Source organism: Eulemur rufifrons, chromosome 30, assembly GCF_041146395.1.
Source record: "Eulemur rufifrons isolate Redbay chromosome 30, OSU_ERuf_1, whole genome shotgun sequence".
In the NCBI taxonomy this organism is placed as follows: Eukaryota; Metazoa; Chordata; class Mammalia; order Primates; family Lemuridae; genus Eulemur; species Eulemur rufifrons.
The window spans coordinates 20,031,764-20,098,821 of NC_091012.1; the positions used below are offsets into that span (position 1 = coordinate 20,031,764).

General features: G+C 53.9%; 4 protein-coding genes across 11 annotated transcripts; 3 read left to right on the forward strand and 1 right to left on the reverse strand.

The window, feature by feature from the left end:
* Window positions 1-6,252: 6,252 nt before the first annotated feature.
* Window positions 6,253-24,389, reverse strand: IKBKG (inhibitor of nuclear factor kappa B kinase regulatory subunit gamma). 5 transcript variants are annotated; one of them, XM_069463925.1, is made up of 10 exons: window positions 24,347-24,389; window positions 20,332-20,533; window positions 16,931-17,142; window positions 14,772-14,887; window positions 12,985-13,137; window positions 12,244-12,340; window positions 10,980-11,123; window positions 10,203-10,345; window positions 9,916-9,977; window positions 7,105-9,642 (listed from the first exon to the last, which is right to left on the reverse strand). In XM_069463925.1, exons 2-10 carry the CDS (start codon window positions 20,516-20,518, stop codon window positions 9,503-9,505), a joined length of 1,254 nt encoding a protein of 417 aa, XP_069320026.1. In that variant the 5' UTR covers window positions 20,519-20,533; window positions 24,347-24,389; the 3' UTR covers window positions 7,105-9,502. The 5 variants fall into 5 exon arrangements, with proteins under 5 accessions (XP_069320028.1, XP_069320026.1, XP_069320024.1 ...); XM_069463923.1 differs by having other exon boundaries at window positions 14,772-14,890; XM_069463924.1 differs by lacking the exon at window positions 24,347-24,389 and adding an exon at window positions 24,010-24,280 and having other exon boundaries at window positions 14,772-14,890.
* Window positions 24,390-24,728: 339 nt separating this feature from the next.
* On the forward strand, window positions 24,729-39,816 carry G6PD (glucose-6-phosphate dehydrogenase). 2 transcript variants are annotated; one of them, XM_069463922.1, is made up of 13 exons: window positions 24,729-24,938; window positions 25,530-25,657; window positions 34,306-34,343; window positions 34,441-34,549; window positions 35,246-35,463; window positions 37,161-37,319; window positions 37,485-37,610; window positions 37,969-38,062; window positions 38,458-38,644; window positions 38,829-39,064; window positions 39,151-39,227; window positions 39,313-39,405; window positions 39,486-39,816. In XM_069463922.1, exons 1-13 carry the CDS (start codon window positions 24,857-24,859, stop codon window positions 39,574-39,576), a joined length of 1,638 nt encoding a protein of 545 aa, XP_069320023.1. In that variant the 5' UTR covers window positions 24,729-24,856; the 3' UTR covers window positions 39,577-39,816. The 2 variants fall into 2 exon arrangements, with proteins under 2 accessions (XP_069320023.1, XP_069320022.1); XM_069463921.1 differs by having other exon boundaries at window positions 24,834-24,938; window positions 37,158-37,319.
* Window positions 39,817-47,919: 8,103 nt separating this feature from the next.
* Window positions 47,920-57,000, forward strand: FAM3A (FAM3 metabolism regulating signaling molecule A). 2 transcript variants are annotated; one of them, XM_069463271.1, is made up of 10 exons: window positions 47,920-48,062; window positions 48,398-48,475; window positions 49,982-50,095; window positions 50,699-50,722; window positions 53,224-53,347; window positions 53,457-53,515; window positions 54,012-54,062; window positions 54,419-54,503; window positions 54,580-54,706; window positions 55,579-57,000. In XM_069463271.1, exons 2-10 carry the CDS (start codon window positions 48,463-48,465, stop codon window positions 55,711-55,713), a joined length of 732 nt encoding a protein of 243 aa, XP_069319372.1. In that variant the 5' UTR covers window positions 47,920-48,062; window positions 48,398-48,462; the 3' UTR covers window positions 55,714-57,000. The 2 variants fall into 2 exon arrangements, with proteins under 2 accessions (XP_069319372.1, XP_069319373.1); XM_069463272.1 differs by having other exon boundaries at window positions 55,618-57,000.
* A 3,565-nt stretch (window positions 57,001-60,565) lies between these two features.
* SLC10A3 (solute carrier family 10 member 3) lies at window positions 60,566-66,937 on the forward strand. Of its 2 annotated transcripts, XM_069463367.1 has the most exons (4): window positions 60,566-60,627; window positions 62,712-62,929; window positions 65,101-65,599; window positions 65,687-66,937. In XM_069463367.1, the coding sequence occupies exons 1-4, from the start codon at window positions 60,583-60,585 to the stop codon at window positions 66,674-66,676; spliced, it is 1,752 nt and encodes a 583-aa protein (XP_069319468.1). In that variant the 5' UTR covers window positions 60,566-60,582; the 3' UTR covers window positions 66,677-66,937. The 2 variants fall into 2 exon arrangements, with proteins under 2 accessions (XP_069319468.1, XP_069319467.1); XM_069463366.1 differs by having other exon boundaries at window positions 65,101-66,937.
* The last annotated feature ends 121 nt before the right edge of the window (window positions 66,938-67,058 follow it).

Here is a 67,058-nt window from a genome sequence, read left to right on the forward strand (position 1 = left end):
TATGATTCTGAAGTTCCCTTCAGAGGGAACCTGTAGGAGCAGGAGCTGTGAGCTGGCTATGGCCTTGATGCTGAGCGAGTGCGGATGAAGGAAAGCTGAGTCCGAGCCGGCGGAAAGCCGAATGGGCAGCACCCGAGAGGCTGAAGTAAACAGCCATGTCTCCAGTGACTGCAGTCACGTACGAGGCCTGGGAATGTTCTTTGAACAGACCATTCTCAAAATATAGAGACTAGGGAGTAAACGGCCATCTGTTTCCTGCCCTTGAGTTCCCTCGTTCCCTCTTGAGTTGTGAGAATAAAAACAACGTGCGCACCAAGGACGGGGCTCTTTGCTCTTAGAACCATCAAGACCCCCGTGCCCATTTATCCTGATAATTGGCTACTTTGTCTTCATTTCTGTGGCGCCGCTTGGTTTGGGGTTCCCTGTGCTGAGCTGGACTCAGCAGGAACCATTTAAAGTCCACAGTATTGGTGCCAGCTGCTACTGGGTTACCATTGCTTTGAGGCCTTTTCAGCAGACAAAGAAAGGAAACATGTATTTTTAGAAAGAGAAAAATTCAATTCATGCTGATGTTTCCAATTCAGATTTAAAGTTACACAGTTTTTACTTCTTGGATATATATTAAGTCACTTTTTTTTTTTTTTTTTTTTTGAGACAGAGTCTCACTCTGTTGCCCCGGCTAGAGTGCCGTGGCGTCAGCCTAGCTCACAGCAACCTCAAACTCCTGGGCTCAAGCGATCCTCCTGCCTCAGCCTCCCGAGTAGCTGGGACTACAGGCATGTGCCACCATGCCCGGCTGATTTTTTTCTATATATATTTTTAGTGGTCCAGCTAATTTTTTGTATTTTTAGTAGAGACAGGGTCTTGCTCTTGCTCAGGCTGGTCTCGAACTCCTGAGCTCAAATGATCCACCTGCCTTGGCCTCCCAGAGTGCTAGGATTACAGGCGTGAGCCACCACACTTGGCCTTAAGCCACTTTTTATAGTTTCCTATTCCTTGAAGACATTTTCAAGCTTTTTTCTTTCAACTTTTAAGTTCAGTTGTTCCACCGTCTGTGTTTGATGGTTCCAGAATCTGAAGTCTTTGTCTCATTGTACTTTTCCTGCTCATGGAACCTTGTCTCATGTGTGCTTAGTTATTTTTTACTGTGTACTGCCCATTGTCCTTAAGAAAAATTTTCTGCAAATTATTTGGGGCCCAGAATTAAGATGCTATTCTCCAGAGAGCTGTGCTTGCCTTTGCCAGGCACCTAATGGGATTGCTGTGGGTTGAATTCATCCCCCAGAAAGATACGTTGAAGTCCTAAGCCCCGGGTGCCTGTGAATGTGTCCCGATTTGGAAATAGGGTCTTTGCAGATGTAATCAAGTAAAGATAAGGTCACACCAGATTAGGGTGGGCACTAAACAAATACGACCAGTGTCCATATAAGAGAAAGAGGCAGACACACAAGGAAGACGGCCATGTGAAGACAGAGGCAGAAATTGAAATGATGCATCCGGGGGCCAGTGAGCACCGCCCATCGCCAGCCATCACCAGAAGCCAGGGGCGAGGCCGGGAACAGATACTCCCACAGAGTTACTAGTCGGAACCGACTCCACTGACAGCTGAATTTCAGACTTCTGGCCTCCAAAAACATGAAAGAGTCGATTTCTATCGTTTTAAGCCACCCAGTTTGTGGTAATTTGCTATGGCAGCCCTAGGAAACTAATACGGATACTATCGGCCCAGGACCACTTAGGACTTCAGGCTCCACATGGAAGCCCCAGACTGCACGTCTGCACACAGCCTGGCTCTCACCCAAAAGTTTGCAGATGGGTGTTTTTCCTTTCTTTCCTCTCACCTCCTGTTTCCCTGCAGTCCCCAGGGCTGGGGTAAGGTGAGTTTACTTAATGTAGGGGCCGCTATTCAACTCCCCACACCTTAGGAAGGCTTGGGGCCTTGCCTGCTAGCTCCCTTCTCTGGATGGCCTCCGAAGCCAAAACCCAAGTTTGGCAACATCCTTGGCACAAAAGCTGCTTCTGTAGTTTACTTCTTCTCTGACTCCCACTTCCTCTTAGATTTTGTTCTCATATTGGCTCTCAATTGCTTTTAACAAGAGTTTTTAGTTATTTCCAACAGAAATATTTGTCTTAATACCACCCACCATTATCAGAAACAGATGGCTTGTTCTGCAATATTTTTTAAGAGGGACAGACCGACCTTCACTCTGGCCACCACGCCCTAGCTGTTGGGGAGAAGACTCATTTCCAGTTATAACAGACATCTGTCTATTGTGGCTCTGCCAGACTGAGAAATCAGACCCCGCTCCTGCCCTCAGGCCTGCGACACTTGGAACAAATGACACTGATGGAGTTCGTGGAAAGCTGCTATCTATCCCAGGGTCTCCCTGCGTCCTGACTCGCCGGTACCTACCACACTTGCCAACTGAGCTCTGTTCCGCCAAGGATGCAATGACGTCCGTCAGTTGCCTGCCCCGCCCTGACACACACACTCTCTTTGCGTGGTTGGCCTCTGAATGACCACAGAGAAAGCAGCCTTGGCCTAGTAGAGGAGCAGCTACTAGTTCTCTGGTTCATCCGACCCTGGGTCTCCGAGGAAAGGCCGGAGCAGGGTCACTCTGTTTCATGAGACCGTCAGTCACTCATTCTCCCCTCCAATTCTACCACCTTATCGTTAATGGCAGTAGCACCAAGAGCCTATCGAAAGGTCATCTGGCAAACACAGCTTTGGGGGAGGGTATAAACGTTCATCTTTTTCTGTGTCTTCATTTGCATTTTCATGGGAACCAAAAGAGACTGCATAGGGCTCTTAGACATTTTTTTCTTTTTTTTTTATTTTAACACAGAGAGAAGACAACATTTTTAAAATAACAGCTTTATTGAGTAATTCATATGCTGTACAAGTCACTCACCCAAAGTGTACAAGTCAGTGGTTTTTAGTATTTTCACAGATATGTGCAACATCACCACGACCATTTCAGGACATTCTCATCGTCCCAGAAGAAACCCTGTACCCATTAGCAGTCACTTCCCATGTTCCCCCAACTCCTCCGGCCCTAGGCAACCACCAATCAACCTTCTGTAGACAACATTTTAAAGTCTTATTTAAAGGAATTATAATCTAATGGAAATCCAGTTTGGGTGACGGCTTATTTTTTTTTCCCCTAAATACTCTGTGTTTTGAAAGGGGGCACGGTTTAAACTGGAATTGCTTTTACATTTCCCCTTCTACCTTGGGCCAGGCACTGCCCTCAGTGCATTGGATGCGTCCTTTCACCAGTAACCACAGCACACAGATGAGGAAACTGTAGCTCAAAGAGATTATTAAGTAAGGGGCAGAGCACGATTCGTTCATGTACCCCCAGAGTCTGTGTTCCTGCTTATACATTATCCATCCAAATTCTCAAAAAAATTAAAAATAAAAAAGCTCATAGGAGATCCCCCCAAGTTAGTCACCATGGTCTCTGAACTAGGTTTTCGGTTCTATCACAGTAAGGCAGTAATTTCTACCAAGCACCATTGATGGTGACAGGGTGATGTCTGCAAAAAAATGACAGGAGCCCTAATGGAGCTTCAAGACAAGCTGAGGCCACCAATAAACATGTGCTGAGTGTTGCTGTGCAGAGCATTATTCCAGGGAATTCTGCCCAACTGAGCTGGAGGAGGCCTCTGCTCTCCCGTGGGTGGAGGGAGAGAGAAAACAAAACAAAAAAAGTGAGGCCAGGTCAGAAATTAAAACAGGGCAAAGTGATTTAGAATGAGCACTTTAGATGAAGGTAATGTTTAAACTTAGAGCTGGGCCGGGCGCAGTGGCTCATGCCTGTAATCCTAGCACTCTGGGAGGCCGAGGCGGGTGGATCGCTCAAGGTCTGGAGTTCGAGACCAGCCTGAGCAAGAGTGAGACCCCCCCCCCACCGCCATTTCTACTAAAAATACAAAGAAATGATCTGGCAAACTAAAATATATATAGAAAAAATTAGGTGGGCATGGCGGCACATGCCTGTAGTCCCAGCTACTTGGGAGGCTGAGGCAGGAGGATTGCTTGAACCCAGGAGTCTGAGGTTGCTGTGAGCTAGGCTGACGCCACGGCACTCTAGCCCAGGCAACAGAGTAAGACTCTGTCTCAAAAAAAAAAAAAAAAAAAATCAAACCTTAGAGCTGAATGACAAAAACAAATCAGCCATGCAAAGATGAGGGGACAAAGGCCTTCAGACACACAAGCGTTGTGTGTTCGAGGAAGGGCAAAAGGGCCAGAGGGATGGAAATGAGGTGCAGGCAGCTCGCGGGCTCTGCCGGCCAGGCTATGGGTGGAGTCTGGGTTTCTAGGGCAACAGAAGGAAACATGTTTACTGAGTAACACTGGCTGCCGTGTGAAGAACGGATTACAGGGAGCCTACAGTCTCAGGTATGAAACCAAGGAGGTCGCCACAGTGTAGGCACAAGATAAAGGGACTCAGGAGACAGGGTGAACAAAATGGCTGATGGCTGGCTCCAACGGGTGAGAGCAAGAGGAATCAATGGTGACGAGGCTTTTGGCTTAAGCAACTGGGTACGCTGGGCCATCTAGCAAGATGGGGACTAGGGAACAGAAAGGGCAGAGTTGGAGGGAGAGGCTAGAAGTCCAGTTAGAGTTTGGACAGGCTAGTGTAGATGCCACACTCATTTTCACAAAGGAACAGATCAGGGCTGGAGATGGAAATTAATGTCATCAGCATTGAGGCCTTGAGACTGGACGAGATCACCAAGGGAGAGTGTCAGGGCAGGGAGAAGAGAACCCAGGACTAAGCTCAGAGACTTGAGAAGCCAGCAAGGAGCGGCCAGGGGGCGGGAGGAGCAGAAAAGGAGGGCATGAACACGCCATTCAAACCCCTGCCCTGTAAGACACTTGACCAAACTTTAACAAGGCTCCTGGAAGCCTAAGGCCACATCCCTGCGATGCCCCAGCCCCCTTTTGAGTTCCCGTCTGGGAACACTCAGGGCTGTCAGAAGAATGTACTGTTCCCTCTGGCCAGCACCTGACACAGGACCCTGAACTCCACTTCTTAGAACATTCACTAAACAGGGCTCCCAGCTGTGAATGCCTGCCCTGTCCCTTTGAGATGTCCGTGTATCGCCTACAACCCAGCAGTGTCTTTCTCAAGGACCCCAGAGCCATCGGGAAGGGTGGGCCCCCGTCTGCCAGTCGCCGTGGGAGGGCAGGGTCCTAACTTCCACAAACAGCTGGCTTCACTGCATGGACGCTGACCCGCCTTTGTGATTTTTCACTTGAGCCCACACTCACCCCCCTCTCGACCCCCTCATTCTCCCTGTAAAACGCCCAGTCCCCCCTGCACACGTCGGAATGGAGCTCAGCTCTCCCCCTACTGCCCGTAGTTACTGAATGAAATCTGTTTTCACGGCTTTAATGAATGCCTGCCTTTGTTTATCTTTGATACTGGTGTCCTCATAAAAAGAGAACAGACACAGAGGCACGCAGGGAGGAGGCCACATGACCACAGAGGCAGAGATGGGACAGATGCAGCTGCAAGCCAGCGAGGACTGCCGGCAGCCCCGGAACCCACACTGCCAACACCTTGATCTTGGACTGCTGGCATTCAGAACCAGGAGATGATAAATTTCTGTTGCTTAAGCTCCCGGTTTGCGGTATTTTGTTACAGCAGCCACAGGAAATGCTGGCCCCACGGAAACCTTGAGTCAACCCCTTGCGCCACTCTTTGATGAGCGATTGTCTTAACGGCGAGCTCTTCTCAGCCACCGACAGACAAAACCTCAGAGCTGTATTAACATCAGAAAAACTTTGTGGGAAGATATATTTCCTATGTATAAAAGTAATGAATGCAAATTATAGGCATTTAGAAAATACATACGCTGGGCGCGGTGGCTCACGCCTGTAATCCTAGCACTCTGGGAGGCCGAGGCAGGTGGATCGCTCGAGGTCAGGAGTTCGAGATCAGCCTAAGCAAGAGCGAGACCCTGTCTCTTCTAAAAATAGAAAGAAATGATCTGGTCAACTAAAATACATATATAGAAAAAATTAAGCAGGCATGGTGGCACATGCCTGTAGTCCCAGCTACTCGGGAGGCTGAGGCAGGAGGATCGCTTGAGCCCAGGAGTTTGAGGTTGCTGTGAGCTAGGCTGACGCCACAGCACTCTAGCCCGGGCAACAGAGTGAGACTCTGTCTCAAAAAAAAAAGAAAAGAAAAAAAAAAAGAAAATACATAAATATGTAACGAAAACTTTTAATTACCAGTAACCCGGCCACCCACATCCATCAACATTAGCAGCTTTTACTTCTTTATACATAACTCTGTCTCCCGGCCTATCCCTGCCAACACGCCACAGCACGCACTCCATGTGACAGGATGTTCAAGGTGCTGGCTGCGCGGCACCGCGTCGTCAGGGGCACAGCCTCTCACGTCACGCCAGCCGGGGCTCCCAGTGCTGCCGCTGCAGTGCGCGCCAGTAACGCTTAGCGTTAAAGGGGCTGAGGACACTTCCTAAGTGCTTGTTCCATCCCACCAAACAGCCCCCTCAGAAGGGGCAGACATCACAAGGCCTGTGCCCTGCCCATTGCCAGCAGGGCGTCATACGCAGGGCTTCCTTGGTTGCTATTTTGACATCATTTTTTTGCTTACTGTTGGAGTTTGTGTTTTAGTTACTAGTGAGGGTGAAGTGCTTTCTTATTGTGCCTATTGGTCGCCTGCATTTCTCTTGTGCATTGAGCGGCAGGAGGAGGACGTGGATGAACAGGGATGACACAGGCTCCAGGTGGGATGTCCTTCCAGCTGTGGGGATCAAGCGGCCACAGCTGAGGCAGGCAGGCTGGTTCCCTCCTGGGAGGAATCCGGCCAGTTGTTCTGGAAGCCCAATCTAAGGAAAGCTGGAAAGGAAGCAAGCAGAATGCCCCACTTCTGGGCAAATGGTACGGTTTCACATCTTTGGTGCGTAACGTACGATCAACCCTACACCGCGAGAACGAGGGAGGGGAGGCAGGCAGCAAGGGCGCCCGGCCTCTGGGAAGGGCAGTGAGTCTCAACTGGTCCAGGGGGCCCAAGCACGAGCGTTCCTCCAGCTTTCAGATGCTACTGCTGCGCGGGCCACGTGGAGAAGTTCCTCAGGAGAACAACTGGCTTGTCTTGTTGCTCCTGGGTCTCATCTTTCTTTCTAAGCTCCTTTCAGAAGACGGTGCTTGTCAGAGAAGGGCTCCCACGTGCCTCAGTTCACCCTCTTGAGAAGTGTGAAGCCCGCTCATACAGTCAGTGGCCACTACCCAGGATGCAGGCGGTCCAACAGCACCTACCTACTGGGAGAGCCTACGCAGCTCTCCCACCCATGCCTGCTGGCCCCGGCAGGAGTGCCCACCTGGAGACAAGATGTCCCCACGCCTGCAAGAGCCTACCCCACACCAAACTCCATAGCCCAGCAGCCACCATTACCGTGGGGACTGAGTTCCTCTAGCAGAGCTGCAGGTCCCGGATGCACCTCCATTCAGGCTCCAACTGCCCTAATCTGTGGGCTCTGGGTTGAATGGTGGCCCCAAAAAGACAGGTACAAATCCTAACCCCCAAAGCTTGTGAATGAGACCTTATCTGGGACTAGGATCTCTCCAGCTGTGATGAAGGTAAGGATCTGGACATGAGGAGCTCGTCCTGCATTACTGGGTGGGCCCCAACCCAATGGCAGGTGCCCTTGTAAGAGACAGAAGAGAAGACACAGGCAGACGAAGAGGAAGAGGCCATGTGACCACAGAGGCAGAGACTGGAGTGACGGGTCTACCAGCCAGGGAACACCAAGGATCACCAGCAACCACTAGGAGCTAGCAGACAGGCCTGGATCTGATTCTCTCTCAGAGCCCGCAGAAGAAACCAACCTTGCTAACAACTTGATTTCACACTACTGGCTTGCAAAACTGTGGAAGAACGCGTTTCTGTTGTTTTAAGCCACCAAGTTTGTGGTGTTTTGTTACAGCAGCCGTAGGACACCCCTACACTCTCCTTCCAAAAGAATTAAAAGTGCTTTTGTAGAAAAATTGCAGGATTAGGATTTAAATACAGCATCCCTGAGCAGAGAACCTGCCCGTGCCTTTAACGTTTTCCCAAAGTATAATCTGACTGACACCTGCCTTTAGGAAATGGAAAAGTCACTCCCCACCCCCTGCAGATGCTGAGAAAGCCCCCAGCCCAGGCTTATTTTTAGAAGGTCTTACATTCTAATTCTAGTCAGCCCTCTCACAGTCCAATAGCAGGAAGTCCCGTGAGAAAGGCCAGAGAGAGAATCACAACATCCCATTCCCAACCAGGGGAGCTCGGAGCAGGGCGGGAAGCAGGACCGAGGCAGCGCGGAGTCAGTGGCATGCACGTGCTGCATCCTCTCCCAGCTTTGTGCGTCCTGCCCCGACTACAATTGCAGGGCTAATGCCCATGGCTTTCATATCCTAGGAAATGTCCAGAACCTTGCAAAACAAGTGAAGAGTCCTCTGTCCTTTGTAAGATGCCATTCATTGCAAACTGGCTTCCAGGGGAAAAAAAAATGGATAAATTTGACTACATAAAGATAAAAATTTCAAGGCCAAAAAACAACAATAGCAAAGTCAAAGTGGGAAAAGTCTATCACAGGCAAAAGCTAATCCTGCTGATGAACAAAGAGCTCCTAAACAGTGAGGAACAAAAGATAACAACCCAGGACAGAAATGCGTAAGATACAAACAGCCCATTCACAGCAGAATTGAAAATGGCCCTTGAACCTCTGAAAAGATGCTTAAGCTCGCTCTTAATAGCAAAACTGCATACCTCGTGGACGGCAAAGATCCAAAGGCTTGCCCACCCCCTCCTTGGCAAGGCCATGGGAACCAGGAGGCAGGGGCAAGAAACCAAGCTCCAGGCATCACCCACCCTAGGCATCACACATGCTTAGCAGTGCCACTTCCAAGAATCTATCCCAAAAATATACGTGATTAATGCACAAGGATTTTCACTGCACCATTATTTATGATAGCAAAAAGACTGAAAACAATCCAAATGTCCATCAATTGGGACTACTTAAATGCGCCAGGCTATGGCCACAAAATGGAGCAGCACACTGCCTAAGATGAGCGCGGCACGCCTGGAGCACAGGAGAGGGTGAGGTGGCAGCTGGTGGGAGGAGGAGCTGCTGCCCAGCTCTGTGTGCGGGCGCAGCTCTCCCTGAGAGCCCCTGGCCTCCATTCTGGACTTCCTGGGTGGGGAGTGGAAGGACGGGGAGGGATTAGCCCCCGGGAGGCAAGCGGCTCAAGCAGACAGAATGGAACAAAGAGAGCAGAGCATCAGGCCCAACCTAAGAGAGGTGGCTGAGCAGGCCAATAGGGCTGAAGCATAAAGCCCTGCAGCCAGCTCCTAGGGCGTGAAAGCAGTGGCCCGCTTTTTGTCACCTGGCCCTTAATCGTAGACTAGGCAGGTGGGAGAGGAAAGCAGAGACTGCATGGTCCTGGGCGTGTCATCTGCAGGTGGCCTTGTGCTCGCTGGCCCTACTCAATGCACTCCATGACATGTATCTGCAGGGTGTCCATATCGGGAGCCTGATACTGGCACTTGGGACAGCAGAAGTCGGGCGGCTCCTCGGGGGGGCTTCTCCTCTGGCTGGGCAGGGCCTGGTGAAAGGAGTGGGCTGGGAAAAGACAACAGGCGGCGCCAGCTGTATGGGCTTCATGCACGTCCCAGGTACAGGTCAGAGGCAGAGGGAAGGGGAGGACGGAGAGGCAGTGAGACTTGAAAGGACTGCCTATTTGACTACAAGGGTCACCAGCCACGTGAGACCAGGAGCCACCACTACTGCCTCAGAGCAGGGAGCACTGAGCAGGGGGATGGCCAGTACCAGCTCTGGCCGTCAAGGCTGTGGAGCGCCCTCCCCACCTGCCTCCTCCTGCAGTCGCTCACTCACCTGGCGCAGGGGGCAACGGGGCCTGGGACACCTCTATGTGCCGCTTCCTCATATCCTCAATCCTTTGAAAACAGAAACTGTCCGATCAAAACATGCATTTCTGTAAAGCTCCTAGCTGCGCTAGCGTGAGAAAAGCTGTTAGGAGGACAGGCCCAGAAGAGAGGAGAGGAAGGGAGGTGCAGCAAGCCCTAACCTGGAATGCCAGGAGCCATCGGTCTCCTGTGGTTACCACCGCTGAGCCCCAGCGCTGTGCCCGCTGCCCGTGAGGCACGCTCTCAGAGGCCCACCTGGCCGACTCCTGACAGCTGGCCTTCAACTTGGAGTACTCCCGCTGCAGCTGCTCCAGCTGCTCCTGCAGAAGCTCCTTCTTTTCAGCCAGCTTCTCCCGGGCCTGCCTCTCAGCCTGGAAGTCCGCCTTGTAGATGTCCGCCTGGCAAATGCAGGAGAGCAGGATGTGCCTGCTGTCCAGCCGCCACCGGCAGGGGCACTCTGTGCTGGGCAGTGGGGGGACGAAGCAGAGCCCACCCCTGTCCTCCCGGAGCCCACGACAGCACGGAGGAAACACACATGGTGGCAAGTGATCCCAGCTGCACTGAGAGGTCAAGGAACAGCACAGGGGGCTCGGAAAGCTTATAAGAAGCCACCGCAAGGCTGGGCGTGGTGGCTCACGCCTGTAATCCTAGCACTCTGGGAGGCCGAGGCGGGTGGATCGCTCGAGCTCAGGAGTTCGAGACCAGCCTGAGCAAGAGTGAGACCCCGTCTCTACTAAAAATAGAAAGAAATTATATGGACAACTAAAAATATATATATACAAAAAATTAGCCGGGCATGGCGGCGCATGCCTGTAGTCCCAGCTACCCGGGAGGCTGAGGCAAGAGGATCGCTTAAGCCCAGGAGTTTGAGGTTGCTGTGAGCTAGACTGACGCCACGGCACTCACTCTAGCCCGGGCAACAGAGTGAGACTCTGTCTCAAAAAAAAAAAAAAAAAGAAGCCACCACAAAATGATGCCAAAGAGATATGTCAGGTCCCAGTGCCAAGGCGGACCACAAAGAAGGGCCCTCACCTGGGCCTTCAGGACCGGAACAGTCTCCATCACAATCTTGTGCTGCTCGGCCTCTTCCTTCAGCTTGTCGATCACTTCCTGTTTGGCCACCAGGGCCTCTTCGGCCTGCTGGAGCCGCTGCTTGAGGTCTTCCAGCTGGATTCCCTAAAGACGGGCAAGGGGCAGCTGACGGAGCCTCGCCGGCCCAGGGCGGGGCTGGGCCACCTCCCGGGCGGGCTGCTGCTCCAGCTGAGGAGAACGGAGAACGACAAACGAGGAGCCCTGGCTGCGGTGAGCTGCGGCGACGCCAGCCCCTCGCTTTAGGAGCCCACCACAGGACCTCAGTGTGCACAGGGAGAACGCTGCATCCTGTCACGGCCCACAAGCACAGAAGAAATGCTGAGGTTTCTCTCAGGACATAGAAGAATCTTGGGACTGACGGGACCTCGCGGGTCATCTGGCACAACCCCTACCCAAGGAGACATTCCCTCCACAGAATCCCAGCTGAAGGGACAGGGCCACACTCACTCCCGTGGCTGCCCACACACAGCGAGCCAGTCCCACGCACCAACCCTCCGCCAGCTGCGTGCCTGCCACATGCGCACTGCTCCTGCTACTCCGCCACGCAGCCAAAGGGCTGCCCACGCCACACGCATCCCCCGCCACACACACACACACACACACACACACACGCACACACACCCCACCGGCACTTCCCTCCAGAGAGCACGTGGCCAATTGTACAACTAGCTCTTCCTCATGTGACCTGCTTTCACGCTTCATCCTTATACGTCTCCTCTAGGTAAATTCACAGTCAACAATGTCCTTCTTAAAATGTGACCACTAGAAATCACACCCAGTTTAGATCTCATGAGGACAAACCAGAAAAGGGCTGCCATCACCTTTTCACACTGGGATGGAAATGTTACCCGGCCTTACCTTGGCTCAGGGAAAATGGAGCCAGGTGGTGTTGGGTGGAAGGAGGGGATGTCCATGGAGACAATCATGTCCCCAGGCTCGTGGAAAGAGCATCCCAAGGCCCTGGCCCAGCCAACCATGGGGGTAGCCTGCAGATGTGGCTGAGAGCATCCCAAATGTCCCCGCCTCCCCATGGTCTCCCCTGAACTGTCACAGCTGCAGGCATGACAAAGGGTTAGAAGTTGAATATGCCTCCTAGAGGCCAGTTCTGTCAAGTCTCAGGGCTCATAGTCTTCTCTGTCCCCGAGGGTGCAGGGAGAAGAAGAGGCAAGGCCGGCCCTGGCCAGCCCTGGCTGGCCATACTCACTCGCTTTCGCTCGCTGCTCACCACGCTGCTCTTGATGTGGTTGTCATACTCTTGGAAGAGCTGGTGATAGGCCACCTGCAACTGGGCCAGCTTCCGCCTGAGGAAAAGGAGCTTTCGCTGGAGAAACCACCTTGTCCCAGGCCAGCCACAGCTTTGCCCGCTCCTAATTCTACACTCGTCCTTCCTGTCGCATTCCTGGAACGGGGGCTTCCGAGGCCACATGTGGACTCCTGAGGCCGTCAACCCTGAGGCTTTGCTGACTGTCAGTCAGTACTACTGCAGTTGGACTGGTTGCTAAATAGTTAATATCATTTTCCCTGGAGCTAACATTTTTAAATGTTTATAATAAAATGGAACCCTCCTGCATGCTTCAAAAATGTCAACTTTGTGAAAAACTCAGAAAGGCAGGGGGATTATTCTAGAGTAAGAGAGATCCAAAAGGCACGCCAAGGAAAGGAACTTGAGATCCTGGATCGGATACTGGTATAAGGGTTTTGAAGGACACATGTGGGACACGCGGTGAAATACAAATGTGAACTGGATAACAGGTAACATTGTACCGAAGATGAACTGCCTGGGTGTGATAATGGTCGACTTTACCATTAGCAAGGCCAACGGATGGCATCGGCCCTTGCCCACAGCCAGTCCCTAAAAGGACTCCCCAGAAGGCAGAAGAAAGCTACGGGCAATCTGGGGCCACCCGCTCCACCGCCGCCCTGGCCCACTTCCCGGCAGACTCACTTCTCCTCCGAGGCGGCCTGGCGCTCCATGCGCAGCGCGGCCTCCATGCTCTGGTTCTGCATGCGCAGCTGGTCCACCTGCACGCTGTGCTGCTGCTGCAGCGCCTCGCGCTCGCTCTCCAGCTGCCTGGCCTGCTCGCTGGCTGCCCGGGCCCTGGCACAGGGATGGGAGAACACACTGAGGGCAGAAGGCAGGGGGGAGGGGAGGAGGGCTGCAAGTCGGGTGGATTCTGAAAATCCTGGGACTACAAGCTGACTCCACACGTCAGGGTGGAGGCACTGTCGCCAGAGACAGGGACAACCGCAGGAGGCCAGGTGGGGGCAGCAGATAAGGAGCTCTGCTTCAGTTGTGTCTGCTCCAATGCAGGGGCCCAGAAGACACCCAAGTACAGACGGCAAGGGAGCCTGGAAGCCGGCACCTCACAGCTCCCTTAGCACATTAACTGCCACGTGGGTTGTATTTAACTCACGCTAGTTTTGAGCCCGGGGCCTCGTGAAGCAAAACCTGGGCAAAACCCTGCAGTTGATTCATGAAAATCTGACTTGTTGATGTTCTTCTTGTTACAATTAATGTTGACAAATGAATTCTAAAAATGCGTGTTAAATGAATAGAAGTCAATAAGTTTCATTTTTCATTAAATTGGAAGGATTGTTTTGTTTTCGAAGTTTTTATTCTATTTTCATAAAAAAACACTGTGGCCCCAAGGAAAAAGTTTTTTTTTTTCTGATGTGGCAGTCAGTGTGTTAATCTGCACTGGCTCCAGCCTCGTCCCACTGCCCCAGGGCCTTCCACAGCCCCCACTGCAGGGGCGATGGTGGGTGCTTCTCCATGGACCTGGGGTGGCCTCAGGCCACAGGCAGAGGGGACCCTTCACCAGTCACCCCAACTCCGCCTGGCTGGCCTGGCTGTCTGGCTCTCTCCCCTCCATGCCTTCACTCACGCTGCCCCCCAACCCTGCCCGCCCTCTCTGCCCATCAAAGCCCGAGCCAAGCTCCCCTCCCTTTTACAGGAAGGCTCCCCGAGGACTGCCCCAAGCGCACCCTGACCACGTACGGTGCTGGGATGGCTGGGGCCACCCCTGTCGGCTGGCCCAGCTGTCTGGAGGGCAGCAGCTGGGCGGTATGAAAATCGCAGAAACCTTCTGCCCTTGGACCCAATGATCCCACTTATAAGAACTGAGACCCTTTTGCAAAAGAGAATGACTGGCAGGCCTGAGGCCGCTGGCTCGCAGGGTTGGCCCTTGGCTGGTGCAAGTTCCCTCCACTGCTGTGACACTTTCCCTACTGATGAGGGCGGGCCCTGCACCTGGAATGCGGTTTATGCCAAGCACCTGCTCTCCTGCTGGGAGCTGGGAATTTTGGTACATGCCCAGCAAAGGACGCCAACATGACCAGACCTCAATAAATACCCGAGGTGCCAAGTTTCTAGCGAGCATCCCTGGGCAGAAACACCAAACGCCACCCTCGGCTGCTGCCCCGGCAGGTCCTGCCACATGCCCTTTCCCTATGATCAACCTCGCTGTGGGGCGACTGTGCCAGGTCCTGAAAGTCCTTCCAGAGAACCACGCGCTGTGGGTGTGGTCCTGGAGCCCCTGCAATGCCTCCTAAAGAAATAATACAAACCCCAACAAAGGGTCAAAGCCCAGATCTCTCCCAACACCTGCTCTGACATCCGTAGGGTGTTCATGCAGCGTCCACGGAGGAATTCCCTGGAGGCCCATAAACCCACCTCATTCTTATTGAAACCCTGGAAGTGGCCTCCACAGCAGGCTTTTTGTCCCCACTCACCTGCCCTCCAAAGCCTGCCGTTCCTTAGTGGCAGCCTCCAGGCAACTCTGGCTCTCTTGGAGCTCCCCGAGCAAGGATGTCACCTGGGCTTTCACGGAAGCCTTGTCCTCAGCCATCTGCTGTAGGAGAGAAAGCCACTCCTGTCAGCACTGCTTTCTCCCGAGCTGCCACTCCAAATCCCGAAGCATGTGCACCCTGAGGGCTTCTTGCCAGCCCTCAGAACCCCCAAAGCCAGGCACCCTAAGGCCTCACGAGCCCAGCGGCCACCTGACCCTCCCGAGGGCTCCACCTCGACCTGCCCAATTTCCCCCACTCATCTCGTCCCTCACCTCCTGAAGCTGCCCAACCCCAGCAAGACAGCTGAAGCAGTGGAAAGGGGTGAGTCCTGAGAGCCCATGCCACCAGGCCACCAGGACCCCCTCCCGACTCCTGCAGATGGGGCAACAAGAGACCACAACGGGCCGAAGGAGCACAGAGAAGAGATGCCCTGAGTCTCCTGAGGCTGCCAACAGCTCGCCACTGCCCTGGCAACTAGGCTGCCAGGGCTGCACCTGGTGGCTTTGCACTGTGCCCCAGCAGGGAATCTCAGCCTCTCTGAGACTCGGTGCAAAAGGAGGCAAGACACAGAGACAGCAAAGAAAATACAAGCTCTACTCCACAGGCCCCGGGCCACGAGAAAGTGAGAGATTTTATAAAGCAAGAATGGATACTGAATTTTGTTAAACACTGAGAACTGCAAAAACTCTCGGCATGAACACGCCATTGAAACCCCTGCCCTGTAAGACACTTGACCAAACTTTAACAAGGCTCCTGGAAGCCTAAGGCCACATCCCTGGGTTGCCCCAGCCCCCTTTTGAGTTCCCGTCTGGGAACACTCAGGGCTGTCAGAAGAATGTACTGTTCCCTCTGGCCAGCACCTGACACAGGACCCTGAACTCCACTTCTTAGAACATTCACTAAACAGGGCTCCCAGCTGTGAATGCCTGCCCTGTCCCTTTGAGATGTCCGTGTATCGCCTACAACCCAGCAGTGTCTTTCTCAAGGACCCCAGAGCCATCGGGAAGGGTGGGCCCCCGTCTGCCAGTCGCTGTGGGAGGGAAGAGTCCTAACTTCCACAAACAGCTGGCTTCACTGCATGGACGCTGACCCGCCTTTGTGATTTTTCACTTGAGCCCACACTCACCCCCCTCTCGACCCCCTCATTCTCCCTGTAAAACGCCCAGTGCCCCCTGCACACGTCAGAATGGAGCTCAGCTCTCCCCCCTACTTTAAGCCCCCCAGATTGTGGTACCTTGTTACAGCAGTTCTAGAAAACTCATACACTTCCCCAAATGGCAAACAAAGGCCTTAAGTCACCAATTCTCCCCATCTTGCCCCTCGCAGGCAACATGTCCCCTTCTTGACTACTGTCACCCGGATCGTGAGATCAGCCAAGCTCAGATAAAAAGGCTCTGAGACAGCCTCCTTCAGCAAACACTAAGCATGCTTTCCTTTGGCGGTTCCACACAGTGTAGGGCCACCCACAGGCCCGGGGGTCCGACCTGCTCCTGCAGGATAATCCCTAAGCCCCTGGAAAATCCCGCCTGATAAGCGTGTCTCAGCTTATAGCAGGGGCCTAGGACCCTGCCGGGTAGTCTGCACCAATGACATGGTTTGTGGGGGCGGCCCGAGCCACATGCTATCAGTGGGACCTCCGCGTGGCTGGCGCCTGTGTAGCCAGGTCAGCCCCGTGGGCGCTCCATGCCTGCGTGACCCACCCCCAGTACCAAGCCTGGACACCACAGCCCAGGGGGAGCGGCCCTGGTTGGCAATAACCCACGTGCGCTGGCACACATTGTGGCTCACACGTCATTGCCGGGAGCGTCAAGCACTGTCCATTCACCTCCCTGGGAGAGGACACCCGGAAGCTCTCGCCTGGCCTCTACTGGACCCCGCCCTCCGCACCTTGTACCTTTGCTGCTTTTAACCTGTGTCCTTTCATTGCAATAAACTGTAACTGCGAATGTGATGGCTTTTCTGACTTCTGAGTCCTCCCAGCACAGTAGCTCTTGGGGACCCCTGACCACAAGTTCCCTCCTGGAATTCTAGTGTCCCTGTCGGTTTTCAGAATGCAGGCAGCTGGTGGCACAGGTAGGGCTAGGCCCCCCGCTCCTGGCTACCTGCTGGCATCTCTTCAGGTGCTCCACCTCCTGCAGGGCCTGCTCCCTCTGCCTCCTCAGGTCGAGCTTCTCCAGGCTGAGTCTCTCCACCAGTTTCTTGGCCTCCTGGAATTTGTGCATGAGGAACTCCTTCTCCTTCCTCTGGCTGACTTGGAAATGCAGCAGCTCCTCACAGCGCTCTCGCAGCATCTGGTTGCTCTGCCGGATGGCATCTGGCGACAAAGGGGGACAGCAAAGGGAAGGTGAGCCTGAGGCTTAGGAGGTCAGAGGCCAGAAACAGGTGCCCCCCATCCATAATACTATGTAGGCCGGGAGCGGTGGCTCACACCTGTAATCCTAGCACTCTGGGAGGCCGAGGCGGGCGGATGGTTTGAGCTCAAGAGTTCGAGACCAGCCTGAGCAAGAGCGAGACCCCGTCTCTACTAAAAATAGAAAGAAATGATCTGGACAGCTAAAATTTTATATATAGAAAAAAATTAGCCGGGCATGGTGGTGCATGCCTGTAGTCCCAGCTACTCGGGAGGCTGAGGCAGGAGGATTGCTAGAGCCCAGGAGTTTGAGGTTGCTGTGAGCTAGACTGACGCCACGGCACTCTAGCCTGGGCAACAGAGTGAGACTCTTGTCTCAAAAAAAAAAAAAAAACATAATACTATGTAGCCTCTCACAGGGATAACCGGCTTCCAAACAGTCCCTTTTATGCTTTAAACACTTCCAAAATCAATTACACTAATGATATGCCTCTAAGTTTCTCCAAGGAAATACCAAACACACCAGCTTCACTTAAAAGTACGTGTCGTCCAGCCTGGGCAAGAGCGAGACCCTGTCTCTACTAAAAGTAGAAAGAAATTATATGGACAACTAAAAATATATACAGAAAAAAATTAGCCAGACATGGTGGCGCATGCCTGTAGTCCCAGCTTCTCAAGAGGCTGAGGCAGGAGGATTGCTTGAGCCCAGGAGTCTGAGGTTGCTGTCAGCTAGGCTGACGCCACGGTACTCTAGCCCAGGCAACAGAGCGAGACTCTGTCTCAGAAAAAAAAGAAAAAAGAAAGTACGTGTCACATGCCACTTTCTTTGTAAGCAACTCCAGAATCCATCTGTATTCTGGTCAGTTCAGGTATACCCACCCTGGGGCGCTGAGTCCCTCCCAGGACCACATCCCTGCTTTCTTGCAGATCAGCGTGTCCCAGCATGCCTGCGGTCAGCAGAGGCCAGAGGAAAGGAAAGCCCCACACCCAAGGGACAGCCCAGGTAGTGAAGGAGCAGTCTGAGGTAATAAGACCGATCAGTGACATACGAAGGTTCTAGCAAGTACAGAGCTGTATAAAATGGGGGCAGGCAGTCAAAACCCTTGACCAGCTAACTAATTCCTGCTGACAAGCACACTACCCACCCATCCCCTCCACTCGCCCTAGGGGAACCCATCAGAATCCTGCCAGCTCAGCCCAAAGCCCAGCTCACATGCCACTTTTTTTTTTTCATTTTTTTGTTTGTTTGTGATGGAGTCTCACTTTGTCGCCCTGGCTAGAGTGCAGTGGCATCACCGTAGCTCACAGCAACCTCAAACTCCTGGGCTCAAGCGATCCTCCTGCCGCAGCCTCCCTAGTAGCTGGGACTACAGGCGCATGCCACTGTGCCTGCCTAATTTTTCTATTTTTAGTAGAGATGGGCTCTCACTCTTGCTCAGGCTGATCTCGAACTCCCGAGCTCAAGCAATCCTCCCACCTCAGCCCCCCTGAGTGCTAGGATTACAGGCATGGGCCGCCACACCCAGCCTGCAACTTCTTTTTTTTTTTAATTGTTTTAACTGAGGTAAAATTCACATAACATCAAATTCTACATTTTAACTATTTTAAAATAAACAGTGGTAATTCAGTGGTTTTTACCATATCCATAAGGTTGTGCAACCATCAGCACTACCTAACTCCAGAACATTTCCAGCACCCCAAAAAGAAACTGCAGACCCATTAGCAGTCACTCTCCCTTTTCCCCTCCCCAATCCCTGGCACCTACCCACCTGCTCTCTGCCTCTGGGGATTGGCATTGTCCTCTTCTGGACAAGTCATATAAACTGAATCACACACTAGGTACACTAACTTCTTCCATGAAGCATCTCCCCAAGCATTCCAAGCAAAGACTATGTCCTCCCTTCCCCCTGGCTCTCCCAGCCTTCTCCACCAACACGATCAGGAGCATCTTGGGGGGCAGACATCTTCAGGACCCCTGAGGTTTGGTCCAGGGCCTGACATGTGGAGCCACTGAGTTCCCAAGGGAAGCTGCTGCACTGAACACACGGCCTGGAAGGGAACCAGGGGTGTCACGTGCCATGCCATGGTCCCTGCGCAGCTGGCGTGCAACACTCTCACTCCCAGTCTCCCTCGGTAGAGCTCTCTCCTGGGGATGAGCAGAGGCCCCTGACCTGGCTGCCAGCTCTATGTGCACTAGTGTCCCCAAGGCCCCAATACAGCAGGTCTCACCTGGGGACAACTGGCAATGTCTAGGGGCATTGTTAGTTGTCACAACTGGATGGGTACTGCTGGCATCTAGTTGGCAGAGGCCGGGGATGCTACTCAACACCCTGCAATGCGCAGGACGCCCCCACCACAAAGAATCATCCAGCTTCAGGTGCCAACGGTGCTGAGGTGGAGGCCCTGGCCCTAAAGCAGGTGGCTCATGTTGGTTCTCTCTCTCCCACGTAGCCTCGCCCTCAAGGAGACCAAGCAGCCCCTCGGTGGCAAGACGACTGCATTGGGACCCTTTCGCCCTGGAAGGAAAGGCGATTCGTCTTGACAAAAAGACGAGACACGTATTCCAGGCACGGATTTGGTCCCTGCCCACAGGGTGTCAGCCAGCACCAGTCTCTGAAGCCTACAGAGCACGTGACTGGTTGGCACAGGAGCCCGCGTAACTTCCCAGACCACTGTCCAGCAAAGGAGGTGGGGGAGTGGGCCAGTGACTATGGCTTCCACTGGCCAAAGCACATGCTGCCTTGCCCAAGAGCCACCGGCCAGCTAGGGATATAGAGGCCCAGCCATGTTGGTGGTTCCAGCTCCAGAGCCCCCCTAGGGTCGCCAAGGCTGTCCCAGAGCTTGCCCCACAGCCTGCTTCTCCCTCTGCCCACCCCTGCCCCTCCCCATCCCTCCTTCCCTTCCCCAGTACTGGTCCTGAGTGCCCTGTAAGTAAACTTCCTGTCCTCTGATCTGCACTTCAGCATCCACTTCTGGGGAACCTCCCCCGAAACCGGGAGGGAGGACAGCTAAGCTTGAAACGTTAGCCACCTCTCGGGCGAATCCCCACCCACACCCAGCAAACGCAGAGGTGCAAGTGAGGAGAACAAGCCTTTCCCTCAGCAGAGCTGGGTCTCCTGATGTTTTAGTCCACCCACCCGCTGCCTTCCTTACCTCGGAGCTCTTGATTCTCCTCCAGACAGCGCTGGAGGGTTTCAGAACTGCCCTGCTCTGAAGGCAGATGCAGCATGGCTGGCTTCCCCAGAGAAGACTCTTCACACAGCACGTCCTGGTCCCCTGCCGGGCCACCACTGGGCTGTACCATCTCACACAGCTGATTCTTCCAGAGGTGCCTGCTCATCCAACAAGTCACGGTCTGGAAGAGAAAGGCAGCGGAGGCATCACATGAGACCCATGCAGAATTCTCTTACCCAGCAGGACAAGGAGTTTACTCTGTGCAGGAGTTCTGGGGCCAAGATCCAGCACTGATTTTAAACTCTCTGCCGAGCATCTATATCCAGGCTGTAAATGGAAGTTAAGAATCTCACCAGAGGTGGGAAATTAGGGAGAGGATTATGTGTGGAGGAAGATGTCAGTGTGCTGGGAATCATACCCCTAAACACCTCCAAGCTGGAGAAGTAGAAGGTTCTGGCCCCTCACCTAGTAGAGCAGGCTGAATGACAGCCCCCAAAAAGATATGTCCGTGTCCTAACCTCCAGAACATAAAAACGTGACTTTATTTGGAAAAAGGGTGAACTTATCCTGGATTATCCCGTGGGCCCTGACCCAATGACAGGAGTCCTGAGAGACAGAAGAGGAGCCAGAGGGAGACACACAGCGGAGGAGGCCATGTGGAGACGGAGCTGGGACTGGAGTGATGCGGCCACAGGCCCAGGAACTGCAGAAGCTGGAAGAGCAGGGGGCGGTCCTCGCCTAGAGCCTTTGGGAGTGTGGGTTTGCTGACCCTTTCATTTTGGACTTCTGGTCTCACGAACTGAGAGATTAAATTTCTGCTGTTTTAAGCCACCAAGCTTGTGGTCATTTCTTACAGCAGCCCTGGGAAACTCCTATACCCAGTAAGAGGGGCTTTGAGGAGACCAATCAGAGCCTGATAAGTGTTTCTTGGAGCTAGGGGCAGGGGCAGAGGGGACACCTGCTGTCTGATGACAGGTGCTAAGGAATCTAAAAGTGGGAGCTGGGCTGTCGGTCTGAGACAATGGGGCAGAGAGATAGGCTGAGCTGCTTGTGTTCTCCTGTGAATTAGAATAGGCCATGTGGGACAGTGCCAGCCTGGAGCCCTTTTAAATCCTGTCCAAGAAGACTGACTACCAGGAGAAGGTGAATACAATACAAGTTTCTGGAAGAATGCCTGAGGTGAGGGAGGGTGACTTTAATACCAAATAAACTTGGCCACTTTGACTATTTACACCGATACTGTCCCACTGAATACCCTACTGACCCATGAGCAGCGGAAGACACAGCTGATCTCTTCCTCCTCCTCCTACTTTCCTCCTTTGGCTTCCACAGTAGCTCACTCTCCTGGTTTCCCTCCTACCTCACTCCTGCTCAGGCGCTTTCACTGGGCTCCCACCCCTTCACGCTGGGTGCCCCAGGGCTCTGTACTGGGACCTCTTCTCTTTTCTAACTACATTCACTCCCGTGGTAATTCTATCCAGTCTCATGGCTTTAACCCCAATCGTAATGCTTAATAAGACCTCTTTTCTAAGCTCCACACTCACATATCAAACTCAACATTTCTACTTGGATATCTAGTAGTCCTCTCAAAACTAACCTCTCTAAAACTCCTGACAGTCCCCCAAAGCCAGTTCCACCCAAGGAACTGTTATCAGTTGATGGCAATTCCATCCTCCAGTTATCAGGACAAATAACTTGGAGTCCTTCTTGACTCTCTCTCTCTCTCTTTCTCTCACTCAGAGAGAGAGCACGTGTGAGCATGCATTCACATCTAATCTCAGGAAATCCTGTCAAAATGTATCCTGCAATCAATTTGATGACACTAAGCAATTAACATTAACTATTTTAGGTGTGATAATAATATTGTGGTTATGTTTTATACAGTTCTTTCTTAGAGAGATGTATACTGAAATATTTACAGATGATGTCTAAAATTCACTTCAAAATAATGGAAAAACTCCTAGGCATATACCCAAGAGAAATGCAAACACACGCTCACACGTGAATGCTTGCAGCAGCATCATTACTCATAACAGCCAAAGAGTGGAAACAACTCAAATGTCCATCAACTGATAAACAGAATCTAGTACATCTACATGCTAGAACATGAACAAATCTTGGAAACATCATGCTAAGAGAAAGAAGTCACAAAAGACTATGTATTGTATGATTCCATTTATATGAAATGCCCAAAATAGGCAAATCCATAGAGACAAAAAGTAGATTAATGGATGCTGGGAAGAGCCTCTTAGGGGTGGGAGGGATGGGGTGAGCGGGGCCTGATAGCTAAAGAGCATGGGGTTTCTTTTTGGAGTGATGAAAATGTTCTGGAATTAGTGATGATGGTTGCACAACTCTGTGAATATACATACTACAAGCCATTGAGATGTACAGTTTAAATGGGTGAATTGTGCAGCATTCTCAGTAAAGCTGCTATTGAAAATAATGGGAGAGAACTGTGAAAGGTACAAATTAAATAAAATTAGCCACAACTTGATAACTGTTGAAATTGGGAGATGGGTACATGGGATTTACTATACTAATGTTTCTACTTTTGTACATTTTTTAAAATTTTCAGCAATAAAATGCTCAAAGCACCATTGTCTCCCAACTGGATTACTGCAATGGCTTCTTAACAGGTCACCCTGCTTCCACCCTTGCCTCCTACAGTCTATTCTCCCCACCGCAGCCAGAACCATCAGTCTAAAAGATAACTCTGGCCAGGCGCCGTGGCTCACGCCTGTAATCCTAGCACTCTGGGAGGCCGAGGCGGGCAGATCGTTTGAGCTCGGGAGTTCAAGACCAGCCTGAGCAAGAGTGAGACCTCGTCTCTACTAAAAATAGAAAGAAATTATATGGACAACTAAAAATATATACAGAAAAAATTAGCCGGGCATGGTAGCACATGCCTGTAGTCCCAGCTACTCGGGAGGCTGAGGCAGGAGGATCGCTTGAGCCCAGGAGTTTGAGGTTGCTGTGAGCTAGGCTGACACCACAGCACTCTAGCCCGGGCAACAGAGTGAGACTCTGTCTCAAAAAAAATAAAAAAATAAAAAAATAAAAGATAATTCTGATCTCGTCCCTCCTCTACTGAGAACCATACCACAGCTCCCTATTGCCCCTGGTGTAAAAGCCAAAGTCCCTACAATGGCCTATAAGGCTCTGTACCATCTGGTTCCCCATTTCTTCCTCTCCAATTATGCTCCCCTTACTCACTCTGCTCCAGCCTCCTTGCTGTTCCTCGAATGTGCCAGGATGGCCCATTCATTCTCAGGTCACAGAGTGGTAATAGGGCGGGCAGATAATAATCGCTTTGCAAAGTGAGCAAACTGAGGCACCCGAGATAAGCTACTTGGCTGCCAAACTATATATGAGACCTTTTTAAAGAATTCAACGACTTCAAGATCACTCAACTTTGAACAATAAATGTCTCCGAACTAGAAGAGTCCTCGCACTAGAGGTATGGTCAGACCCCGCGGCGGCGGCGGCAGAGGGAGGGGCTGAAACAGTCCCGCTCGCCGCTCAAGTAACCCGTGTCCTGAGTCGGCCCGCTTTGGCCGGGGCCCAACAGGAGGGGGAGCCTGAGCGTCCGGGGGAGTCCGGGAGGCGGCGGACCGCCCGCCGATGGAACCCTGTCTTCGGGGAAGAAGACCACACCTGTCAGCAGAGTCGGTCAGACGTGAGGAGGGTGGGAGCGGCGGGCTGCTAGCGCTCCTAGGGCCCCGGCGCTCTAAGAAAGTCCCAGTTCTGCGGTCGCCCTTTCTCCCCCGTCGAAATCCCCGCTACCGGCTTCCGGTGTCGTGGACGTGGGATCCGGAAGTAAAAACATGCAACCCCGCCCCCAGGAACGCAGGAGGCAGGCGAGAGATGCGAGACGGCGGCAAGGCCGCATCTTGCTCCAAATGCAAGTCCAAGCCTGCTACCCTTGGCCGGCCCGCAGGACGCTCCCTAGTGACAAGCACCACCCACTACTTTTCAGGGCATCACGACCTACACTGCTCCTTGTCGCTCGGATGGCGGTACCCAGCCTCGGGGCGCTTGGCCATCCCGCCCTTGCCAGGGGAGGAGTCAAGAAGAGGCTGCCCAATAGGGCCAGCTTGACCCGAGAGCAGGTGACGGATTCCCGAGGGGGCGGGGCTGCAGAAGGCCCCAGCCAGACGTCGAAGGCGAGGCCGGAGGAGGCGTGGGCCACGCTGCCGGCGGAAGTGGCCTCTCCGCGAGGGCGCAGGGCCTTCGGGGCGGGCAGGAAAACCGGACAGTAGGGGCGGAGCTGGCGATGGGGACGCGGGAGAACTGTGCGGAACAGCGGCAGCGGGGACGGCAGGCGGCCGGCACAGGTGCCTGAGGGGCGGGGCGGGGCGGGGCGGCTCGCGAGCGGGACTGGCCCGGGATGCGCACGCACCGGCCCTCGCCCCGCCTGCGCGAGATGGGGGCCGAGGCCCCGCCCCGCGCGCCTCGCCTGAGACAGGTCAGCTCAGCCGAGGCGCCCGCCCCCGCTGCTTAAATGGGCTGGCGGGGAACAGCCCCCGGAAACGGCCGTGCACTCCGGGGCTGCGAGCGCGGAGGGCGGCGACTACAAGGCGCAGGTAACCGGGCAGGCGGGCGCCGCACCAGCGGAGGGGCGTGCTGCCTACCTCTGCACCACGCTGCCCTTTGAATCACGCTGTTTGCTGTGCTTGGGAATGGGCAGAATCGAGAGGGTCTTAACCTATCTCTTTATACTCTGCACCTCTCTGGCGGGGCTCTTGAGTACACTGAGACCTGGAGAGGGAAGGGCAATTGCCAGGGTCACCCAGCTTGGCAGGGGGAGAACTGGAGCTGAACTCCATCATCTGCACAATCTAACATGCTCCAGGTCTTTATAGAGTTTCTGCTACAGTCCTAGGCATGTACTGCCATGCCCAAAGTAGGGTATAACTCGGTTGCCCATAACTGATGCTCTAGCTGGAATCCACGAATGCTTTGGGTAATTTTGTAAGGTATGCCCTGAATGAAAGCTTGGGAAAGTACGGCTGGGGGCCAGAGCCGGCCCCTTCTAACTCACCAAAGCTCCTGTTTCCCACCAGCCTCCCCCGACCCCCTGCGGCTCATAGCGAGTGGTTTTGGTAATCAGGCATCACCCGAGTGAGAGCCCAGAAGAACCCTCCGACTTTGTCAATGAGCCTTTCTTCCTCCAGAGAGCATCATGGCAGAGCAGGTGGCACTGAGCCGGACCCAGGTGTGCGGGATCCTGCGGGAAGAGCTGTATCAGGGTGATGCCTTCCACCAGTCGGATACACACATATTCATCATTATGGGTGCATCGGTGAGTCTTCCCCAGGCCCTGAATCTTAAAAGACAGGCTTTGAGTGTGACATTGTGTGAGGCACTTCCCAATCTGGGCCTCAGCTTTCCCAGCTGATTGTTCCAGCCACACTAGGCCTAGGCTTTGCTAGGATGAACTCTTCCTATTGCACTTGCCCATGGGCCATTATCCTACCACCTACCTGATACACACACAAGGCATTTCTGAAACCTGCGCCCAGCCACTGAATGTAGAGCTGAGTCCTGGGGCTACAAGGTCCTTGAGAACCATCTACTTGGACCTTTTCCTCCTCCCGGGGGAAAACAAGGAATGCTATTCATTCTTTGAGTATTTTTTTCAAACCTGTTCATGACTTTACAAACGTCACACAGTTGGTTAGTTCCAAAGGCCAGATCTGAAGCCCAGTCTCTGCCTCTTCTCTCTACCACATCAAGTTCCCTGGGGACAAACACGCAACCTTTCTTTGAATGCTATCTCTTTGCTCCAACTCCCAAAGCCCGCTGAGAAGCTCCACCTCACCCCAGCTGGCTCCAGTTGTCCAGCTGGTAAAACTGCCACTTTGATAGGCAAGGCCAAGGAGTAGAAGCAAAGGCAGAGGTGTAGCACGATGGTGGCACACGGGAGGGGAGGCAGGAGAGGGAGGGGTAGTCCTAGTAGAGCCATGGCCCCCAGACTAGAGCATGGCCCCCTGTGTACCATGTGGCAGAGAGACATGGGCAGGGGCTGGTAGGACCAGGGTTTCATCTCGAATTAAAAGTGGTCTCAATTTTTCACTTTTAACCCTAGATGCACCCAAGAATCTGCTGACCATCCTCTGACTGTCTTTCCCATAACTTATCGTGTAATCTCAAGCAAGAGCTCTGTGAAAACTAGTTGGCTCTTGACAGGGTAGGCATCGGCCCAGCACCTGGCACACTGTGGGCCCCTGAGTGCTCCAGGAACTCAGTAGTTTTCTGTTCACATTGAACAACGTGCCACTGCCCTTTGCCAAATCTGCTCTCTGCCACCTTTGTATTTCTGATCCGAACTTGGAGAAGCAGAGCCAAAAGAAATGAGAAAGCGAGCAAGGGAGAAGGGCTCTGTCACCCCAAGCACTGTCCTCTGACTCCCCCGTAACCCTAGGACCCAGGAGAAGTCCCCAGGTGGAGCACACACTGGAGTGGGCCTGGCGTCGGCCATGGCCCCAACCTGGTATCCTTAGAGGAGCCATGTCTGTGTCAGCCACAAACCTCAACAGCTAGGACTCTGACCATTAGGCCCTTAGTCTAAGAAGCAGATTGGGGAAGAAAGTGAAGGTGATTTCTCCCTCTTCCCCTGTCCCCACCCCATGCTGTCATAAGGACATGCCAACAGAGTGACCCAGGCCACAATAATAAGCTTATGACTTCAGGCACTCAACTCTTAGACACCTCATTGAGAGAATCCAAGCTTGCTGTGTGACTTAGAGCAAGTGCCTTCCTTTGCCTGAACCGCAGTGTGAAACTAACACCAGGAGTCTCAGGCTTTTCTCAGCCGATTGTGTGACTTCTGCTGCCTTCACCTGTGGCCAGCTTGGGGTTGGGCAACTTTGTTCCATTGCAATCAGTAGGCTTCCCCTTTGCTCTCCTCTGCTCTGGGAGCGACAACCAGAGGTTCCCAGACTAGAAATGGCAAGTGCCAGCTCTAAGGGAGGACGGGGGGGACAAAGGGTACCCTAGAGAGCCTCTTCCTGCTGGAGGGGCTGGAGCATGCTCAGGCATCACCTAGAAGAGCCCCTATACCCTCAGGCCTCCTTCCACACCGCCTCACTCGGTGCAAGAGGCAGTCAGGGGTAGCACCGGGGACACGCTGTCTCCAACCCACCGTCCTGGGAAACCAGCACGTTCTCTAGTCATTCATTTGGCACAAAGCGACCAAGTATTCCTCTGGACACAGCAGCCAGAGTCCCTGCCCTTTTTGTGGGACTCGTGTGCTCTGGGGGGCCGGGGACCCAAGGTGAGTAAGCACACCGACAAGAGTTCAGAGTGGTGCGTGTGAGTGAGGACACAAACGGGCTGTTGTGTCCCCAACCCCCCACAACATGTAGATCCCACAAGGACAGCCTGGAGAGCGAGGCCCACAGGTGAGGGCCAGGGGAGCATCGCATGCAAAAGGAAGAGCAAACGCCAAAGCCCAATTTGGGAACGAGCTCAATGGGACGTAGAGACTGAAAGCGGGCCAGTGGCTGGCAGGCCCAGAGCCTGGGGCAGGCGGGGCCCACGTGGCCATCCCCTGTCCCTTCCTCCTCCCTGGCCAGCTTACCCAACCCTCACCCACATGCCCAGCTTCCTTCCTGGGGCTGTCCTGACGCTGGTTCACAGAGTTACTAAATGGGCTTCGAGCCACTTGCTCTTCCCCATTCTGTGCAGCCACTTCCCCCTTCTCACGACTCCCACCCATACCAGAAAGGGAGTGGAGGTACTTATTGTCCCACTCCAGAAAGCTCTGGCCTTGTAGACCAGTGTAGGAGAAGGAGCCTTGGACCTGGAATAGCATCTTCCCCCACCTGGTAAGACCTCGGCAAGGCTAGGGAGTGTGGGCACGAGAATAGGACTGGGAGTCTGCTTGGGCCTCAGTTTCCCCACCTAAGCCATGAGGGCCATGGGCTCGATGGGTGCTCAGGACCCATCCTGATGATGGGTCTGTGTGAGGGATGACCTGGCAGCCCCAGCCCCTCCCTCTCCTCAAAACATTTCTAGGCTGACTTCCCCCCGTTGGGTTGATAAAATTCTTGCTATGTCATGATGTTGGCACGCCCCCAAAGGCCTGGTGACTCACAGGCCCCAGGGTGTAGGAGGGAGGCCCTTTTGTTGGTTTTTCAGCGCAGCTTACCTCAGCAGCCCCCAGTGGCCGGGAGCCAGCTGGGCCCCAGCCAAGGCCAAGGGCTCCACCCCGGGATGCAAGGCAGATCCTTGACCCCAGCGACCCTTGGGGGACCAGATGGCCCACCCCTGATGGGTCTTAAGCGCCCTCCATCCTAAAACCCTCACGCCAAGACAAAAGACTGCAGTGATTTGAGTTTATAAAACAGGAGGCTGAGGCCAAATCTCAAGCAACCACAGGCGGGCGTTGCCCAGGTCCCTTTGCCCTGGCCTGACCAGACGTTGGTGGCTGGAGATCTTAATCATGTCCTGCTTCTGCTGCTAAGTCACCACGTGTCCTTGGGCAGATCCTTCCCTGCTGTGGTCCTGGGTGACGTGAGGGAGTAGGGAAGATAAGCGGCTTCCAACCACTGCTCACCAAGAGCCCCTTTCATTGCCCCCGACACACACGTGGTATGTTTGGGTTTCCTTGAGCAAGCTGGAAGGTTCCCTAATGTCTTCCCACATTTGTTCCTCCAAAGGAGACCTCAGGAAGGAGGGCAGGGCCACCCTGAGCCCTGAGGAGAGCGGGCGGCACAGCTGGACCCCCCTCAGTTGGAGGGGGCAGCCTGCCTCACCCCTCCCCCGCTGTCCTCGGTCCTACCTCTGGGGTGACTTGGAACCCAGCAGACTGTCAGTTGCAGGGGCTGAGCTGAAACAAGGCAAGCAGGTTCTATCGCTTGTTAATCCCAAAGGGAGCAGCGAGAACAGCTTGGGGTGTGGGGCAGCCGTGACTCAGCAGAGCAGTCTCCTGCCACCAGCATTGTCTGGAGTCCGTCTGGATTCCTCCCACTCTGTTGGAATTTGGTCATAAGCAAACATTACCTGCTGCAAGGCTTAAAGCTACTGGCAGGTTGTGGTTCTCATTGTCTGTTTCGGGGTCTGCTTCCCAGCAGTTTGGCGCTTTCGGAGCATGCAGGGCCAACACTAAGCTGACACGACATGACTGACGGGACAAGCCAGGGTAGGGGGTCGTCTGAGCTGGACCTTCAAGGATGATAGGGCAGGAGCGTCTCCTAGGAGCGAGAGAATCAAGCAGCTTCAGGGAGCGGCAAGTCGGCCGTTGGCGTGGCCACGCTGGGCATCATGTGGGCAGCGATGGGCGAGGAGGTCCCACAGACAATCTGAGCTCAGCTAGTGGCAGGTCTGGGACATCTTTTTGAAGACAGTCACTGCAGCATGTGGGGGACAAGGAGGCCATTTGGGAAGTTCTCACAGTGGTTCACAAGGAAGGTGGCACTTACAGTAGGGACCCATTCCAGAGCACCTGGGAGATCAATTGTGAGTGGTTGGCGGACATGGCCAGGGGGCAGAGGGAGTTGGTGGTAGGCACCAACGTAGGGAACCCTGGTTTGGGAAGAGCCCACCTGGGGGCTCGAGGGTCCCAGTGGAGACTGGAGATGACCAGCAGACACTTGCGTGTGCTTGGCACTCAGCAGCATCTGGGCCGGGACAGAACTTGACAGTAGTCAGCCTGCAAGTCCCCGCCTGGAGCCCCAGGCGTGGCGGAGATCACCCAGGCGGAATCGGAGGTGGAGCAGAGCCCTGCAGACCGCAGACATCCCTGAGCGCCCTCGGAGCCCGCCCGCCCTGGGTAGCTGTTTCCCACCTGGGAGCCACTTTGTGGCTTCCTAACTGCCCGTCTGGGGTGGGGGTGGCTGTGATTACACGGCTTCCATCTTGTACCTGATCATTTTCGAAGTTTTATGTGCAAGACAGTGCCACCTCCTCATTTTTAAAGGGCTAGTCGGCATGGGCTGGGCCATTGTATACGAGTCCACTTGTGACGGCAGTAAGTTGCCTTTCAGGGGTGCTGGAGGGGAGGCCCCCAGTGTGTCGAGCCCACTGGCGACATGGGGCCAAGACAGGGAGTGTTGTTATGCCTGCCTTCTTGAGGGTTGCTTTGAGCTCAGAGAAGGACAGGCTACATCTGAAAAGTCACCCCAAACATCTGGAAAAAATCCGGTTCAAAATAACTCGTTGGATGTGGTGTTTTGATTTTTTTAATCAGACATGCCTGTAGGTAAGGCTTCTAAAAGTTAATTTTGCATTTAATAGTCCAGTCCTTCACCCCTGGAGTTGGTTTTTCTGTCTCGGGTGAGGCAGGATCCGAGTCGGGCCAGCCTCAGCAGCGCTCTGGGAGCACCCCCGTCATCCACACTCTTGATGACAGGGTCCGGAGATGAAAGGGCGGACTGCCGCTCTGTCCTTCAGGAGGCCCTGGCCTTCTTGCGCCTTCCCCTTCCACCTAAAGTGTGTCAAGTTACAAAAGTAAAGCATGTCGGGCTGTTGATAAGCTTGCAGAGAAGGGACCACGTGATTCTGCCCAAGAACCAGGGGGGCCCCTGTGTAGGTCGTCTTCAATGTCTTTAATCGAGTTCGATCATTTCCTCCTAGTGGGCTCACGTGTGTTTCACTGGATTTATTTCTGGGTTCCTTATAACATTTGCTTTTGTACAGGGTATTATCTTGAATTATTTTTCCCCAACAGATCGTAAGTGTGTAGTCGATGACTTTTCACAAACTCAGCACACCCACGGAAGCTGCCCCTAGAGCAAGAGACAGAACATCCTCTGCACCTGCTCCCCCACGCTGGCTGCGCCCCCACCCTCTGCTCCTTTATTGTTTTTTTCACCATCTTTTTTTTTGGTACACATTGCAGGGCACAGATCTTACTGTACAATCGGTCACACACCTTCAGCATGGTATGGGACATTTTCATCTCCCCAGAAAGTTCTTGGGTGCCCACTCCTGGGCAGTCTACACCCTGCTCCAGGCAACCACTGATCGAATTTCTGTCATAATAGATTAGTTTTGCCTATCCTGGAACTTCACTGAAGTGGACACAGAGCGTTTCATCCCTTGTGTCTGTGTGCTGCAGCTCAGCATGTCATTGCCATTCCCTGGTGTCACATGGCTCTCTAGCTCTTTCCTCTGTGTTGCTGAGTAGTGTCCATTGTGTGAACAGTTTGTCCATTCACGTGTTGACTACTTTCAGCATTTGGGGTGTTTCCAGGTTGGGGCTACTTTGAACTGAGGCTGCTGTGACCATTCGTGTTCAAGTCTGTGTGGACGTGTTTGTCTTGGGTAGTACTGAGGAGGGGAACGGCCAGGTCGCAAGCTGAGCTGTCTTAGAGAGTGCCTGTACCATCGCACGTCACCACGACTCAGCCAGTCGAGTAGGTGATCTAAGTGGCATTTTTCTGACAACCGATAATCTTGAACACTTTTTCACATATTTATTGGCCTTTTATTTTTCTTCCCTGTGAAGCATCTACCGAAGGCTTCTACCCATTTTTAATTGGGTGGTTTTCTTATTGTAGGAGTTGCTTATATATTCTGTATACAGATGAGTTTGGTCAATATTTTCTCCCAGTCTGTGGCTTATCTATTCATTTTCTTAACAGTGTCTTTTGATGAGCAGAAGTTTTTAATTTTGATAAAAATCTTAATTTATTCATTTTATGGTTATTGCTTTCTGTGTCCTAAAAAAATATTTGCCTGTTCCTACCTATTGATTTTTCTTAATCTAGCAACCTTGCTAAACTCTAACTAATTCTAACAATTTATCTGTAGGTTGATTTGAGGTGGTTTTTTTAATAGACAAACTGTCATCTACAAATAATGACAGGGGTTTTTTTTTCTTCCTTTCCAAGCCTTATGCCATTTTCATTTTCTTGCCTGACTGCTGGCAAGGGGCTCTTGTTCTGCATTGACTAAAGACCCCGCAGCGGGCATTCTTTCCTTGGGGAATTATTCCAGCATTTCCCATTGAGGATGGTGTTCATAAGGTATTTTATAGATGCCCTTTATCAATTTAAGGAAGTTCTCTTTTATTACTCCTTTGATAAGAGTTTTTATCATGAATAATTTTCTGAAACACTTTACATCTGTTCAGTTTAGCACAGTTACTAGATTTTTTTAAAAGTCAATACATAGGAGTAGGCAAAGATTTCTTACAGTTTTTTCCTTTAATCTCTTAATGTGGTGAATTTTGATGATTGATTTTTCTCTCTTAATATCAAACCAGTCTTTTATTTCCTGGATAAAACCAACTTGGTTCCAATGTGTTACATCTTCTAACACTGCAGGATGTAGCTGACCAATGTTTTTCTGCAGGCGTTTTGCGTCCGCACGCGTGTGTGAATTAGACAGGCCTCCGGGTCTTCCCGCGGGCTTTCCTCGGTTGCCCTTTCTTCAGGCTATAGGAAGCGTTTACTTCAGACTGGAATTCTCTCTTCCTTGCATTTTCACAGAAGCACTGGCAAAATGCTCTCTGTGCCAGGAGTTGTCTTGGTGGGAAGGTTTGTCGCCACTGCCCCACTCAGGTCCCTTGCTCTGTTTTGGTAGGTTGGCCTTTTCTAGAAATTTGTCCATCTCATCTAGGTTGTCAGATGTGGAGTAAAGTTGTTCATAAAACCCTTTTCTCAGCCAGGCGCGGTGGCTCACGCCTGTAATCCTAGCGCCCTGGGAGGCCGAGGCGGGCGGATGGTTTGAGGTCAGGAGTTCGAGACCAGCCTGAGCAAGAGCAAGACCCCGTCTCTACGAAAAATAGAAAGAAATGATCTGGACAGCTAAAAATTATATAGAAAATATTAGCTGGGCATGGTGGCTCATGCCTGCAGTCCCAGCTACCCGGGAGGCTGAGGCAGGAGGATCGTTTGAGCCCAGGAGTCTGAGGTTGCTGGGAGCTAGGCTGACGCCTCGGCACTCTAGCCTGGGCAACAGAGTGAGACTCTGCCCCTGTCTCAAAAAAAAAAAAAAAAAAAAAAAAACCTTTTCTCTGTTTCCTGTCTGTAGTTTGGTCCAATTGTACACCCAAGTGTTTTGGTTTTTTTCTTTTGTTGTTTTTTTTGTTTGTTTGTTTGTTTGTTTCATTTTCTTTTGTTTGTTTATTTTTTAGAGATTGGGGTCTTACTCCGTTGCCCAGGCTGGTCTCAAACTCCTGGGCTCAGGCCGTCCTCCTGCCTCAGCCTCCCGAGTCTCTGGGATGACAGGCTCAAGCTACCACGCCCAGCTGCGACCTCACGGTTATTTGTGCCTTTTTAAAAAGCAACTGTGCCAGAGCGTTGCCTGTTCTCATTAGCCTATTTCAAATACCAACTTCTGGCTTTGTGAATCTTTTCTTTTCGTTAGTTTTTTATGATATTAATTTTTCTTTTCATTATTTCACTCGTAATTTGTTTGGCTTTAAAATTCTACTGTCCTTTTTATGACTTCGTAAGTGGAATGCTTAGCTCACTGCCTTCAAGACGTGTCTCACAAGTTTGGATACGTGGCACTTCCATCCTCATCCACTTCTACTGAATTGAATTTTCAGGTTTTCTTCTTCTTTTTTTTATAATATATTTTTAGCTGTCCATATAATTTCTTTCTATTTTTAGTAGAGACGGGGTCTCGCTCTTGCTCAGGCTGGTCTCGAACTCCTGAGCTCAAACGATCCGCCCACCTCGGCCTCCCAGAGTGCTGGGATTACAGGCGTGAGCCACCGTGCCCGGCCCAGGTTTTCTTCTTGAATGCAGGAGATGTGTTTGAGTTTTCATTTTTTTTATATATATAGCTAGAGAATGAGTCCCAAAGGAGACGAGTTTATGCCTTCCAGGTTGGGGTAGAGGACTGGCTCAGGGTCGGGTCTCGGGGCTCCTGGCCGTATATGGGGGCAAGACAGATATGCCTGCAGCTGAGTGCTGATCCTGAGCTAGGAGGGTGGGGGACAACCTAGACTGTGTCCCCAGCTGCTCCTAACCACACCTGTTCCCTCTGCCACAGGGCGACCTGGCCAAGAAGAAGATCTACCCCACCATCTGGTAAGTGCACCCCCCACACTGCTCCTGTGGCCTCCCCAGCAGGGTCAGGCCTAGCCCTGCCCACCACACCCTGGCCATGGCTGTGCTCTGCCCTCAGGTGGCTGTTCCGGGACGGCCTTCTGCCTGAAAATACCTTCATTGTGGGCTACGCCCGTTCCCGCCTCACGGTGGCTGACATCCGCAAGCAGAGCGAGCCCTTCTTCAAAGTGAGTGGCTTCAGGGTCTCCCCCAGCCTGGTTCTGCCCTCTCTGCCAGCTCGGATGGGGCCAGCCTCAGGTAGCCGCCAGGGGACATCCTCCCATCCCATCCTGGGGTGTTCTTCCCTCTTAGCACCTGGCATCCTTGCCTTCCCCAACGCTACCCTTGCTGCCTGCCAAACTGGGGCAGAAAACTGCCCCGCCTGCTCTTGCCACTTCCTTAGCGTCAGGGGGAGCAATGGGCACAGAGACCCCCATCACCCGGCCACCCTTTGACCAGGACTCACGGGCTCCACCCTGCTGTGCTCTGGGAGGCAGGTTGGATGTGTCAGGAGCTAGAAAAAAGACTCCTCGCCGGTGCCTCTTCACCGGGAGAAATCCTTCCAAGCTGCCTTTTCTCAACACGTGGTAGTTTGGCGTAATGATTTTGGAGAGAGAGCTTTCCCCAGCGCATTTCTCCCCATCAAAGTTTCCTGAAATCTCACTTCTGTCTTAGGGCACGAGGTCCCCAGGGATGCATTCACGCTGTCTGCCTCAGCCCCCTTTCCTGGATGTGCAAAGTTGCCAAGATGGCACTGAACCCGGTGTGGGAAGCCCACCCTGGCTGTGGGATGAGAACACAAATGAGACCCCGCCACTCCCCTGGGGTGGGGCAGACGTGGACTCTAAGGGAGGGGCCGACATCTGTGTGTCCACCTCTCCCAGGCCACCCCAGAGGAGAAGCCCAAGCTGGAAGAGTTCTTTGCCCACAACTCCTACGTGGCTGGCCAGTACGATGACGCGGCCTCCTACAAGCGCCTCAACAGCCACATGAACGGGCTTCCCCAGGGGCTGCAGGCCAACCGCCTCTTCTACCTGGCCTTGCCCCCCACCGTCTATGAGGCCGTCACCAAGAACATCCACGAGACCTGCATGAGCCAGATGTAAGGCTTGCCCTTCGCCTGCCTTCCCTGCTGCCGTGGCCTGTCTACCCTGCCCTGGCTACAGATCTGTGCTGGCCCAGGCAGGGGCTCCCCGCTGCTTGAAGAGCCCGCAGGTCAAATGGCTCTAGGCAGCTGAAAAGTCGGGTGCCCCCTGTTTGTTTTCTACACGCATTAGCTCTCCAAAGAAGGGAATAGGCTATAAATACGGTAGTTTTCTAACAGTCCTTGCTGAAAATGTTACTACCCACCCATCTTTATGGTTCAAACGCGGTTCAAGCGCTGGAGTGCAGCCTCAATGTCCCTCACGCGGGAAATCAGTCCCTGGCAGCAATCTCCACCGCGACCACAAGATGGCAGTGTTGCTCCACGAAACGCTGCCGCGCGCTCATTATCTGGCTTTTCCCGAGTCCCCGCCAGGGCCACGAGGTGGCAGTGTTGCTCCATGAAACACTCGCTGCCGCACGTTCATTCTCTGGCTTTTCCCAAGGCCCCGCCAGGGACACCAGGTGGCAGTGTTGCTCCGCGAGAAGCCCGCTGAGTGGCAGGCACTCCTGCGGATTCCCAGACCCAGACCCACGGCCATCTGTCTCCCCACTCTCCTCCTGGTTTTGCTCTGCGGGACACAGCAAAGAAAGGGCCCTTTTCTCATTTTTTTTTTTTTTGTTTGTTTGTTTTGAGACAGAGTCTCCCTCTGTTGCCTGGGCTAGAGTGCCGTGGTGTCAGCCTAGCTCACAGCAACCTCAAACTCCTGGGCTCAAGCAATCCTTCTGCCTCAGCCTCCCAAGTAGCTGGGACTACAAGCATGTGCCACCATGCCCGGCTAATTTTTTTTCTCTATATATTTTTAGCTGTCCAGATCATTTCTTTCTATTTTTAGTAGAGATGGGGGGTCTCGTTCTTGCTCAGGCTGGTCTCGAACTCCTGACCTCGAGCGATCCTCTCGCCTCGGCCTCCCAGAGGGCTGGGATTACAGGCGTGAGCCACCGCGCCCGGCCCCTTTTCTCATTTTAAAGCCAATGGGGAAAGGCCAGGCATGGTAGCTCATGCCTGTAATCCCAGCCCTTTGGGAGGCCAAGGCGAGAGGATCGCTCGAGGTCAGGATTCGAGACAAGCCCCGTCTCTACTAAAAATAGAAAAATTAGCCAGGCGTGGTAGTGTGTGCCTGTAGTCCCAGCTACCAGGGAGGTTGAGGCAAGAGGGTCGCTTCCCTCTTAGCACCTGGCATCCTTGCCTTCCCCAAAGCTACCCGCACTGCCTGCCAAACTGGGGCAGAAAACTGCCCCACCTGCTCTTGCCACTTCCTTAGTTTGAGGAGTTGGGGGCTGCAGTGAGCTACGCTGACGCCTCTGCACTCTACCTAGGGCAACAGAGTGACACCTTGTCTCAAAAAAAAAAAAAAACCCAATGTGGAACCCATGCCCTTGCCAGCCACTGCTCCTGCTCCCCCACACTGGGCCAATGGGGCATGTCAGTAGTGCTGCCCAACGGGTTGGCAGGAAGGTTTTTGAGGTGTGAAGCCTGCTGTTGAGGGCCAGGGACAGCAGGCAGGGGACAAAGGCCAGCCCAGCAGAGCTGAGGATGCAGAGGGGGGAGGGAGGCCCGGCCTCTGGGGAGGGGGGTCAGGGGTGACTCATCTCTGACCCCCACTCCCTGAGGAGGGGTTCAAGGGAGGTGACATGGCTCTGGGCTCCCAGCAGAGGCTGGAACCGCATCATCGTGGAGAAGCCCTTCGGGAGGGACCTGCAGAGCTCTGACCAGCTGTCCAACCACATCTCCTCCCTGTTCCGGGAGGACCAGATCTACCGCATCGACCACTACCTGGGCAAGGAGATGGTCCAGAACCTCATGGTGCTGAGGTGGGTGCTGCTTCTGGGGGACGGACGGGGGAGAAGGGGACGGTGTCGGGAGTTGGTGCTTGCGGAGCCTCAACTGTCCTGCTGCCGCCCTGAGGACGAATTCCTCCAGAATATGGGGCCCCTGCCCCTCTGCTGTGCCAGCCTCTGCCCTTCTCGTCCCTACAGATTTGCCAACAGGATCTTCGGCCCCATCTGGAACCGGGACAACATCGCCTGCGTGATCCTCACCTTCAAGGAGCCCTTCGGCACTGAGGGCCGTGGGGGATATTTCGATGAATTTGGGATCATCCGGTGAGAGCCTGTTTCCCCTTTGTGGCAGTTGCCTGCAGGGCTGGCCGTCCCCGTTGTGGGAGGCTCCTCCTCGTACCCCAAGGGTCAAAATCTGAGCGACTGAGCTGTCGAGGGTGGCCACACCCCTCGGGTTTCCTGGCTCAGTGGCTGGGTCGCCGTCTACGTCCCTAAGGGGACCTGGAAGACAGTGGGCGTCTGGAAGCAAGTCTTGGCACCTGCTACTGGAAAGCCTCGTTTGGGGATCACAGGCCCCCTGGAACCCGGCTGACAGGGCGGGGGCTGAGAGGCCCATTCCTCATTGCTTCCCCCCAACCTGGAAGTGGCGCCTGACCAGAGCTTTGGCCTCTTCTGCCACCAGGGACGTGATGCAGAACCACCTCCTGCAGATGCTGTGTCTGGTGGCCATGGAGAAGCCCGCCTCCACCAGCTCGGACGACGTCCGTGACGAGAAGGTGGGTGGGGTGTACCCTCCTGGTGCCCAGCAGCCGCGCCCCCCCCGCAACTCTAAGATGCTGAGCAAGATATGCAAATGGCAGGTGTCCTTGTCCCCTACAGAAGCTACCAGCTCTGAGGACAGCAGGTAGAAGCACCCAGGGCTGGGAGTCATGAGCCCAGGTTGTCATGTCCCGGGTGTGACAGTGAATGCCTCCTCAGAAAACACAAGAGTGGGCCAAGGTGGTCCCAGAGGCCCTCAGGGCAGGGGCCCGTGGCCATGCCCCTGGCACAGTGAGCAAAGCCAAAGAGGTACTTCCTCCCGTCCTCGGGGCTGCTCGTGTGCCTCCTCGCGCCTGCCGCCTGCGCCCCAGCTCATCCCCCGGGGGCCCGCTCTCTCCCGGCTTTCTCCCAGGTCAAAGTGTTGAAGTGTATCTCGGAGGTGCAGGCCGACAATGTGGTCCTGGGCCAGTATGTGGGGAACCCCAGCGGAGAGGGCGAGGCCACCAAAGGGTACCTGGACGACCCCACGGTGCCCCACGGGTCCACCACTGCCACCTTCGCAGCTGTCGTCCTGTATGTGGAAAACGAGAGATGGGACGGTAGGTGGGGCCTCCGGGCCGAGTAAGGCAGGGCGGGGCACGTGCTGGGGAGACCCTTTCGCTGCTGGAGGGCGGAGGCCGGCAGGGGTGGGACACAGCACCCTGGCACTAGCTCACGCACACACACCCCAGCCCATGCCACCGAGGGAGCTGGTCCTGAGGCTGGCCTCGTCGCTCAACCCAGGGGTACCTTTCATCCTGCGCTGCGGCAAAGCCCTGAACGAGCGCAAGGCGGAGGTGCGGCTGCAGTTCCGCGATGTGGCTGGCGACATCTTCCACCAGCAGTGCAAGCGCAATGAGCTGGTGATCCGCGTGCAGCCCAACGAGGCTGTGTACACCAAGATGATGACCAAGAAGCCCGGCATGTTCTTCAACCCCGAGGAGTCGGAGCTGGACCTGACCTATGGCAACAGATACAAGGTGCCCCGGGGGGAGGGGCCCGTGAAGGGGGCTTCCGGGCCTGGGGACGATGCGCGGTGGTGTCAGTGAGACCCCTCCCCTTGCAGAACGTGAAGCTCCCTGATGCGTATGAGCGCCTCATCCTGGACGTCTTCTGTGGGAGCCAGATGCACTTTGTGCGCAGGTGAGGGCCCCCTGCGGCCATGGGGGTGGCCTTTCCCCCCTCCCTCTGTGCCGCCCCCCTCCCAAGTCACGCTGTGTCCCTTCAGCGACGAGCTCCGGGAGGCCTGGCGGATCTTCACCCCGCTGCTGCACAAGATCGAGCGGGAGAAGCCCAAACCCATCCCCTACATCTACGGCAGGTGAGGGAAGGGCAGGGAGGGCCGGCGGGCACGCGCCCCGGGGCGGGCTTCCCTCACCACCCTGCCTGTCCCCTCTCCAGCCGCGGCCCCCCGGAGGCAGACGAGCTGATGAAGAGAGTGGGCTTCCAGTACGAGGGCACCTACAAGTGGGTGAACCCCCACAAGCTCTGAGCCTGGCGCCCACACACACCCCACCCGCCTCGGCCGCTCTGTCTCTCCTTCCCACCGCCCGACCTCGCGGGAGGGCTTCGGGACCACAGGCCTCAGCGTCACATTCCTGGCCCGGGGCTCGGGCCACCTTTTGCCCCTCGCTGCTGCTGCTGCTGCTGCTGCTACTGCTGCTGTCTGAGGCCAGCTACATTCCTCAGCCACCAAGCACTGGAGACTGACCATCCCAGGCCCCCTCAGGCCCTGCCTGAGCCAGCCTCCTCCCCTCACTCCAGCCCCAACCGAAGGGAGGAGAAGGGCGGCCTGTCTGGCTGTCCCAGGGCTCTCCAGCCACTGGGACTCCGGATGGCCTAGGGCAGGAGTCAGGGATGACGGGGAGGGGCTGCGGGCCTCAGTGGGGCAGTGGCCAAGCCACATGCCCTGATGGCTGTGGGCAGGCTCCTCAGAACTTGGGGTGTGAGAGAACCTGCCCACAGCCACGCCAGCCTCAGTGCCACTCCACATTCCTGGTCATCAGCTGGAAGGGACCTGGTGCTGCTGCCCAGCAATGTCTTGGGCCCCCTAGGAGTCCCCCAGTCCCCCCAACTCTGCACTCCACGTCCCCAACCCTACTGCAGGCAGCCTCCCCACCACAGGAAAAGCAGAAGCAGCAGCTGGGACCCCCCCCCCACCTTCGTCCCTCTCCATTAAATCTGCAGACAGCCCCTCCTGTCCCCTTGTCATTTGCTTCCCCCACTCCCCGTGCACCTGCATGGTTCCCCTGCAACTGGCCTCCCTCAGGCTCCTCACCTCTGGGCCTGACCCCACGTCCAGTTGTGACCACCATGTCACCTGTCCTTCCGAATACTACTTGCAGAGGTCCATTTCCGTTGTCAGCCCCCCAGTCTGTGGTGCTTTGTGACAGCAGCCACAGGACACTCGTACAAGCCCCAGTCCAGAAATGGCTTCTCCCCACTTCCGGAGGCCAGAATCCGAAATCCAAGTGTGGGTGGGGCCGCGCTCCCTCCAGAGGGTCCTTCCCGCCCCTTCCAGCTCGCGGGGGCTCCAGGCGGTCCTGCTTGTGGCCGCCACAGCACCCTGCTCTCTGCCTCGCCCTCTGCCTCCGTCTCCACGTGGCCGCCGCCTCACCGTGTGTAGCTTCTCCTCTTCCGTCTCCTAAGGACACCACTCAGCACTGGGCTAGGGCCCGCCTGCTCCAGTATGACCTCGTCCTAACTCAACTGACTGCGTTGGAAACACCCTATTTCCACATAAGGCCACCTTCAGAGATTCCAGGTGGGAATGAGTTTTGGGGGCCACTTGCCAGCCCTGTACACAGGCCCAACAAGGGTAGCAGCCGCTGAGTGTCTCAGCACAGCGTTTGTCCTGCCGACACGACACCATGGTACCCGTGCTTGCAGCCTGGGTTCTAGGAGGTGAGGCCAACGGGACAAAATGACCAGGTAGTGGTGTGTTTTACGGAGGAAGCGAACGCTCAAGGATGGGTAGGGCAAAGGCCTGAATCCAAAGGATGAGCCGAGGCTCCTGCCCAGGAGAAATCCACAGTGAAAGGAAACTCAAATGGTGGGCCCGACAGTTCCCGTCCCGTAAGCCCGGATGCTGTGCCCCTGTCTGTGAGTCCTACTCTTCCCATCCCCCCCTGTAAACGGGACGTGGCACCTCTGGGTTGTGGGAGCAGGGAGGTCACCAAGTTCACCCGGACCCTGGATAGGGAAGGAAGGAGCTTGATGGGGGCCAGGAGCCAGGTCACAGGATGGGAGGCTGCACTTAGGCCACAAGGGTAGTGGCCTTTTGGCCTTGGTCCTGGCGCCCGTGGCCTCCAGAAAGGCTGAAACCTGGGAGCTGGGGGGCCGCTGAGGTTGAGCCCCAGGGCTCTCCGTGCAAAGAAAGGCTTAGTAGGGGAAATGTGTGTGCAAGCAACAAGGCTGTCACCCCTTGTGTCCTGGGACTTGGGGCAGCCTCCTCTTGTTACCTACCATGGGAAATCAGGCAGAACTAGCAGGGGGGGCTAGGAGGGGAACTCCTGGGTGGGGACAGGGCACAAGACTCAAGTAAGTGAGCATGGGTCAGTCCCAAGGTCTCACACCACGTCCACAGTCACCCCCAGGTGTCATGAACGTCACTAGGCTCACCATGCTGGATGTGCCCCGGGCCGAGTGGTTAGGAGCTGTGTGGCTCTATTGCCCTTGACTTCCTGCAGTGTGGGTCTTGAAACTGCGGTTGCGCAGACTAAGCGCTGTGACAGGCCCGGATGACTAAGGCGGGGATCCCACAGAGCGCGCCCCTGAAGTCGCATCTGCACCTTACCCGCCGCTCGCCACCAGGGGGTGCTGTCCTTGCGTCTGCTCCTGGGAAACATCCGCCACGGCTCACGGTCCTGCGTCCTCAAAGCCTCGAATAGGGGCCTAGGGATGGCATTGAGCCCTGACGGGGTGGGGACCCGAGCCCCAGGGAGCACCTCATTCTTCCTGTCCCCCATGTTTACAGACTGCGGGGAACCTGTGGGCATGGCACCACTGGGACGGACACTCTCGTACAGGGGCAGCAGTGGGAGCCTGAAGTGGAGAAGGGACCCAGCCCTATGTGTGGACCCCAACACATGAGTGGCTGCGTGTGAGTGTGAAGGGAGCAACGTGGTCACCTCTCCATCTGATACCGCTCTGAGTGCCTACACCGTGACAGAGGCACGAAGGCCCTGGTGAGGACACTGAACTGTCACCTGACCTCTGGGTGCCTATGAGGGACAAAGAAATGAGGGCCCTGATGAGGACAGTCAACTGTCAATTCAGCCCTGGGTGTCTCTGCTGAGGCACATGCCTGAGGGACCAGCTGAGGACAGACAATTGTCACCTCATCTCTAGGTGAATACATTGTAGCACAGGCCTTAGGATCCCACTGAATTAAGTGTCACCTCAGTTCTAGGGACCCACACTGGGGGGGAACAAGGTTGACACACAGTGAGGAAAGTCACGCACCTCATGTGTGTGTGCTTACAGTGGGGCAGATGCAACGCGCCTGTCGCCTCAGCTGTGTGTGCCAACATAGGTGCCGAGGTATGAGGCCCAAGTCAGGGCTTTTAACTGACACCAAATCTCTGTGTGCCTATACTGGGACAGAGGCAGGGGGGCCCGGGTGGGGACAGTCAACTGTCCCTTCAGTTCTGAATGCCCACTGTGTGGCAGAGGCATTGGGGCCCAGGTAAGGACACTCAACTGTCACCTCAGCTCTGGGTGCCTGCGCTGGGGCAGGAACATGAGGGCCCAGGTGAGGGCAGTCAACTGAAAGCACAAATCTTGGTGCCTATATTGGAAAAGAGAACGAGGGACCATTGAGGTCATTCAACTGTCACTTCATCTCTGGGTCATTCAACTCAGGGGGAGGCATGAAGGTAGGGGTCCCAACTGACACCTGAGCTCTGGGTGCCGGATCTAGGGTAGGGTCGAGAGGTCTCAGGCGAGGACAGTCAACAGGCACGTGAGCTCTGCTGCCAGCTCTGGGGCACAGGCCTGCAGGCCCATGTGATTACTGTCACCTGACAACTCAGTGCTTGGGTCATCACTGGGAGAGGGGAATAAGGGATCAGGTGAGGGCATTCAACTGTCACCTCAGTTCTGGGGCCCTACACTGAGGCAGGGACGTAAGGGCCCAAGAAAACACTCACTGTGGGCTCTCCGCTGGGGCACAGACAAGAGAAGCAGTCTCTGTCCCCTCATGCTGGGTGCCTACACTGGGACAGACACACAAGGGCCCAAGTGACATCTATGAACTGATAGCCCAGATCGTGGTGCCCATACTGCAAAAAGGCATAAAAAAAAGCCCAGGTTAAAGCAATCAATGTCACCTCAAGCTGGGTTTCTGAACTTGGGCAGAGGCATGACAGCACGCATGAGGACAGTCAGCTGGCACTTTAGCTCCGTGTGTCTACATTTTGACAGAGCCATGAGGGCCAGGTGAGAGAAGTGTCACCTCAGATCTGAGTGCCAAAATAGAGCCAAGACATGAAACCCAGGTAAAAATACCCAACTGTCCCCTCAGCTCTGGGTGACTACACTGAGCTAAGAGGCATGAGGGCCCAAGTGATGACATTCACTTGTCACCTCAGACCTGTGTGCCTACACTCATGAGGATGCAGATGAAGGGAGAAAACCCACCTCAGCTCTGGGTGTCTACACTAGCACAAAAGTATGAGGGCCCAGGTAGGGACAGTCAAGTTCAGTTCTGGGTCCTTATGCTTCCACAGAGACATTAAGGCCCGTGTGAATATAACGAACTGTCACCTCTGCTCTAGATGCCCACACTGTGGCAGAGACAGGCAAGCCAAAGTCACAGCCATTCCACTTGCAGGTATATACCACCTCGGAGAGGTCAAAATATATCTTCACATGAAAACTTGTACACGTATACCATAGCAGCACTATTTATAACAGCCAAAAGGTGGAAGCAACGCAAACTTTCATCAAACATGAGTGAATGGATAAACTAATTAGCGATAATAAACAACAAACTACTGGTCCATGCCACAACACAGGCGATCCTCATAACCATCTTGCTCAGCGAGAGAAGCCAGACACAAAAGGCCACATAGGCCAGAGCAATCAGGCAAGAGAAGTAAATAAAGGGCATCCAAATTGGAAAAGATGTCAAATTAGCCTTGTTCATAGGCAACATGACCTGATACTTAGAAAAACCTAAAGACTCCACCAAAAACCTGATAGAACTAATAAACTAATTCAGTAAAGTTGCAGGATAGAAAATCAACATACAAAAATCAGTAGCATTTATATACGCCAATAGCAAACAATCTGAAAAAGAAATCAAAGGCCGAGCTCGGTGGCTCACGCCTGTAATCCTAGCACTCTGGGAGGCCGAGGTGGGCGGATCGTTTGAGCTCAGGAGTTCGAGACCAGCCTGAGCAAGAGCGAGACCCCATCTCTACTAAAAATAGAAAGAAATTATATGGACGGCTAAAAATATATATAGAAAAAATTAGCCGGGCATGGTGGTGCATGCCTGTAGTCCCAGCTACTCGGGAGGCTGAGACAGGAGGATCGCTTGAGCTCAGGAGTTTGAGGTTGCTGTGAGCTAGGCTGACGCCACGGCACTCACTCTAGCCTGGGCAACAGAGTGAGACTCTGTCTCAAAAAAAAAATAAAAATAAATAAAAATAAAAAAATAAATGAAAAAGAAATCAAGAAAATGATCCTATTTACGATGGCTACAAAGAATATAAAATACCTAGGAATCAACTTAACCAATAGGAAAACTATAAAATACTGATGAAAGAAATTGAAGAGGACACCAAAAAAATGGAAATATTCCATGTTCATGGATTGGTAGAATTAATATTGTTTAAGTGATAACACTGCTCAAAGCAATTAACAGATTCAATGTAATCCTTATCGAAATACCAATGATATCCTCACAGACATAGAAAAAACAATCCTAAAATTTATATGGAACTACAAAAGACCCCCAATAGCAAAGTAACAGTGTTCTTGTTACTTGCAATATTTATTTTATTTTATACCTATTTAAAGAGCTATCTTAAACTCCATTTGGACATAAACTTTTCATATATCACTCGTGTACACACATAAAAAGGACGAAGCCGGGCCTAGTGGCTCACACCTGTAATCCTAGCACTTTGAGAGGCCAAGGCAGGAGGATCTCTTGAGCCCAGGAGTTCAAAACAAGCCCGGGCAACACAGTGAGACCCCAGCCTCTATAAACAATTTAAAAATAGCCAGGTGTGGTGTTGTGTGCCTATAATCCCAGCTACTCAGGAGGCTGAGGCAGGAGGATCACTTGAATTCAGGAGTTTGAGGTTGCAGTGAACTGTGATGACACCACTGCACTCTAGCCTGGGCAACAGAGCAAGACCCTGTCTCAAAAAAAAAAAAAAGAAAAACAAAAAACAGTCCTAAAGAAAATAAAGAGTTTACACAAGGCTGTCCCTCGAGGCACAGAAGACCTGGAACTGAATCCCAGGCTTCTGGTCTGTCACTTGTGTGGTGCCCCTGGGGAAGGAGGACTTGCCTCTGGACACTCAGAGGGACTCATTAAACCAACCTTTCCTAAATGCCTGCTCTGAGCAAAATGTAAACACAGTCCTCTAAGAACCACCAGTATGGCAGATGCCCTGTGACCCCTGGCAGGCCACAGGTGTGAGTAGCCGGGAGCTGCTTCTACTGCACCCCACTGAGGAGGACATGGAGCCCAAGGTTGAGTACCACAATTACCTGAGAGGCCATCAAATTCCGTGACAAAACCCAAATACAAATCCCTGACTACAGCAGCAGGCTGCTGAAACAGATTATCTTGATCGTGTTAGGAAGAAGTGTGTATGAGTATTGTGTATGCCAACAGAGAAACTACTAGATTGTAACCAGAGCTCTGTCATGCCTGGCTCTATAAGCTTTCTCTGTATTTTGGATTATTTCCTTGGTGTCTGGGTGGTTTCCGGGAAGTGGGATCGTTGGGTCCAAGGGCAGAAGGTTTCCGTGGTTCTGATACCGCCCAGCTGCTGCCCTCCAGACAGCTGGGCCAGCCGACAGGGGTGGCCCCAGCCATCCCAGTACGATACGTGGTCAGGGTGCGCTTGGGGCAGTCCTCGGGGAGCCTTCCTGTAAAAGGGAGGGGAGCTTGGCTCGGGCTTTGATGGGCAGAGAGGGCGGGCAGGGTTGGGGGCAGCGTGAGTGAAGGCTTGGAGGGGAGAGAGCCAGACAGCCAGGCCAGCCAGGCGGAGTTGGGGTGACTGGTGAAGGGCCAACTGGAAGCCACCCCACGTCCATGCTGTAAGGACGGCTTTGCTGACATAACAGGAAAATATCTAATCCCCTAATTTTCTAATAACAGCTTCATACAGATCAATCCTGTGAGCAAAGCGCTCTCTGCTCTCCCCGCTGGCAGGCAACCTGCTGGGACTCTGTTTTCACAAACACCTGAAAAGAGCTGTAAGGAAATGTAAATCTTTCTCTTTACATTCCCCAGCTCACAGCTTTTAGAATCTGTTTTACAGCCTAAAGGAGTTCCTGAGAAGCTCGCGGACAGACAATATAGGGCGGTGAACTCCAGGTCTTGAGGAAAACCATATCTCAGAGGCAAAATCATATCCCCTGTGATAAGCCTGACTACATTTCGGAGATAACCAAGTCCGCAGGAACAGAGAGAAAACGAGAAAGACGGACAACCTGATGTCTCGCAGCTACCTGGTAATTACTCCACAGCAATGACTATTTTTCTCTTTGTCCCCATAAAAGCAGCAAGCCACTTGGCCTCGCTGCTGGCATCTCCATTCTTTCTTTGGGATGCCACGCCGTCTCCCTGCTCTCTTCCCCCCGCTTCTCCCTCTCTCTCTCTCTCTCTTATGCTCTCTGGCCTTCTAAACGGTAAAATAAACTTTTTTATTTTTGTATCTTAATCTCTGTGTGAGAAATCTTTCTCCACCGGCGCCATGAGCACCTACTAGGCTTTCCACCCTAACACACGCTGCTGGCTGGGTGTCTAGCACTGCCTGGAGCCGCGGGGGAAGCCTGGCACAGCTGTTTCTAGAGCCTCCGTTTTTCTCATTGTTAAGGAACCGGGGATGTCAGTTTGTTTTCAAGTGAAAATAGAGTTATGTAGAACGCAAAAGTCACGTTACTAGTAGGGCTGAACCCATGAGGTCTCAAAATCAATTGCTTGTTGTGAAAGCCTCCTCCACTCCTCCAGAAAGTGTTTATTTTCCTTTGCCCTTAGGGTGGAATGCGGACAAAGAAAACTGCAGGAGCACCTCTCTGGGGGGAGGGGGCTTGAACGATGAGACGGGAGAAGCAGGTAAAAGCTTCCAAGTGTGTCCAAGGAGCGCTTCCGACGCCTCTCCTGTTATAAGAGTGACCCTTGAGGCAGCAGGCATGCGCTTCTACACAGACAACAGACTGCAAGGCGCTTCTGTACCTCCCTGGTTTTTAAAAAGCACATATGTCAACTTTGGAACAATTTCTCATCGTGCCTCCAGATCCATCTGCCCCTTCCCACGCCTCAGAAATCTGACATTAGGGTTCGAGCGGAGATCCACCCCTACAAGCCCACGTATGCGGCGATCACCCACCCAAGAGGTGCCCGAGGGGGACTTCCGGGGCGGGGCATAAGCAGGATGAGGGGCGGGGCCAACCCTCCCATTCTGCGACCTGAGGCTCAGCCAGGGCGCGCTGCAGAGGCGGAGTCGGCGGGGGGGGCGGGGCCCGCTCAGGCCCCTCCCACTCGGCGGCTGGAGCGAATGCTAGAGGCGGGCCTGGAGGTGGGGCCTGCGCAGAGCCAGGCAACTAGGCTGCGCGGCCCCAGCCGATGGCAGGGGTGGTGTCGGCCTGCTGTGGCGCCTCCCCGGGCCGCCATTCCCGGGCCTTCCTGACCCCTCTGCACAGCTCTCTTTCCTCCTGTCGCCGAGCGGAGCGGGGCCACCGGCCCGACAGGGCACCTCCCTGACCGAGCCCACGTCTCCCCACGGCCAGGCAAGTCCCCAGCAGGCCCGGCCTGCGTCGCCGGCCCCCAGGACCGGAGAAACCCTCCCGAGTCCCGGGCCTCCCACGAGAGGGGCCCAAGTCCGGGAGAACTACTTCCACGTCCCAGCAGCCCTGGAGGCTCCTGTGGGCACGATCGTGAGCTGATAGGATCCTTGGGCCCCTCCAGGCCAGGCAGAGTTTCTCTCGCATTCCCGAGGAGCCTAGACCGGCCAGGTGGTTGGACGAACAAACGGTAGTACCGATCGCGTCCCCCGCAGCAGGGGCCCAGCACAGGTTTCCGCCTGACTCCCACCCAAACCTGCTCTTCCGCTTTGTTCCCCCAGAGCGCACGGTCCCCAAACAGTACACCTGCCGGCGGTCCCAGCCCAACCCAGCGGGAGGAGTGGACATGAGGTTGGCAGGTGGGTGGCTTCCACAACGAGCAGGAAGGACTTGAAAAGGGAACCTGGCTGGAGGCTCAGGTGCCCCGACATCTGTGTCTGGAGGGTCCCTGGTGGACCACTGGGTTTGATTTTGGAAATGGAGGACTGTGCACAAACATTCATTCTGTGACCTTGAGCAAATCCTTTCACCTCTGAGGACTTTAGCTCCCCGAGCTATGACATAAGGATCAGTATAGTCAGTTATCTCCCAAACCCAAATAGCGGGCTGGCTGCTTTCTGGAAAATGAGTAGTGAGAGAGAGCAGGCGAGGAGTCAGCCAAGGTGGGGAGGCGTGGTCTTAGAGGGGAACTGATAGAAGTGGCTGTGGGGTTGGATGTGAACCAGATGACAGCCCTGGTGAGAGCTGGACAACTAAGACGAAGATCCTTGGGGAGGGATAAGCTGGGTGGGATGGAGCATAGAACTCAAGAATTGGAGTTCAGACCTGCTGAGGTAGCAGCTTTATGGAGCTGGCCAATGAGGAACTGGCTGGCGTGAGTTCAAGAGAAGTCAAAGCTGGAACTAGAAAATAGGTGGTTAATTCAAGATTTGGGAGTAGATGAGATCATCTAAAAAGAGTATGGGTAGAGAAGTCAGCCTGGGACAGAAGTCTGGGGGTGTCCAGCTTTTAAGCGGAGGTAGAGGAAGGCGCTCTAACCAAGGAGAATGAGTATGCAGAGAGGTCAGGTCAGGAGAGTGTGGTATCAGTGGAGAAGTGTGTCTGTCAAGACATGGGCAGCCCACTGAGAGGTTGAGGAAGATGAGGGCTGACAGGTGACCAGGGGCAATGACACCATGAAGATCATCGGTGGCCTTGGCAACATGCTGTGTTCCTGGGGTGGTGGAGGCAAGGCCACATTTGGAGCAGGTTGGGGAAAGATTGGGAGGTGAGATGTTGGAAAGAGTGAGCATAGATGACTTTGGAAGGGTTTGACAGGGAAGAGGAAGGTTAGGGGAGTGAGGATGGGGATGAGGTTTTGAAGGCGAACTTTATCTTTGATTTCTTAAGATGGGAGGTGTTGAATATACAGGAGAAAGAGCAAGGTAGAGAGGGATCCAGCTCACGGCAGGTGAAGGGACTGGTTTTAACAAGGAGTAGGGACCCTTCCTATTAGAGCAGGAGGAAAGGAGAGGCGGAAGGGGAGCACAAGTATATTGGTAGTCTCAGAGGCAGGAAGTAGAAGGGGTTTCTGGGGAAGGCCTGGAGCACCTCTTGAGCAGGGAGTTCTGGAAGTCCCCTGTAAACTGGCCAGGGAGAGCCAAACTGGGCAGGCTTTGGCTTTGAAGTCGGTTTCCTCCTTCCGCCTGCCCGGGAGCTTGAGTCTCCCTCTCAGGCCTGGTGGATGGCTACCGGTCCCCACCTTCCTGTCCTCCAGTCACTTCTTCCCAAGTGGAAGGGGAGACCTGGTCCTCACAGGCTGTGGGTTCATTCTGAAGTTACCTGGCGTCTGAGGTGGGCTTGCCCCGTGTCTGTCCTGCCTCTAGGCCCCCTCCGCATTGTGGCGCTAGTCGTCACTGTGGGTCTCACCTGGATCGTAGTCAGCATCCTCCTGGGTGGGCCTGGCAGTGGCTTTCCTCGCATCCAGCAACTCTTCACCAGTGAGTGTGGGACCCTTCCTTGCCCTGCTATGGAGGTCACCACCAGGGTGGCCGCCTGGGCCTGTGGCTGAGGCTTGAGGGGCGGGGGGTGGCTTGGGTTTTCTTTCGCCTCCCTGGCAGGCTACCTCCGGCTGTCCCCAGTCTGTCTCCTGGCATCAAGTGCAGCCTTCTCCCACCACCCAGTTTCTCCAGCAGGCAAAGCCAACGCTCGATAATTAGAATTCTCTGCCCGATCGAAGTCAGCAGGGTCAGAGTGAGGGGCAGGGAGGCTTCCACTGAACGTTGGGAACGATGCCCTAGTTGCTCCCGCGGGCTTTCTGCTAGACTCTGAGCTGGGGAGGGGACTCTATACTTTGTCAACCGGTAATAGGTCACCTATGTACTTTTTACAATTCCAATTCACCCTTTTCCTGGAGTAGGGAGTTTTCCATCTGAACATGATTTAGACTTGAGCAGATAGTATGCCAAGGTCAGCCTGTCTTAGCCCCTGGCTGCTGAGCCTGACAGCTCCTCCACCTTGAGTTTGTGGTACAGGGCCAGGCTGCCCTGCTGCAGGCTCCAGGAGGCCTCCACGCTAACAGAAACAACTCTTTGTATCCACAGGCCCAGAGAGCTCAGTGACTACAGGTAAGGCTCCTGTCACCTCCCTGCTCCTCCCTTGTGCCCATCCCTCATACTGTCTTTGTGACAGGCCTGCCCGCCCCCTAGTCCTCCAGAGTTTCTATTCTCCATTAATTCCTCCCCGAACTAGCTATCACAGCCCACCGGGGCTGCCTGCGTGCTGTGAACCTAGAAAACCAGTTACCTGCTGCCAGAATGCAATGGGCGGGCAGGTGTAGGATAGAAATTGGAAGGGAAAAAACAGGTCACCAGCCCAAGCAAGTCCAAAACCCAGCAGGGAAAATTCTGTTAGGTTCAAGGCCAGAGAAGACTCCTCTGTGGCCTGATGCTCTGTCCTCTGGGCCTGCTGGGGTGATGACATTTTCTGAAATGGGAAACAGTCCCACTCTCTGGGCCTGTGCCCCCTCTGGCCTCTGCATCCACGGCTCTCCCTTTGGAGTCACCCTTCTTTCCTTTCGTCCCGTCTCTGTTCCTTTCAGTCCAGGTTGGCAGTGTTTCTGCTGGTGTAAAATTCTCCCAAACCTTATTGGTCTCTTGTGCAGTGCATGGGGGTCCATGCTGTGCATAAGAGACTCTTCCATGGATCCCCCTTGGATAGCCTGGTCTCTGTTCCAAACTTCTGCCGAGAGGCTTGAGTGGATCCACAAGTCACAGGCTTCATCTCTTTAGCAAACGCCCGGCCAGCCACAGCCCTGGTGTTCTCTCCAGAGGCTGCCTTCTCATCTTTTGCAATATGAGATTAGGCTGAGGGTTTTCTAAATCTTCACATTCCGGTTCCTTCATGCTTAACAGTTCCTCACTTCCTTGTTCTCTCTTCTATCACATTTTACTGTAAACAGCAGGGAGAAATCAGGCCACGCCTTCAAAACTTTGCTTGGAAATGTCCTCAGCTAAATATCCAAGTTCAGTGCTTACAAGTCCTGCTTTCTATAAAACACTAGAACACAAGTTGGCCGGGTTCTTTGCCACTGTATAACAAGGATCACCTTTCCTCCAGTGTCTAGTAGCATGTTCCCCATTTCCCGCTGAGACCTAACCAAAGGCACCTTTAACATGCATATTTGTAGCAGCATTCTATTCATGATAATGTATGTATTCTCTACGATGATAGAAGCTTTCTCTATTATTCTCCTTTCTGCTTTCTGAGCCCTCACCAGAATTGCCTTTAACGTCCCTATTTCTACCAACAGTCTCTTAAAGGCAATCTAGATTTTTCTAACATGCACCTCAAAGGTCTACAGCCTTGCTACGGTTTGAATGTACCCTCCAAAACTCATGTTGAAATTTAATTATCAATGTAATGGTTTTAGGAGGTGGGGCCTTTAAGAGATGATTAGGTCATGAGGGGTAAGCATCATGAGTGGATTAATGCCTATGTCATGGGAGTGGGTTAGTTATCACAGAAGTTCAACCTTCTTTTTCTCTTTGTCTTGTGTGTTTGCTTCTGCCTTCTGCCCTTCCGCCATGGGATGACCCTCACCAGATGCCGGCACCATGCATTTGGGCTTCCCAGCCTCCAGAACCACAAGCCAAATAAATCTCTTTTCCTTATAAATTACCCCATTAGTGGCCTTCTGTTATAGCAGCAGAAAATGGACTGAGACGAGCCTCGCCTCATTACCCAGTTCCAAAGTCATTTCCACATATTTTAGGTATTTGTTACATAAGTACCCTACTTCCTGGTACTAAACTCTGTATCAATTTTCTGGGGCTGCTGTAACGAAGTACCACAAGCTGGGTGGCTTAAACAACAGAAATCTATTCTCTCGCAACTCTGGAAGATGAAGTCTGAAATCAAGGTGCCAGTAGGGCTATACTCTCTCTCTGAAAGCTCTTAGAGGAGGTTCCTTCCTTGCCTCTCCCAGCTTCTGGTAGCTCCAGGCATACCCTGGCCTGTGGCTGCATCCTTCTAGTCTCTGCCTTCATTGTCACACAGATGTCTTCCCTCTGCGTGTGTCTGTCTCTTCTCTTCTCATGAGGACATCAGTCATGTTGCATTAAGGGCCCAACCTACTCCAGTAGGACCTCATCTTAATTGATCTGAAAAGGCCCTATTTCCAAACAAGGTCATATTTTGAGGTACTGGGGTTAGGACTTCAACATATCTTTGGTGGGGAAACAGTTCAACCTGTAACAGAGGCCACCCGCATCCCCGGCCCCCGTGGAAACCAGGGGACTGGCAGCACCCCACACTCTCCTTGCCGGCGTGCCTCCCTCGCTGCGGTCTGGCTGCGCGCCCCGGCCTGACTTTCTCCACCCCTTTGTTCCCTCATCCTCCTTTCTTTTCTCCCACCAGTAGCAGAAAAGCCTCCCTGAGGTTCCTGTCACCTCACCAGCAGGACATGGAAGTGTCCCTGGCCTTGGCCTGAGCTGTGTTCCCCTCACGCGCTAGTTCCCTTCTCTGTGGTCACTTGTTGAACCCTGTGGGCTGGTCCTGACCTCCCCCTGTCAGATCTCAGGTGACCCCAGGGCCAGGTCCATGGGTCACACCTGCTGTCCCTGCCCAGAGCCACGGGCCAGGAAGTACAAGTGCGGTCTACCCCAGCCGTGTCCTGAGGAGCACCTGGCCTTCCGCATGGTCAGCGGGGCTGCCAACGTCATTGGGCCTAAGATCTGCCTCGAGGACAAGATGTGAGCTCCCTGGGATGACTGGGGGTTGGGGAGGGGCGTGGGGGATTCCAGGCCAGGTCTGTGAGGGGGAGCGGAGATGTGCCCACACGAGGTCTCATTCCCCTGCCAGGCTCATGAGCAGTGTCAAGGACAATGTGGGTCGTGGGCTGAACATCGCCCTGGTGAATGGTGAGTCCTCTGTGCTGAGGGGTCAGAGAGGCGAGAGCTGTGCCATGACCTGCCACCCTCCTTCCCACCCCCACCCCAGGAGGCTTCTGGGTATACGCCCTCCCCTCCCCTCCCCTCCCCTCCCCTTCCCTTCAGGAACTCCCAGGGAGGCCTGGGAAAGAGTCTGCAAGCTGAAGGCTCCACAGAGGAAGTGACTCAGTGAACAAAAGCATGATATCAGTAAAGAACCAGAAGATTCTAAGAGATTGGCGGGTGGTTCATGGGGAGTCCCTGGAAGGTCTCAAATGCCAGACAGAGGCTCTGTGGCTTTGAGTGGGATGTAGCTGTCTGGACAAGGAGAATATCAGGGGATGTCTGAAAAGCTTCCAGAAGGGCTGTGCGCAATTGCCACCCACCTGCTGTGTCCTGAGCCTGGCCTGGGGTGCTGAGGTGGTAGGATACGGTTGCCCTAGCAGCTCACCCAGCAGGGCCCCTCCCTCCCTTCCTCTTGATTCAGGGGTCAGCGGTGAGCTCATTGAGGCCCGGGCCTTTGACATGTGGGCCGGAGGTGAGTGGCATCCACGATCTCTTGCTTTGTGACTGAGTGTCGTTCCCCTGAAATGCTGCTCTGCATCCATGCATTCGTCCATGCGCTCGGGGCTTCTCAAGGGCGTCATTGGGTTCAAAGAAGCCTGGGGGAGGGGCAAGATCGCCATCTTTGTCTAGAGGCTGCGTATGGTCACGGGGACAGCCCTAGCTTCTCATACCAGTTTATCCCTGCACTTACGGTGACCCTTGGTGGGGCACGTCCCAGGCCCAGTCCCTACGTGAGTTTCCTCATTTGGAGAACAGAGGCTGGTGGGAGAGGGGTGCTCAGTGGTGCCTGATACTCCATGTTCCATGGGACCTGCCCCCCCCCGCCAGATGTCAACGATCTGTTGAAGTTTATTCGACCGCTGCACGAAGGTACTCTGGTGTTTGTGGCATCCTACGACGACCCAGCCACCAAGTAAGTGCTTGCCGAGGCCGGCCCCAGCCTTGCCCTTCTACAGTGACTGCTCATTTTTTCCCCTTCTGTGCTTCAGGATGAATGAAGAGACCAGAAAGCTTTTCAGCGAGCTGGGCAGCAGGAATGCCAAGGAGCTGGCCTTTCGGGACAGCTGGGTGTTTGTGGGGGCCAAGGGCGTGCAGAACAAGAGCCCCTTTGAGCAGGTATGGTGGAGAGCCTGGCACATCTGTCTGCCAGCCTGGGCGGCCTGTCTGCCCCTTCTCCTCGCGTCCCACCAGATTCCTCTCTGTTGACGCCACAGCCTTCCCTGAATTCTGCCCCACCTGTGTCCCATCATCCCCATCTGGGATGGCCCTGGCCCCCCTTGCCATCTGTGCAGGGAGGGGCAGTAACTTTGACCTTCCCTGATCAATATGTATTTCATCCTCGAGAGTCTTTAAACAGCGACGTTTTCACGTTGGCAAGACTCACAGCCGAACACCTTCCTCCCAAACATCCTCAGGGTGCTCAGTCCTGGCCTGATCTTCCAGAAACCCTGTATCCCTGATTCGCACTGCACATCCTTCTCCTGCCAGCCCCGGCTGTCCTCTGGGGCCGTCAGGCCCTGTGCCAGGAGGGCTCCGTCCTCACCTTTAGGAGGCTCCCAGCCTGGCGAAAGCCACGGTACTCCCAAGCCCTGATCTCCGCCACATGCAAACAGGCTGCTCCAGTGATTTCTGGAAGCCTCTGGCTACCAAAAGAGCAGCCCAAATCCCATCCCCTAAAAAAATGCCCCCCTCTGGCCTTGTTCTTGCTGTAGCTTCCAGCAGCTCCCCGCAGGTCGAGTGAGGGTTGCAGACACACCCCCCCCACACACACACACACACACACATGCCTTCTTGGTGCGTGCCAGGCCCACATAAGTGCAAAGAAGTTGATCCGCCACTCCACCTGCAAGGGGACGGGCCAGTGCAGTTGTTGCCATTTTTCCCTGGGACAGGCAAGGGGGCGAGTGCCCCAAGAGCACACAGGTGGTCGACATGGCATAAGGGGACTGAAAGCCTGGGCCCTGGCCTGCTTCTGTCCCCTGTCTCAGAGGACTGAGGCCATGACTTCCTGCCCCCCTGGCCCGCAGCATGTGAAGAACAGTAAACACACCAACAAGTACGAAGGCTGGCCCGAGGCGCTGGAGATGGAAGGCTGCATCCCACGGAGGAGCACGGCCAGCTAGCACAGCGGGGTGCCAGGACCAGGCCCAGGGAGGCCCAGGCCGAGGGAGGCATATGCACTGCCCAGCGGGCGGCAGGTGGCGGCACCGGCGGCGCGGGGCTGAGCCCCACACCCCACGCCCGGGCGGGAGCGCTCCCTTGCCCCAATACAGCAGGGCTCCGAGGTGGTGACCAGAGTGTGGCCTCAAGGTGGTGGGGGCTGTAGGGGCCAGCTCTGTCACACTTTGTCACATGAGCCCAGGTGCCCATCTCTTTGTTTTCCTAAAGCTGCTCCCCCTGGTCAGTCCCCACCCAGCCCTTTCCTCCTCTGTCCCTCATGCCATCTCCTTCCCAGTTCCCAAGTGTCCTAGCTGGAAGGGCCCTGGGTGCTCACCCTCTGTCTGTACAAGTCGGGTAGCGGCACCTGGCAGGTTGGGGCATCTTCCAGAGCCTCTCCCAGAGCCACGCACTGCACTGCAGGCTAAACCCATTTCCGGTGTGATTCCTTCTGGTGAGCCTGCCTGCCTCCTGCCTGGCACTCAGCAGGAAGGGGCCCCTTTGGAGCAGGCTAGCCTGGGGCAGTGGGGTAGCCGGAGCCTGATCACAGTCCCTAACGCAGCGTGTGGTGGCTCCTGCAGTTTGTCAGAGGGCCCACCTTCTAGATGACCTCTTAATAAATCAATGGCCCCCAATGGAATAAAGTGCATTCAGATGTTGTCATCAGTGGACAGTCAGGGGTGGTGGTGTCCTGTGGGGTTGGATGGGGACAAGCCCCGTAGGTTCAGTCGACCTGCCCCCACGGCCTTAGCAGACAGCCTCTGTCTCCAGGGCTCCTGCCCCGACAGGCTGTGGCTGAGATGTGAGTCAAGTGGTGGGTAGAGCAGCTCCCCAGCTGGCGCCACCCTAGCTCTGCCTGGGAGAGACGGTTCTGCAGTCTGGGGCCACAGGCCCAGCACGGGCGCCTCGCCCTCACCCCCTGCCTCCTTCAAGAGCTAGTGTGTCCGCCACAGACTTTGGCTGCCTTTGAAGTCAGGGCTGTGAAGTGTCAAGTCACGTGGGCTATTTGGCATCTCAAAGATGGGAGGAATCAGGCATCATGGTAATTTGAGGTGCTAGTCAGGCACCTGACTAGCTCCTCTAGGTGGCCGTGTCGTGTCGGGAGCAAAGGACTTAAGAATCCTGCCCTGGCAATGGGCTTCCTGAGCCTTCGACTCCTAGGAGTTAAGTGCTGCCTGTGCCAGGGAGAGTTCAGAGGGCAAACAAAACATCAAGAAATGAAAGGTTGGTTTTTTTTGTTGTTGTTGTTTGTTTGTTTTTTGGTTTTTTTGGTGGAGGAGGACAAAGTCTTGCTTTGTCACCCAGGCTGGAGTACAGTAGTACAATCACAGCTTACTGCAGCCTTGAATTCCTGGGCTCAAGTGATCCTTCTGCCTTGGCCTCCCAACGTGCTGGGACTACAGGGCTGAGCCACCGCAGCCAGCCAAGAAACAAACGTATTTAAGGAGCCAGCAGGGTCGACTTAGTTAGGTGCCTAGGAGGACAGGCTCACCAGGGAGGAAGTGAGCGCAAGGCCAGGACTGCAAAGGCTGAGCGAGAGGAATGAGGAGGGCCCATTTATTTCACTTGTTCTGCAGATGGTGATCACAGCAGCCGGCACCCAGCCCGGACTCTGAGCCCAGCACATTATACATGTGTTCCTTTTTTAAGTAGACTTTCTTTTTTAGAGCCATTTTCAGTTCACAGCAAAACTGAGAAAAAGTACAGAGCGTTCCCCTGTACCCCAACAACCCCCAGCGCCCCATTTGTCCACCCTGATGAGCTTGCACTGGTGCTGCATTCGCAACCAAAACCCATACTTGACATCAGGGTCTGCTCTGGGTGTTGCACATCCTATGGATTTTGGCAAAAATGTGTAATGACATGTACCATTATAGTATCATATGTATATTCATTTTTTTAAAAACCTCTCATATGGGCCGGGCGCGGTAGCTCACGCCTGTAATCCTAGCACTCTGGGAGGCCAAGGTGGGCTGATCGCTTGAGGTCAGAAGTTTGAGAACAGCCTGAGCAAGAGTGAGACCCCATCTCTACCAAAAATAGAAAAATTAGCCGGGCCTGGCGTGCACCTGTCCTCCCAGCTACTCAGGAGGCTGAGGCAGGAGGATTGCTTGAGCCCAGGAATTTGAGGTTCCAGAGCTATGATGACACCACTGCACTCTAGCTGGGGCGACAGAGCGAGACTCTGTCTCCAAAACAAACAAACAAAAAACATATTATGGAAAATAACAAACATCTTCAGAAGTAGAGAGAAAGTATACAGTCAGCCCCCTGTATTTGTGGATTCCGCTTCTAGGGATTCAACCAATCACAGACTGAAAATATTTTACAAAAACACACACACAACTATAAAAACAATACAAATAAAAAACAATACAATGTATCAGCTATCTGCATAGCAGTCACATTATATTAGCTATGATAAGTAACCTAGAGATGATTTAAACTATATGGGAAGATGAGAGGATGTGTTAGGTTATATGCAAATATTATGCCATTTTATATCAAGGACTGGGACATCCATGGATTTTGGTATCCCCAAAGGGTCTGAGGACCAATCTTCCCCAGATACTGAGGGTCCACTGTCATCAACTCCGACGTACCCATCACCCGTCTTCCGCAGTGATTAACACATGGCCAGTGTTGTCTCATCTGCACGCCTCACAGTCCTGATAGCTTAAATCGAATCTCAGCTTAGTTCTTCCATCGATACTTTCATTATGCTGAACTTACCTACACAGTCCTCACAGCAACCCTAGCGAGGAAGTACTGCCATTGGCCCCACTGCACAAAAAAGGTAAATTCCATGGAGTGGGAGATTAGGAGCCAGATAAGTAGAATTCCACAAGTTTTTAGACTGCCCCCAAGTGAAACAGAACCTCACTGAAGGTCCACACTGAAAGGCTGGGCGGGGCATGGACCCCACTGTACCTCTCAAACAACTACTGTGATTGCCCCATCTTCCTCCATTGTTCCCCAAACATTCACCAAGTGCCTGCATTGGCCCAGGTACTGTGCTGCACACCAGGAACACGGGAGTAAGCCACAGTGACAACCCCTACCTCCTCACTGGGCTGCACCCTCACTGGGGGTCACCAGCGTCACAGAGCTGGAAAGAGTAGGCCAGTTTTATCCCCCACTTGGCCCAACACAGGCTGGAAAGCTGCTGGGGTGCAGCGCAGCCTGCCTGACTTACCGCGTGGAGGTGAAGCCCTCTAGCTCCTGCGCGCCTGCTTTGCCAGGGTGCTGCCCCCAGGCCTGCCCTTTAGGAGTTAGGACATCCTCAGTTACAAGTGCCAGAATTCCAACTCAAACTGGCATAAGCAAAAAAAAAAAAAAAAAAAGGTGGGGGGTGGAATGCAGTGTTCCTGTAACAGACCCTAAAGCTCATGGGTGACTCTAGCTCCAATAATGTCACCAGGACGTGGGCTATCTCCATCTCTTGCCTCTGCTTTTTTCTGCATTTGCTTCATTTTCTAACATACCATCTTCCCGGGTGGGGGGGGCAATAATAGAAGTCCCAGTTTAGCAACTCCAGCAGAAAAGGGAGGGCTCTCACCTTCCTGGGAAAGTTGTCAGACTCAAAATGGAGTGACTTGTTTAAAAAAAAGAAAGAAAGAAAAAGAAAAGCAAAACAGAGCTGAGGGAAGCCATGAAGGGAGGGTTCTCTTGCACAAATGCCTGATACTAAAAACTGCAAAAAACACGACCTTGCACAAAGGCTGTCACAACCTTACACACACACACAAATATTTCTGTGAGGACATCTGCCCAGCAACTGTCTGTCCAAACTTGTACTGATGCCATCGTTGTTATTAATCCTTGTAGCCAGGGATAATTACCTCAAAACACTTATGTGATCCTCCTCATTTTTCCTTTAAAAAAACCTTTGTCTTCCTTTACCTCCCTGAGTATGCACATAGTTTGCTGTGGCACATGTATTCCCATTGCGGTGCTCTATTCCCGAATAAATATCATTTTCTTTTAGAGTCTCCCTCTCTGTTATTTAGGATGACATTCTCAACAGTTCCAGTACAAGTTCCTGGGGACTAATTCTCACTGGTCCAGGTTGGATTATGGGCTTATCCTCGCACTACTCTGAGTGGCTCTGACTGGCTACACTTGGGCATGTGCCCGCCCCAGGGACCAGTGTTAGGGTGATCCACATGCAAATCGTGTGTACTGAGAGCAGAGGAGGGAGGGTTCCCCCAAAGAAAATAGAAGTGCTGTGACCTAATGCTGGGCAGGCAAAAATGACAGTTGTCATTATACTTCCCTGTAAATACTAAGTGCACCCCATATTTGTGCATATACTCACATACGCCTTCCATGCCTACTACTTATTTATCACATAGTATTCCTGGAGGCCCCTGCCTGAAGAGCAGGAGGTAGGCATTCCTCTCAGGGTCCCCACTGTGATCTTATTACATAATACAGCGGCAGGTCTCCCATCTGAAGTGCATTTATATTGTTTCCACTGTTGCTATGATTTATTTGTTCCATCTGTCCTCTCAGTCCAGATGACTTCTCATTTGAAACTCGGTATCCTTGCCTCATTCGCAGAGCCCTTCCTCCTTCTCTTCTGGGGTAAATTATTAATCCCCTAAACCAACTACAAATGTTCTCTGGCCTTTAATTTAGCAGTGCCCTTTTGCTGCAGACAAAGCCACCGAATTCTTCATGTCAGTCATCCCACCTGCCCACTGTGGCTTTTCGGGGAAGGCTCAAGTGATTGACGATAATGGAGAGCGGTCTTCTGACTGCATTTGCTCTACTTGACCTGCATTTGCTCTACTTGACCTACATTTGCTCTACTTGACCTACATTTGCTCTACATGGCACACAATGGGAGTTGGTGGCTACCAAATGGCCAGGTCCAGGTGAGTTTCACTGACAGCATCAGGTAGGCCCCAAAGCACAGGCAATTGTAATATAAAAATTTCGGTTTCCTAGCCAGGCACAGTGGTTCACACCTGTAATCCCAGCTACTCAGGAGGCTGAGGCAGGAGAATCACTTGAGCCCAGGACTTTGACGTTGCTCTGAGCTAGGCTGACGCCATGGCACTCTAGCCCAGGTGACACAGCGAGACTCTGTCTCAAAAAAAAAAAAAAAAAATTAGGTTTCCTCTAAGAGGAACACATCTTTTTGATTTCCCTTCCCTGGCTCTTCCAGCCCATCCCCCCTTTTCCCTCTGGCCAATTTTACCCCATCCTCAGACAGGACAGCCCCTACCCTCACTGCCATTTTCCAAACTACAATATGCAGCCCCAGCATGTGCCAAGCCCAGCCCTCTCACCTGTCCTAACCCTAAGTACTGCCTACTTACATCAGGACCCCTCAACCTCATTTAAGAGGGACAGTACCTACATTTTGGGATATCAAGTACAAACACGCAAATCGCTTATGTCATACTGGTCCTGGGAGGCTAAAGAACAACCTTGAGCTACGGCTGTGAATGTTTTTGTTTGTTTGAGACAGGATCTTCCTCTGTTGCCCAGGGTAAAGTGCAGCGGCATGATCACGGCTCACTGTAGCCTCGAACTCCTGGGCTCAAGTGATCCTCCCACCTCGACCTCTCAAAGTGCTAGGATTACAGGCATGGGCCACCGCACCAGGCTTGCTGTGAATGTTTATGATCATCCACACATGAAAGCCTTTTGAGCATGCACCCCCAACATGTGTATATTTGCTTGTATGTCATATGCATGTACTAATTTGAACTTTATAGAACACACAGCAAAATAAACTTTTATAATAAATTAAATGTTTTAAAATAAATTTAAATATAAATTATTAATTTGAAAAATTAGAGATCCTATAGTTTTTGTTTGTTTGTTTGTTTGTTTTTAGGCAGAGTTTCGCTCAGTCATCCTGGCTAGAATGCAGTAGTGTAATTATAGCTCACTGCAACCTCCAACTCCTGGGGTCAAGCAATCCTCCTACCTCAGCCTCCTGAGTAGCTGGGACTACAGGAGCAGGCCAGGATGCCGGGCTAATTTTTCTACTTTTAGTAGAAACAGGGTCTCATTCTTGCTCAGGCTGGTCTCGAACTCCTGAGCTCAAACGACCCTCCTGCCTCGGCCTCCCAAAGGGCTGGGATTACAGGCGTGAGCCACCACGCCTGACCTACAGGTTGTCTCTTTTTTTTTTTTGAGACAGAGTCTCACTCTGTTGCCTGAGCTAGAGTGCCGTGGCGTCAGCCTAGCTCACAGCAACCTCAAACTCCTGGGCTCAAGCAATCCTACTGCCTCAAGCCTCCCGAGTAGCTGGGACTACAGGCATGTGCCACCATGCCCGGCTAATTTTTTCTCTATATATTTTTAGCTGTCCATATAATTTCTTTCTATTTTTAGTAGAGATGGGGTCTCGCTCTTGCTCAGGCTGGTCTCGAACTCCTGAGCTCAAACAATCCTCCCGCCTCGGCCTCCCACAGTGCTAGGATTACAGGCGTGAGCCACCGCACCCGACCAACAATGATGTGTCTTGTGCACCTCCCGGGGACAAGTACCTCCAACTTTGTGGACCACTGGCCTCCATCACAGTCGTCACATGAGGTTCTTTCCAGCTGCCCCAGCAACCTTTGGGAACACACAAATCCCTTTAAGTCTGCCCTTGTTTACTGTCTTCCGACTTTCCTTTCTACACTCTCCCACCACCTTTTTTTACATCCTTCTGCCTTCTCTTTCCATTCCTTTACCATGAAGCCAAATAGTTCTGGAAGCTGAACAAGTTCACTTAACGTTCCACAGTATGGAAATATGCGCTCGGCCAATGCCTGAAGGAAAGGGGGAACTCGGTACGGAGCCTGGGGTCCAGGTCGGCTGGACTCGGCCCTCGGGCCTCAGGGCTGGGCACCCTGAGCAGTAGCGTAGCCATAACTCTAACCCCGCGCTCCCACCCGTAGCAGCAGCCCACGGGCGTCCCAGCCCTGCTAACAGCCAACTCTGTGTCCCACTACCCCAGAGGTCGCAGCGTAATTGGGAATGGCTAGGGTCCCTTCCCGGAGCGGGTCGCCCCGGCGACGATGACAGATGGTTCAGACCCGCAGCGCAGGGGCGGGACAAGCGAGCGCCTGACGCCAACCAGCAGCGACCCAGGAAGCAGCCAGCACCGCGCACCCGCGCCAGCTCGTCGCTCCCAGAAACGTCACATCCGGTGGGAACCCAGCGCCGCCGCCAGAGGTGAAGGGGCCGCCGTGGGAGGGCGGGGTCCTGAGGCGCGGGGAGGGGCGGGGCTTCGCCGGGAGGGGCGGGGCTTCTGCGGGGCGGGGCCGGGCGGGGCTTCGGCGGGCGGGGCATGGCCCCAGCGGGCAGAGCTGGCTGGCGTCTGCCGGCCGGGCAGGCGCTGGCACCCAGCTCAGGGGCTGCGGTGGCAGGTGGGAGCCGCTGGCCGGGAAGGGACGGGCAGGAGGCAGTTTCTGGCCCCGGCCCGGCTCCGCGATCGCCCACTCGGGCGCCCGGGCTCGGTGGGCCTGGCAGGGAAGGGCTGCCACCGCCGTGCGTTCGCGAGGCCTGGCGTGGCTGCGGGACCCAAGAGTTGCGTAAGGGCCCACCCTCCGCCGACCCTGAGACCGCCCGAGCGGGTCGCCGGCCTGCCGCCTGTGGGGCGGCGGCGCGCCTTTCCTTCCTTCCCTCCCGGGTTCGGCCCGAGCTCTGCTTGTGACCCCTCCGTCAACCTCCAGACTCCCAGGTAGGGAGGAGCCCCGAACACTCGGCCGGTGTGGAAAAAGCATCTGGGCAGGGATTCCCTTCCCTGCCTTGGTGTGCATCTGCCCAAACTCTTCTGACCCCTGAAGCAGAAATGGTGTGGAATCTGGGCTAAACCCTTAATGCAGGAACTCTAAGCCACCAACCCTACTGAAAAGATGGGCATGAGGTAGATGGCCTTCAGCCTTTCCCTGCTGACTGTTTCACACTACCCCAGTGGCTTCAGTCCTGGTGCTTCATCTTTTTCCCTCCACTTTGCCTCTCCTACTCCACTCTGGTTTTCTTGCCTCCCTCTTCAGTCATAAGACACAAGGCTGGGCCAAGGCCTCCAGGGTAAGTGACCCAAGCTCCAAGCCAGCAGAGGCCATGTCGTCCTGGGGTGGGGGTGGGGGAGACTTTCCCAGGGATGGGCTTTTTGCTTACCCTGCCCTCTGTGCCCCACTTCCCCGTCTCCCCAGTCTCAGATGAGGGGAGGCCAGGGCCAAATACCGATAGGCTCTAGAGAGGCAGGGCCCTCTTCCAGGACTGGGACACTACAGGGTGTAAGGCAACTGCCAGTAGTGATGTAAAACTGCTGTGTCCACATCCTGGTTGCCCCAGTTCTAGCAGATGATGTGATACCAGGCTGGTGGCTGCCAAAATTGAGAAATGGGGGTAGGCAAACCTCCTCCTTTCACCCTGAGGCACCACAATCCCCTAGAAACACTCATAGTCCTACTGGGAGTTTGGGGCTCTGGTAGGGGCACAGGTGGGCATGGGGAAAAGCTCCTGGACTGCAAGCAGAGGCTCTCAGATGTGATGCAGCAGCTCTAGGAGCTCAAATTCTGAGACTTCTAGAGAAGGGGGGGCTCTGGCAGAAGGAGGAGAAGCCCCCAGTGTACATGTGGCTCTATTTGACTCACTCCTGCTGCCCCTTTTGGCAACTTCCCTGGGGAGGGGATGCCTTCTTCCCACTAGGACCCGCATCTCATCACTATAGGACAGGTAGGGCAGTCCAAGTAGCCACAACAGCACTGTTCCCAACTCTGTTTTGGTGGCAGACATCAGCCCCTAGGGCCTTGGGACTAGTGATCACCCACTGCCCACACCACTTTGCCAGCAACTTTGTGCCTGGCAAATGACACTCAACCCCGTAACCTACTCTCTGAAGGCCTCCCATATCTGGCCCAAGCCAAAGTTAACCACCAGCACCATTTGTACTTATCCATCTGGTCTCCTGGTCATCTCTGGAAGATTTCATCCCCACTGTGGTATTGCTGCAGCCTTACTGCAGCTGCAACTCGATGCCAGTGGGGAATAGGCTAGTGGTGACAAGACTGGGGACAGATCTCCTGAATCCCTTGGTATCAGGACATTCTGTGAGGTAGGCAAGCCCAGGGAAATCAGCAAGTATCAGCAGGCTGAATGGGAACTTCTATCTGTAGGTGGTCCCTCTGGACGAGGGATAGGAAGCTTGAGGTGGCTGTGCTGGGGGAGAAGACAGCCAAATGGCCCTCAAGGGCCAGCACTAGGCATTGCTTCTCCATTCCCAAGCTTGGGGCAAGGGGCCTTGCTAAGTCTTTTAGCAGTGGGCTTCCAGATCCCCGTGCTCCTGGGCTCGCAACTACTTGCCCTCACCAGTGTCTCTGTGTCCCCTATGTCCTCAGGGAGAGCTCTGCCATCAAGGAAGACAGCACAGGACAAGGACCCACCCATGGACCCTTCCCTGGACAGCCCAACAGCACCAGTGGGGGTACTCTCCTAAGTCTCACAAAGCCTGGGAACACCATCCATCCTTCGGGAAGAGTCATGGTGTTAAGGAGGGGCAGGGGCTGTTCCCAGCAGTGGCCTGGCCTGGGAAGGGGGAATGCTTGCACAGGCCCCCTAGGAATACTCAGAGCTGCCCTGCTGCTCATCGGCCTGCCATGGGGGGCCCAAGGGACAGCCAGTGCTAGCCTCAGCACAGCTCTGGGCCACACTGTGCCACTGACAGGAGGCCGCTACTTGAGCATTGGGGATGGCTCTGTGATGGAGTTTGAGTTTCCTGAGGAGAGTGAGGGCATCATCGTGATCTCGAGCCAGTACCCAAGCCAGGCCAATGGGACAGGGCCCGGCCCCACACTGAGGGTCACATCCCTGGACACAGAGGTGCTGACCATCAAGAATGTGAGTGCCATAAGCTGGGGCGGAGGGGGTGGCTTTGTGGTTAGCATCCACTCAGGTCTGGCTGGGCTTGCCCCACTCCACATCCAGCTCATGGACCCCCATGGGGCCCCGCCCATGCTGATCGAGGAGCGGAGAGATTTCTGCATCAAGGTGTCACCTGCTGAAGACACCCCTGCCACCCTCAGCACCAACCTGGCCCACTTCTCGGAGAACCCAATACTCTACCTGCTCCTGCCTCTTATGTTTGTTAACAAGTGTTCATTTGGGTGCAAAGTGGAACTTGAGGTTCTGAAGGGGCTTGTGCAGAGCCCCCAGCCCATGCTGCTGGGCCTCCTAGGCCAGTTTCTGGTCATGCCCTTCTATGCTTTCCTGATGGCCAAGGTCTTCATGCTGCCCAAGGCCTTGGCTCTGGGCCTCATCATCACCTGCTCGTCACCTGGTGGCGGGGGGAGCTACCTCTTCAGCCTCCTTCTTGGAGGGGATGTCACCCTGGCCATCTCCATGACTTTCATCTCAACAGTGGCTGCCACCGGTTTCCTGCCACTGTCCTCGGCCATCTACAGCCGCCTGCTCAGTATCCATGAAACACTCCATGTGCCCATCTCCAAGATCCTGGGGACCCTGCTGTTCATCGCCATCCCCATAGCAGCGGGTGTCGTGATCAAGTCCAAGCTCCCCAAGTTCTCCCAGCTGCTGTTGCAGGTCATCAAGCCCTTCAGCTTTGTGCTCGTCCTGGGCGGCCTCTTCCTGGCCTACCGCATGGGGGTCTTCATCTTGGCAGGCGTCAGGCTACCCATCGTACTGGTGGGCCTCACAGTGCCCTTAGTTGGCCTCTTGGTGGGCCACTGCCTGGCTACGTGCCTGAAACTGCCAGTGGCCCAGCGGCGGACAGTAAGCATCGAGGTAGGGGTGCAAAACAGTCTGCTGGCCTTGGCCATGCTGCAGCTGTCCCTCCGCCGCCTTCAAGCTGACTATGCCTCCCAGGCCCCCTTCATTGTGGCACTGAGTGGCACCTCAGAGATGCTGGCCTTGGTCATTGGCCACTTCATCTATAGTAGCCTGTTCCCAGTTCCTTGAGGCCTCTGGGTCAAGCTTTCATCATCCCCCAGCCCTCACACTGTCCCCACAGTTCTTGTGTACCAAAGGCCTTTAGTTCTCATGCACTATGCACTCAGAAAAATCCAGGCTTATTTTTTTTACTGATTTTTTATTCTCCAGCTTTCGGTGCCAAAGAGGCCATGCTGATTTAGGTAGGTGGGCACTGCCCAGAAAATATATTTCAATAAAAGAGAGAAGCAAGCTTGGGTCCCTTCCAATCTTTGCCCTCTAGGGCCTGGGAGTAGGGGTAGGAAGAGTGTGCCTGGGTAGGTGTGGGCCAGGCTGGAGGAGTAGTTTGGGTGGCACGGTGACCCCTGCGAAGGCTTTCTCTATCAGCCTTCCACCCCATGCATCCCCTCCC

What these genes read in the sequence shown, in the direction of transcription:
- IKBKG (XM_069463923.1), bottom strand. Translation starts at nt 20,518, where the DNA reads ATGAGCAGGCACCTCTGGAAGAATCAGCTGTGTGAGATGGTACAGCCC. An exon ending in CAGGCCGCCTCGGAGGAGAA is followed by an intron (nt 12,341 to 12,984) that starts GTGAGTCTGCCG and finishes CCTTTTCCTCAG; the next exon opens with GCGGAAGCTGGCCCAGTTGC. An exon ending in TTCCGGTCCTGAAGGCCCAG is followed by an intron (nt 10,346 to 10,979) that starts GTGAGGGCCCTT and finishes TGCATTTGCCAG; the next exon opens with GCGGACATCTACAAGGCGGA.
- G6PD (XM_069463921.1), top strand. Translation starts at nt 24,857, where the DNA reads ATGGGCTGGCGGGGAACAGCCCCCGGAAACGGCCGTGCACTCCGGGGC. An exon ending in CAGAACCTCATGGTGCTGAG is followed by an intron (nt 37,320 to 37,484) that starts GTGGGTGCTGCT and finishes TCGTCCCTACAG; the next exon opens with ATTTGCCAACAGGATCTTCG. An exon ending in ATCCCCTACATCTACGGCAG is followed by an intron (nt 39,406 to 39,485) that starts GTGAGGGAAGGG and finishes TCCCCTCTCCAG; the next exon opens with CCGCGGCCCCCCGGAGGCAG.
- FAM3A (XM_069463271.1), top strand. An exon ending in GAACATCGCCCTGGTGAATG is followed by an intron (nt 53,516 to 54,011) that starts GTGAGTCCTCTG and finishes CTCTTGATTCAG; the next exon opens with GGGTCAGCGGTGAGCTCATT. An exon ending in ACAAGAGCCCCTTTGAGCAG is followed by an intron (nt 54,707 to 55,578) that starts GTATGGTGGAGA and finishes CCCCTGTCTCAG; the next exon opens with AGGACTGAGGCCATGACTTC.
- SLC10A3 (XM_069463366.1), top strand. Translation starts at nt 60,583, where the DNA reads ATGGCACACAATGGGAGTTGGTGGCTACCAAATGGCCAGGTCCAG. An exon ending in TACCAAATGGCCAGGTCCAG is followed by an intron (nt 60,628 to 62,711) that starts GTGAGTTTCACT and finishes CCACTACCCCAG; the next exon opens with AGGTCGCAGCGTAATTGGGA. An exon ending in ACCCAGCGCCGCCGCCAGAG is followed by an intron (nt 62,930 to 65,100) that starts GTGAAGGGGCCG and finishes CTATGTCCTCAG; the next exon opens with GGAGAGCTCTGCCATCAAGG.